Raw genomic sequence first — 71,556 nt, forward strand, 5'->3', positions numbered from 1 at the left:
CTTAGTCAAATGTTTAGGTGAACAAGAATTACAGTTTGGGATCTCAGGCACAGGAGAGATTTGAATAATATCTTGAATATTGCTTCCACTGTACATATATTACTAATTATTGTTCTACAGACAGACTGAAACAGGTCTTTGTGTCATACTGAAACCAAATACTTTCTACAAACCCAGGCAATCAAGTCTAGGGAAAAAACCTCAGCACAGACTACTGCACTGCATAATAGAAACTAGATTTTACTTTACTGTTCTCTGCTGTATTTCATACAACACCTGTCTTACCTGTGACATGAATCTTGAAGGTGAGTTTCTGGCCAGCAGCCTCGCAGCTGTACTCCCCTGCATCTTTCTTCTCCACCTGGCTCACCACCAGCCCATGCTGTTTGCTGCAGTAATAAAATGGTTACCCCAATGGAATCATAGAATGGTTTGGGTATAGAAGGAAGCTTTAAAGATCATCCAGTCCAACCTCTTGCCGTGGTCAGGGACATCATTTACTAAATGAGGCTGCCCAGGGTCCCCATCCAGCCTGGCCTTGGACACTCCAATGATGAGTCACCCACAACCTTCACTGGACAGTCTGTTCCAGTGTATCACCACCCTCATCATAAAGAACTTTTCTCATGTCCAAACTGAGTCTACCCTCTTCACTTTTGAAACCATTGCCCCTTGTTATGTTGCTATAGACCCTGGTAAAAAGCCTTTTTACACTTTCTTATCAGACTCTCCTAATAAATAGAACGCCTGTCTTCCTCCATTTCTGGAAAGAAAAGCACCAGCTTGAAGGCTTTCTATTTTTAAGCATTTCTTTTGTACCTGCTATAGAGAAGAAAACAAAAGACAATATGGGAAAACCTTTTTAGTTGCAGGTTTCTTTAATTTAATAGAAACCACCAATGCTGCCATCTAGCACTGTGACCAAATGCTGTCTCTGAGACTATTTAGGAAGAAGCATTTGCAGGGGTGTGCTTGTGCCCTGAAGATATCTTTAATAACCTTTAATTTCCCCTGTAATTATTGACTTCTCATTTTGCTATCACTGCATCTACATGAGATCCCCAAGGAAATTCCCCAATTATTTCCAGCCTGTCTTAAGCTGAGGCTACCCAAGTCCTAAGTGTTCATAGCTTCAGAAGGCAAACAGAAAAGCACACGAATTAAACAGAATTTAAGCACCGTCTACATCACTGAATGCTGGGGTTGAATGTGTCAAACCACTTAAATTTCCCCTCCTTCTTTGTTGGGGGGTTCAATACAGTCAAAACAATTTCTCTCGCCTGTGACATGAATCATGAAGGTGAGTTTCTGGCCAGCAGCCTCGCAGCTGTACTCCCCTGCATCTTTCTTCTCCACCTGGCTCACCACCAGCCGACGCTGTTTGCCCTCTGACTCCACCTTGAACTTCTTGCTCCAGGTGATCAGTTTCCCCTCCTTGTACCACTTCACCTCCGTCTTCTCCTGGGCCACCTCGCAGCTCAGCGTGGCATTTTGAGTCAGTACAGCCTTCACCTCCTTTTGTACCTTGTCCTTGTTTGTAAACAGGTCTTCTTTCTCTGCAGGGACATCACAACAGTCACACCGTTTTGCTGTAGTCTGCTGCAGAGCTTACTCCAGTTCCCCGTTTTCACTATACTTGCCCTTCACAGGGAGCATCGTGATGCCTCATTAAGACAGGAAAACACTTTCCTCTCTATTTTGCCTTGGGAAATGATAGGCATATCATATCATATCATATCATATCATATCATATCATATCATATCATATCACATCATATCACAAAGCTAAACATTTTGCAGTCTGATAGCAGATTTGGACATGTGATTTAGAACACCTGCATGCACAACTGAACCTCCTCCCTTATCTTTTTTTCTTCTGATGTCTCTCTACATTTCCAGTAAATCAGAAGGGAATGGCCCTCTAGAACAGGTTGCCCAAGGAGACTGTGGATGCTCCATCCCTGCAGGCATTCAAGACCAGGCTGGATGTGGTTCTGGGCAGCCTGGGCTGCTGCTTGGCAACCCTGCACATAGGAAGAAGGGGGTTGGAACTGGATGAGCGCTGTGGGCCTTTGCAACCCAGGCCATTTATGAGTCTGATTATTGGCATTTTCCACCTAATTGTGTCATTCAAATTTTGTAACCAGATCTCTTCAAACACCCCCCCTTTTCTCACTCCTTGCATGCCTCGTGTGCTCTTGCACTGTAACCCTGCAGACACCAGCTGACTACAAGAGCTACACAAGTTACCCTCCTTGCCTATTGTTTGTTGCAGTAATTCATTCCTGGATGTAAAAGCACATGTAGAAAAGTGTTGCTATGACACTAGATGACAAAGAAAGTCCTATAGCCAAAATGTTTTGCACCAGAGAGGCTGTCAGTTGATCCTCCCAATGAAAGAAACACCAAATGAAGCGTTCCGTTATCTCTGGGATTCCAAGCATTTTCTCACCTCTGTCTTTCACTTGGAATGTTGCTTTGTCATCTTTTGTTTCACAGCTGTAGCTCCCTTGGTCTTTCAGGGTCACATTTTTGACCATGAGCTTGCGGTGCGTCCCCTGGGAGATGATGGTTGTCCTCTGGTCCTGCTTCACCTCTGTTTGATCTTTCTTCCATACGACAGCTCCGCTTGCAGCTGACACCTCACACACCAGCTCCAGGTCTTCAGAAGGACTGACTGATATTTCTGGAGTCGTTTTGGGCTTGTTGACAAAATTAATGGCTTCATCTGAAGAAAAAAAGAGAAAGTGGTTTACATCCTGACTCAGGCTTACTGAGCATAGCATTAAGATACAGTTAGAGCTGATTGTAATGTCTCTGCTCATTACATCTGGGGGATCGAGTTTCACCTCTGGAGGTACTCACATACAAATGTGTGCTTGATTCTCCTGTGTAAGGAAAGAGTAAGTTCTATGCAGACAGTTCTTATTTCTTTTAATCAATTCTGTATTCTGCACATGTTCTTCTGAAGCTAAAATGAAGGCAGCTAAGTAACGTGTTTGCAATACATGAACAAACCTATTCAACACCTTGTCTCTAAGCTAACAAGCAGCGTTTGATGAGCACATCAGTATTTCATGCCCTTCATTCCATCCAGACAGAACCTGCCTGAGGAGCAAGCTGATGGCTGTCAGCTACAGGCAGACCTAGCTTAGTATTGCAGTTCTTAGAGCAACAACTGTTGCTTTCAGTCACTGGATATACCAAGGCCAATTACTATGCCAGGCACATTTATGGCATCAGTGAACAAATAATGCGTTAAAAATTGTAATAGACAGGAGCCATCTATTCTTTTAAAACTAGGTGACCAAAGAAGAACAGTCCCTCTAGAGTCAAGCTGATAAGAACTAATAGCATCAATCAATATCACATAGATAGATTACAGCGAAAGGCTTTCAGTAGAGCTTCAGTTCATAAATGAAAACTGGGTTATGGAAAATATGCTCAAGATAGAAACCAGAAAACAGATCTTAACACCAGGTTCTGTGAATGCAGCCAGCTGAATTTCACAGATATTGAATTTCAATGACAATTTCTTGTGTTATTTTACCCTCCAGCTCCATCCTGAACAGGAACATGTCAGTGACAAACATTACTCCTCCAGGCTTGACCTGACAGTGTTTTTCTTGTACTATGAGCTAATGGCTGTGCTTACAGCACCTCAGGGAGACACCTCAGCGATCACAACGTCCTTCGGGTACAGCAGGAGAAACTCAACTCTCCAAATGTGGAGTTTAATTTGTCAAAAGAGGAGACAGGATTCCCATGCTAAGAACTTAGGAACATTTCAGTCATAGGTTTAAAGATGATGTAAGTGCTGAGGCAATTCATGAACTAGAAGAATGAAGCCCATATGTCAGGGCTCAAGTCATGACTCCAGCCCTAGCTGGAGCTAAGGCTGTCCTGAATTCATCACAACACGGTTACATTATTTGCTCGTACTGTGGATTTGCACAGGGACAACAGTAAGGTCAGAATTACTTCAATAGAGATATGCAATCTTTGTCCTAAATACTGGAAACCCACAGGGTTGGACAAATCAAATGAATTAAGTCTGAAGTGCTTTATATGGATTGTGATCCTATGTTTGCCTCACAAACTTACCTGAGACTTTCCAATCAAAAATCAGAGTGTCATCTCCAATTTTGCAGATGTATGTTCCCTCGTCTTCTTTTGTTACAGCTGAAGCCACAAGCTTATGCAGTTTCCCTTTATCTTCCATTGTGAATTTCTTACTGGTCGTTATTTCTTTGCCATTTTTGTACCACTTCACCATGACATTGGCTTCAGAGGTCTCAGAAACAAATTCAGCTTGTTTTCCAGCAATGGCCCTGATTACTCCTCCAGTTGTCTCTTTGATTACAAAATTTGCCAGTGCTGAAACAAAATATGGACACACAAAATATGTATGATGGTAAAGAACTGCAGGGACATTGGTGACCATGAGGCATTCATTTATCATAAGATCAAACGTGCACGTTTAGTCCTAGTTCTAATTGCTAGATTCTAATTCAGAAGCTGGCAAATTGGCAGCTTTTATAAACCACGTACCAGATTACCTTATCTCCACAAGTTGAAGGACATACACTGGACAGGGGACAGAGCCAAAGGAAGAAGCCCAAGGCTTCAAGAAAATGTCTAAAATAGGAAAACTGAGGAAAGAATTGGAACAAGCAAACTAGAAGGAAATCAATGGAGGGGGTATCTATTACTGCACTGTAACCCCCTGGCAAACAAATCGAGCCTAAAAGATGGAGATATCACTTAGGACTGAAAAGAAAAACAGAACTCCTTTATGGAAATTAATTGGAGCGCAAAAGTTAGATGATAAAACTGGCCCCTATTAACACACAGTGGAATAATTGACTTCAAAGATTCAAAATCTCACCACTGTCTTAGCCAAAAGTATAAGCCTAAGTCCACGGTCCTATTTTACTGAGGGTAATTGAGCTTGTTTTCCAACTTCTTGTTAACATATCATTTCAAAACAGCGCACACAACTGAGTTGGGTCTGTTGAAACAGCGCAGTCAGAACTGCTAAAATCAAAGTCTGGATTATGCATGCATTTGTTCTGCAGTTCCAAGAACACACATGTATAATACAAATTCAACAACGCTCTACAGAATGCCTGTATTTAGGAGCTCGAGAGCCAGCTGATGGACACTGGGATGACTGAGATCCTGTCAATACATTTAACTCCATCCTATCATACTGTCAAATTTCATTCATTTTTTCAGGAACTGTCTCTTATCATTGTAGTCCCCTCACCACTGCTGGATGTGAGCCCAGCCACACAAAAGCAGTTGCTGGTTTTCACTGCAGATACTGCAGTAAGGAGGAACAGCCTCCGGACTGGACCAGCTGAGCGTGGCCCTACCAGGATTTGCTCCAAAGGTCTTATTACCAGTAGTGCTTCCTGATGAAATACATGGGGGTCCTCCTTTGATTCCAACCCCAACCCACCCCACCATGTCCCCTGATAACATCCATCAGGGCCACATCTCCACAGTTCTGAACACCTCCAGGGATCCCACCACCTACCTGGGCAGCCTGTGCCAGTTAATTCTGTGGGAAGACCAGCCAGTATGAAATATTATGCTAACATGACAAAGAGAGAGAAGAAAAGCAAAATTAAGACTAGCTGACAAGCCTTGGCAGGAAGTTCTGCTCTCCATCAATTTAGTCCCATTATTCAATTCTGTTGGGAGCTGTCTCCATGCCTCTCTGGAGTTTGTTCTTTGAGAAGAGGCAATTAAGTAAGCTCTCCAATGCCAAAGTGTATACACTTCACAGGTCTCTTCTACATTTGGGATCACTGCTACAAAAAGAGCTGTTGACATCATCTCTCGTGGCCACCCTGACAGAAGAGCAGGAAGGCTGGGATGCTCTTTTTCCTATCTTTCCCTTGACTTCCTCTATATCTTAGGGACGAATCACAGGACAGAGCACAGAAATCAAATGGCTCTACAAAGCAGATTGGCCAGTTCAAGTCAAAACAGCCACTGAAAACACCCCAGATGCTGTCTGACAACAGCTGGACTGTCGGGGAGTCAGGTGAATGCAGTCTGCTGGCCCTGGGCCGGAAGAGCACAGCCCAGACTGTCACATACCTTTCACTGAAAGCTGATAGAGCATTTTATCCCCCTCACAGATGCACTGACAACTTCCAGCAGCATCCATTGAGACGCTGTGAATTTTCAGGGTGTGTTTCTTCCCCTCAATGTGGAGTTCATATTTTCCACTGGCCTTGAGCTCCTTCCCATCCTTCATCCACTCCACAGTAGCGCCTGTGTCTGAAAGCTCAGCCTGCAGTTTGGCTTCCTCACGCAGCCGAGCGCAGATCTTTTCTACATTTTTGCTCTTCTTGGTAAATCTCACTGCAGCACCGTTCAGGAGCAAAGGCCTCGTTATTTCAATTGATATCAGGCTAACGTGGTCAATGTTTGCTGCAACATCTCTGAAAAAGTATCACCTTCTGTTCCTGCACTCATCATTGTGTCACTGCTGAGCAATTCAAGATATTTCATTTGCTCTTCTTGCCGGATTTACTAAGTAAAAATCAACCAAACATCTCCTTCTACTGATTAATAGTGCTCTAAACATGCTTCTGCAGAGGTTTTCACCCAATGACAAACAGCTCCTCCCATAATGAATGTTTATTTGTTCTACTTTGTCATGCTAAGCTGATTGATAGAGATATTATTGGAATGATTGCTCCCCTACTTCTAAACTATTCCAGTGCAATCAGAAAGGCTGTCTGAGCCTGGAGCTGAAAGTACTGCCCTATGGTGATGCAGTGGTAAACCTGCTGACTGAATGCACTGGCCAATAGCTGTGAACTGCAGACATTCATCAGCTGGCATGAAGCAATCTGGTTCAGATACCAAGCAGCTGGGTAGACTGGCTTACCCTACACTCAGTGCTATCATGTTTAGGTCATTACCGGGACTCACGTCAGTCCATGTGATGCAGTTTCAGGTATTTGGTACAGTCAGTGAATGCCTGCAGCCCCACTTCTAATCATCAGATCACAGCAACTATGCCTTGACTGTAAGAGGAAAGGAGAAGGATCAAAGCAAATACCTCTCACTCTCATCTTGGTGCTGACATCAACATTTTTGGCAACAAATTTCACTTCTTCTGCTCCCTCATCGTTCTTGGTGACGTTCTTTATCATTAGGCTGTGAGTAGTTTGGGTTCTCTTGATGATGCAGGTCTCACTTTCCTGTAAGACTTTACCACTGAGGTACCAAATGCCGCAACACGTTGTTGTAAGGTCAATAGTAAACATGGCATCCCCTCCAGGTACAGCTTCACCGGTTGTTAGGGGGGATTTCACAGCCAGGACTGGTTCTGAGGAAGAACAACATGGATGTCTTAATGCTCTTTAGATGCAAGTCTGGTATCTCATTTAGAGAAGGAAGATTAAATCATAGGGACATTTCTACTTCTCCCTTTGCATGAGTGCTGGAAGAAGCACTTCTATGCTTCAGATCTGTTACAGAAAGTTCTGCCTCTTGCACATGTGAGATATCAAAAGATAAGGATATTCATGTCTCTGTCACAGAAATATATCTTGTATCACTTCAGTGGTAGCTGGATGTTGATAGGAGATAGGAGAACTAGGAATAAAGGAAAGCCTTTGGTGTGTTAATGCACTACTATATTTACAGTCAAAGGAAACATATTAAGGGAACATACACAGCTCCTCAGCTCACACTGACCCATTTCCATTGGGGTTTTTGTGCTTACAAAGGTGCACGCTCCCTGGGAATTCCAGATACAGGCTATGTCCATGCGCATTGACTGCAGACACTCGGAACTGATCATCAGCCTCTTCAGACAGATTGCTCACCGTGAACTCTGGGACGGGGACATGAGACTCGTGGCACCTCACCCAGGTGAAGCCAGTTAGTTTATTGGGTTCCACATGTAGCCATCGATTGGAATGGGGCGGTGCATCTTCAGAGGGGACCATGCCAGCATTACTGAGCTTTCTGTTTTATTTTTCACCACGGGGTCAGCTGGGGGCTGGGTGGGAGGTTTTCTGGGAGCTGAACAGAAATAAATACAGAAATATTAGCATAAGGTCATGTAGGCTGGAAAAGACCTTCAAGATCAGCAGACTCAACTTTCAGCATGACCTACTGAGTCCCACCATTAACTACTGTGCTACCTGAGGACATACATGACAAGCTTATCCCTGGAGGTATTTGCATAGTGAATATATTCACCCTCTGGTTGCTTTGGAACATTTTAGAGGTTAAAATCCCATCAGACTTTTTCACTGTGTGCAGCCACTGATACAGGCAGGAGGCTGGGAATTACCTGATGGGCTCTAGTTACAGACTACTGACACAGTAAAGGATTGATTTCATTTCATTTTGGCCATCAGAAAGTTTGGTGGCTGGTTTAAGTCACCCATCTAGACTCCAATTATAAGCATATAGAGAACAGCGCATTCAGCAGAACTCATCTCATCCTAATAAACCTGAATGAAATCACAGAATCATAGGATCACGGGAGGGCTTGTGTTGGAATAAACCTTCAAGATCATTAAGTGCTAAATGCCAAAGGTCCCACTAACATAGCATGAAGCCGAAAGCGAGATGCTGGAATCAGATCTCCTGACCTTACCATCAGAAATTGAGATGTCATATTTTGCTCAGAGGTGCCTGCTTGTAGGAGGGACAGCTTCCAAGCTTTTTCTGCTCCAGGAACCAGCTCGAGCTTCAGAATTTAAACAGCAGTCAGAAATTAAACTGAGCTTTGTCACCTCCATCAAATAGAAGGAGTGGTTGGGTGGTACAGCTTTCCAAATCACTTAGAAACTGTCACAACAATCAGATGCCTACTTTTTCTTTTTGAACTTGTTAATACATAGAGCTTAATAGCATCAGAATGCCCCAAGCACTTCAGATAACACGACAGCTGTAAACCCTTCTTTAAGGATTCCTTTGTTTAACCACTGAGTAACTGTAATTCAGTGGTGCTGGTGGGAGAAGGGAAGTCCTAATCTTCCCAGACGGTGAATAGAGTTGATGTTCACATGCAGACTGGTGCTGCAGCACAGCCAGAAACCACTCATTTGGGACACACAGCACCAAGAAAATAATGGGAATAGCTTCATAAAATCAGGCAGCTTCACCCAAATTTCATGTCAGGTCCATTATTCTTCCTATTTTCAGGAAGAAATATTTTCCCTTTTTCTTGTAGTATCATTTTCTTTTCCTTTCATGCAAGCAGCTTTGTAGCTTACAAATTGTTTTCTAATCACCTCCTGGTGTGGACAAATCACACAGGTTTGACTCCATGTTTTACATAGTTAGCATTTTATATTTGTTCCTGTATGGAACTGTACAGTCATAGAATGGCCTGGTTTGAAAAGGATCTCAAAGATCATCCAGTTCCAACCCCCTGCTATGTGCATGGATCTATCTTTTTCATACGTATATTCCCATAGATGTACATATATATACCACACCTACACCCCCACAATCTGCTACAACTCCATAGAATTATCAAGGTTGAAAAAGACCTATAAGATCATCCAGTCCAACCATCACCAATACTTCCCAGTTAAATCATATCCCTCAACACAACATCCAAACTTTTCTTGAACTTCCCAGGGTTGGTGACTCTCCATGAGAGAAAAGGGCACACAGATAAGGGATTCTGCATTTGCTATTAGCAGAGGTGGGATGAGACCGAGCACTGCCCCAGCTCCTGGGATAACGCAGAAGGGCTGAGACCTTCCAGCTGCTTCCACCCAGGGTCACACAGCAAAGCCGACCCTGCAGGAGTCTGCATCATTCTTTGCATGACATTGCTAAGAGGAAGATCCCCCCCCTACCCTTGGCTCTACACTCCAGCTGCTGTCTGCCATCTGTAAAGCCACCACAGCTCTCCTACTGGAGTTCCCATCTGCACAGTGACAGCTTGGTTTCTTCTTACTGTCAAAGCAGCCACAGGCTCAGTGCTTCTAAAATCTCCCCTTTTCAGCTGATTTCCTCTTTCTAGTGGCTGGGCAATTCCTCCCTCTCACAGTCATCCCTCTGCCCCACTCTGTGCCCACAGACCCACAGAGGGCACACAGAGCCAGCCCTGTCCCAGCTGCTGCTGCTTCACATCTGACAGTCTCAGGAGCTGAGATCCAGGCCGAGACAGCACTGCCCAGACATGGTTTGTAGGACGTTTGTGATAGGAAATAGGGAGGTTTGTGATTAAACCTGCCCCCTAAGGAGGAAGGCAATGCTGCCTGCAGCCCCAGCAGGCATTACAAAACATCCCCATTTACAGGAGGGTTTTAAATAGCACAATTCAGGAACTACAACTGCACAAATTCCCGCATGCCCTGGAATAAGTTTGGGAATGGACAAGGTTCTACCACCTGTGCAATGCCATAGAAATAACAACCATCCACCTGTAAACCTCCATCCTCTCCCCTGCTGCACAAAGGGAAGCTCAACAGCAGTGCACAAATGTCCCAGCAATGTCTGAGCACTGCTCTGTGCATCCCAACCTGCTCATCCCATCCACTCCTGGCTGGGCAGCAGGATTGGGGTGGCACACTGCAATGGGCACAGAGGAACATGGAAGCCCCACACATGTGAGGAAGGGGCTGGCTGTGCTCCACACTCACGTTATCAGATGTGATTTACCCTTCTGTGGGGAGCCTCTGCTCTTTCCCAGCTCATCCTCCAGCGTCTGGGACTCCAGGATCTCATTCAGGCTATTGTTGGCTGCAGGGCAGCAGTACTCCTCCATATTCCTTCCCATATTTGCCCCCAACAGCCCCCAGTAGCCCCATATCACCCTAAGGCCCCTACAACCCTCTATCTCTCCATACACCACCCCTTAAAGCCCCAGACCTGCCCATATCCTCCAATAGCTCCCCACAACCCCTACACACCCTCAGAGCCCCCTAGAGCCCCTAGTCCTCCTATGGCCCACCACAGCCCCATATACCCCCTAGAGTCCCCCTCAACTCCCTTTACAGCCCCTGCACAGCTCTATAGAACAGTCTTACAGAACTACCTCTAGTAGAAGCAATCTCCACACTGAGATCCTTTCCCAGTGGCACTCAGCCCTTCAGTGGGGTCTAAGAGAGCTGCAGCCAGACTCAAACACAACTGCTCACACAGCTCAGCTGCCTTAACCTGCGCTCCTGACGCTGACACATTGCAGCCCCACATCCCCCTCTGCCCCCCCCACAACGGCCACTCCCGCGCACTGCGGCTCAGCCAATCGGAGCCGGCAGAGCTGCCGCTGCCCAATGGGAGGCCGGGGGAGGCCGGCGCTGGGACGGGGAGAGGAGAGAAGAGACAGAGGTAGCACTGAGGTGGGATGGGCTGATGGGGAGTGCGGGGAGGACAGGGGGGGTGTGGGGCTGTGGGGGGGCAGAGGGGGATTGTCCCCTCCTGCTCAGCTCTTGTGAGGCCCCATTTGCAGCACTGTGTCCAGGCCGGGGAAGGATGTGGAGCTGTTGGGGTGGGTCCAGAGGAGGGCCACTGTGATGATCAGAGGGCTGGAGCAGCTCTCCTGTGAGGAAAGGCTGCATGTGGCTCTGGGCAGCCTGGTCTGGTGGTTGGCGACCCTGCACATCGCAGGGGGTTGGAACTGGATGATCTTTGAGATTCTTTTCAAACCAGGCCATTCTATGACTGTACATTTCCATACTGGAACAAATATAATATGCTAACTGTGATAAAATGTTTGCTCATTAAGACCGGGATGTGGTAGCATTGTGGTGGAGTGCTTGTTCATTAGGACCGGGATGTGATGGTGGAATATGGAGGCCACAAGGGTTGCAGAACACTCTAATTTTATGGGTAGATTGTGTACTCTGCATAGTTACAGGCAAAGCGCGCCCCGATGGATACAAAGTTTCACGGAAGGACCAACCAAGGAACGACACACCAAGTGGCACGATCACGACCGACCAATTAAAGGACAATACGCTCGGGATGGACAATACAAAAGAAGTTGCAAGGGACGGGACGGTGCGGCAGTTGGAGGAACGATAATCCCCCTGTCGCCCAGCGCTGAATTGCCTTTTTGTTTTACCCACTACAATTAATAAAAGTTTCTAATTGGAACATTATTGGCTCATTACTTATAAATTGATGACAATTTGGCGCCGTGACTCGGACGGGAATACTGGCGTAGGTATGAGGAGCCTGAGGGGGCGCCCCGCCTAAATAGGCGGCCTCGGCTCCTATCCTCCCGTCCTACTCCCGCCGACGATCCGAAATTTAAAACACAAAGGCAAGGAAAAACCGGTTAACCCTTTAAATTTCGTGTACGAAAGTCCGGACGAAGACGCAGGACAGGTGAGTATAGTCCGGTCTGGGTTGGGAATCCGGCGTGTGGCAAGTGTTGTGTGCTTGTGAAGGGGGGCTGGCAGCCGGCACTAACCCGAGCGAGTGTGGACCCCACAGTAGTGCGGTTCCCATTGCCCGCGAGGGCATGGGCCACGACCTGGGGGAAGCGAGTGAATGCAACACTGAGTGAGGGCACGCCGAAGGGTGGGTACAGTGTATAAGCGGGACCCTTTCACCACCACAACCCCTAGGGCTACGGGCTCTAGGGAAGGTTATTCTTAGGTATTCCCCTAGAGCTACGGGCTCTAGGGAGGGTTATTCTTAGGTATTCCCCTAGAGCTACGGGCTCTAGGGAAGGTTATTCTTAGGTATTCCCCTAGAGCTACGGGCTCTAGGGAGGGTTATTCTTAGGTATTCCCCTAGAGCTACGGGCTCTAGGGAAGGATATTATAAGATCGCATCCTAGAGCTACGGGCACTAGGGGGAGCTACAGACGTTGAATAAAACAAGAGAGCAAGAAGTAAAGAACGAGATGGGGCAGTGTAAAACTAAACCATCCGCCCCTTCTAAACGACCATCCATTCCTAAGGACTCACCTCTAGGGTTCATGCTAAGTGCCTGGACGCACTATCCAGGAACAAGAAATAAAGATAAGGCAAAGATGATTTATTATTGTGTAGAAATTTGGAGCGGACAACAAATTGGCCCGGCAGTATGGTGGCCTAAGTATGGTTCTAATGAAGATTGGGTACAACAGCAATTAAATTTTTGGGTAAACTCCAAAACCCCTTTCAATCAAGAAGAAAGTGACTATGCAGCAGTATGGGTCACTCGCCCAGAGGGTTTAGGAGTCCCCATTTTTAATTTGACACGAACAGAAAAAGATGTCGAAAAACGTAAACCTCGAAGGGAAGAGGAGGCCTTAGTGGGACCCCCACCATATGCTTTACCACCAGCAATTCCCCTACCTTCTCCTCCTCAGTTGGATCATGGGCAGATGGATTCGAGAGAGGGGGAAGTACAAAAGATAGAAGGGGGAGGGCCTGTGACATGGGCAAAGGCACGACAAAATAACCTCTACCCTTTAAGAGAAATGCCCATGGGAGGTCCACAACCTCAGATGGGGTTTATATCAGTGCCCTTAAGTTCAGGGGATGTTAGAGATTTTAAGAAGGAAATGGGTAATATACTAGAAGATCCCCTGGGGGTGGCAGACAGAGTAGATCAGTTCTTAGGGCCAAATGTTTATACCTGGGAGGAACTACAATCTATTCTAAGTATACTGTTCACAGCAGAAGAGAGAGGTATGATTAGGCGTGCAGGGATGTGCATTTGGGATGCTCAACATGCCCACGGGCCCGCTGCGGATATTAAATGGCCCTTACAGAATCTGCAATGGGACCATCAAAATCAACATCATAGGACTCACATGCAGGACATGCGAACTATCATTATCCAGGGCATTAGGGAGGCAGTCCCAAGAGGTCAGAATATAAATAAAGCTTTTAATGAAAGACAAAAGAAGGAAGAGACACCCACTGAATGGTTGGAAAGGTTGCGTAAAAATTTACAACTATATTCAGGGTTGGATCCCGATACACCGATAGGACAGGCTTTGCTCAAAACCCAGTTTGTAGCTAAGGCTTGGGAGGATATCCGGAAGAAGCTGGAAAAGATGGAAAACTGGCAGGATCGGGGGCTCTATGAACTTTTGAGGGAAGCTCAGAAGGTATATGTAAGAAGGGAGGAAGAAAGACATAATAGGCAGGTTAGGATGATGGTAGCAGCGGTCAGAGAAAGTAGGGAATTGGAAAGGAAAATGGGGGGATGGACGCAAAATCGAATTCCAGGACAGCAAAAATTTAGGAAGCCTGAAAACAGGGAGGAGGAGAGAATATGCTATTATTGCAGGAAAAAGGGACACCTGAAGAGGGACTGCAGGGTTAGAATGAGAGACGAAAAGTCCTTCCAAGAAGACTAGGGGTGTCAGGGGCTCTATATATTGGGGACCCAGAAACAACAGGAGCCCTTGATAAAATTGAAAATTGGTCCCCAAGCTGAGGAGGTAGAGTTTCTAGTAGATTCAGGAGCAGAAAGGTCTACTATACAACAGATCCCCCTCGGATGCAAACCTTCCCGGGAAACTACCAAAGTAATAGGAGCAAAGGGAGAACCTTTTACAGTAGGAATAGTTAAAAATGTAATGATAGAAGCAGAGTCCAAAGTGGGTTTGGGTGATTTCTTGATACTGCCTGAAGCAGAGTTCAATTTGTTAGGACGGGATCTGATTATTGCATTAGGCATAGGACTAGAAGTAGAGAATAAAGAATTGAGAATCAAACTCTGCCCTCTTAGGGTAGAGGATGAACAAGAGATCAATTCTGATGTCTGGTATACCCCCGAGAGTGTGGGACAACTAAAAATACTCCCTTTCACGGTAAAAATCAAGAATCCTGAAATCCCAGTAAAAATAAAACAATATCCTATTTCCCTGGAAGGAAGGAGGGGTCTCAAACCAGAAATAGATAGATTAGTGAGCAAAGGATTACTGGAACCCTGTATGTCCCCATTTAATACCCCTATATTACCGGTAAAGAAACCTGATGGAACATATCGGTTGGTTCATGATCTGAGGGAAATTAACAAGCGCACTGTATCTAGGTTCCCAGTTGTAGCTAATCCCTATACGTTGCTAAGTAAATTAGGGCCCGACAACTTGTGGTATAGTGTCATAGACTCAAAAGATGCTTTTTGGGCTTGCCCTTTAGATGAGACATGCCGCGATTTTTTTGCATTTGAGTGGGAAGACCCAGATACTAACAGAAAACAGCAATTAAGATGGACTGTACTCCCCCAAGGCTTCACAGAATCCCCTAATTTGTTTGGGCAAGCCCTAGAACAGATCCTGCAAGAGTATCAGCTAGATCCTGATACCAAATTAATACAGTATGTAGATGATCTATTAATTGCTGGAGAGGATGAGGGAAAGGTTCGGAAAGAAAGTATTAAATTGCTGAACTTTTTGGGACTGAAAGGACTTAAAGTATCAAAAAGGAAATTGCAATTTGTGGAAGAGGAGGTTAGATATCTAGGGCATTACCTGAGTAAAGGAGAAAAGAAGATAGATCCTGAAAGGATACAAGGAATATTGTCCCTGACGTCGCCAAGCAATAAGAGACAAATAAGACAATTGCTGGGATTAGTGGGATATTGTAGACAATGGATTGAAAATTATAGCAGTAAAGTAAAGTTCCTATATCAAAAGCTCAGTACCGATGGATTAATAAAGTGGGATAGACAAGATGAAGAGAATCTACAAAAGCTGAAGGAGGATCTCATCAATGCCCCTGTCTTGAGCCTGCCTGACTTAAAAAGACCCTTTTATTTGTTCGTTAACATAGACAGTGGTACAGCCTATGGGGTTTTAACACAGGATTGGGCAGGGAAGAAGAAACCCGTTGGATATTTGTCAAAATTATTAGACCCTGTGAGCCGAGGATGGCCCACTTGCTTACAAGCAATTGTTGGGTGTGCGTTATTGGTAGAAGAAGCCAGGAAAATTACTTTTAACAGCAATATAAAGGTACTATCTCCCCACAATATTAGAAATGTGCTCCAACAAAAAGCTGAAAAATGGATATCTGATTCTCGTCTTCTAAAGTATGAGGGTATCTTACTGGAAGCCCCTAACTTAACCCTGGAGACCACAAGTCTCCAGAATCCTGCAGAATTCTTATATGGAAAACCCGAAAATGTGGGACTCATTCATAACTGTTTACATACGATAGAAGAACAAACAAAATTCAGACCAGATTTAGAAGAAGAAGAATTAAGAGAAGGGGAAAAATTATTTGTGGATGGATCCTCTAGAGTAGTGGAGGGAAAGAGAAGATCAGGTTATGCAATAGTAGATGGAAAGACCCTCCGGGTATTGGAATCAGGACCCTTGAGTAACACTTGGTCAGCTCAAGCTTGCGAGCTGTATGCTGTTTTACAGGCACTAAAAAGATTACAGGGAAAAGAGGGCACTATCTATACCGATTCCAAATATAGTTATGGGGTAATACATACCTTTGGGAAGATTTGGGAAGAAAGGGGATTGATAAATTCCCAAGGAAAGGACTTAATACATCAAGAATTAATAAAGCAACTCTTAGTGGCCCTACGAAAACCAAAGAAGATAGCGGTGGTACACCTTAGAGGACACCAACAGGGAACCGATTACAAGACTAGAGGAAATAATGCAGCAGACCTAGAAGCTAAGCAAGCTGCCCTCAGGGAATTGGTCCTGAGGCAGGAGAGGCAGGAAGAATTGACACATGATGAGGCCCCTTCGTTTACACCGAAGGAAGAACAAAAACTGAATCAAATGGGAATAACTAAAAACACAGAAGGGAGGTGGTATCTAGCTGACGGGAGAGAGGTACTGCCTAAGTCAATAGCATCTCAGGTGCTGACCCAGTTGCACGAACGGACCCACTGGGGAAGCCAAGCTTTAATAGATCATTTTGCCACTAAGTACATGTGTATAGGCCTACATAATTTAGCTAGACATATTACTCAAGGATGTATTACGTGCTTAAAGATAAACAGAGCCGTACAAAGAAAACTGCCTATGGGGGGAAGACCCTTGGCCACTAGGCCATTTTCTAGAGTCCAAATTGACTTTACCGAATTTCCTAAAGTAGGAAGATATAAATATGTATTAGTCATAATAGACCACCTCACACATTATGTAGAGGCATTCCCCACAACTAAAGCAACAGCTCAGGTAGTAACAAAAATATTACTCGAACAAATCATCCCTAGGTATGGGGTAACAGAAGTAATAGATTCAGATCAAGGACCACACTTTACATCAAGAATCACTAGAAATATAGCTGAAGCCTTGGGAATAAAATGGGAAGAACATACTCCCTGGCACCCACAGAGTTCAGGGCGAGTAGAGAGAATGAATGGGGAACTAAAAAAGCAATTGGCCAAATTAACACTAGAAACTAAGCTCTCATGGATAAAATGCATTCCCCTTGCCCTCTTAAACCTTAGGGCCCAGCCCCGGGCTGACATAGGAATATCTCCCTTCGAAATGTTATACGGGATGCCATATGATGCGGGAACCCCTAAAGATCACCCGGGGGTGTTAGATAAGAACATTCAAGCTTATATCACGGAATTAATGAAGTATAAACAGGAATTGTGGAAAAAGGGACAATTGACTCAAAGACCCCCTCTGGACATTACCCTCCATCGAATAAAGCCTGGAGATTGGGTTCTGATAAAGACCTGGAGAGAAACCACACTGCAGCCTCGCTGGGAAGGTCCCTATCTGGTATTATTGACTACCAATACTGCCATCAGAACTGCTGAAAAAGGATGGACACATGCTAGTCGTGTTAAGGGTCCAGTACAAAATCACAAATGGAGAGTCACTAGTCCAGCGGGTGATTTGAAAGTAAAACTGTCACGAAACCCTCCGTCAAGGAAAATGAGAACATGAATTAACAATGATTGTATAAACGTATCAGTATAGAATTTAATGTAGAAGGGAATATTTTGACTATTGTGAATGCAACTGTTGGGATATGTTTTAGAGGGGTAGTGGACCCACTGCGAAAACAGGGATACACAAATTGGTTATTAGCCTTCAGAGTGGCCGTGGAAATTTTAATAGAAGGGGGTAAACCTGGGGGTGAATTTGGATCCTTACCAGCATCACTTAAGTGTATAACCAGTGGGAAAAAGAATAGGGTGCAGTACCCCAAAGACCCACTTAAAAGGGAAGCAAAACCAGCCCCTCCTGAAGAATACTCTTGCTGCCGAGAAGATTATACACCCCATGGCTCGAGGCAACCGAGTCGATGGGCGAGGCAGAGGAGATAAAACATGTGGAGGGGTCTGCTCCATTATGAATGAATCCAAAGATTTAGGATCCAGAAGATACCCCAAGACTGGAAATAACTCCCCCGAACAATTAAAGACTCACTACTGCAGTGGGAAAACTGCCTATCTAAAACTAGCTCAATTGATAATAATATTAAGTCTCATTAATGAGGGTTGGGGTACAGAGGTACAGACACATGAGCCATTTAAGTGGTCCCATCAGAAGTAGTGTTACAAAATAGAAGGGGGTTGGATCTTCTCCTATTGCAGCAAGGGGGACTATGTGTGGCTCTTAAAGAACAATGTTGCACCAACGTTGATCAAACGGGGGTAGCAATAGATACAATGGCTGAACTAAGAAAACAGTTAGAACAAAGAAAAAGAGCCCAGGAGTCGACAAGAACTAAAACGGTTTAATGAGCAAAACAAAATAGTACAATAAAAGAAAAGGGGGGACTGTGATAAAATGTTTGCTCATTAAGACCGGGATGTGGTAGCATTGTGGTGGAGTGCTTGTTCATTAGGACCGGGATGTGATGGTGGAATATGGAGGCCACAAGGGTTGCAGAACACTCTAATTTTATGGGTAGATTGTGTACTCTGCATAGTTACAGGCAAAGCGCGCCCCGATGGATACAAAGTTTCACGGAAGGACCAACCAAGGAACGACACACCAAGTGGCACGATCACGACCGACCAATTAAAGGACAATACGCTCGGGATGGACAATACAAAAGAAGTTGCAAGGGACGGGACGGTGCGGCAGTTGGAGGAACGATAATCCCCCTGTCGCCCAGCGCTAAATTGCCTTTTTGTTTTACCCGCTACAATTAATAAAAGTTTCTAATTGGAACATTATTGGCTCATTACTTATAAATTGATGACACTAACTATGTAAAACATGGAGTCAAACCTGTGTGATTTGTCCACGCCAGGAGGTGATTAGAAAACAATTTGTAAGCTACAAAGCTGCTTGCATGAAACGAAAACTACAAGAAAAAGGGAAAACCTTTCTTCCTGAAAATAGGAAGAATAATGGACCTGACATGAAATTTGGGTGAAGCTGCCTGATTTTATGAAGCTATTCCCATTATTTTCTTGGTGCTGTGTGTCCCAAATGAGTGGTTTCTGGCTGTGCTGCAGCACCAGTCTGCATGTGAACATCAACTCTATTCACCGTCTGGGAAGATTAGGACTTCCCTTCTCCCACCAGCACCACTGAATTACAGTTACTCAGTGGTTAAACAAAGGAATCCTTAAAGAAGGGTTTACAGCTGTCGTGTTATCTGAAGTTCTTGGGGCATTCTGATGCTATTAAGCTCTATGTATTAACAAGTTCAAAAAGAAAAAGTAGGCATCTGATTGTTGTGCCAGTTTCTAAGTTATTTGGAAAGCTGTACCACCCAACCACTCCTTCTATTTGATGGAGGTGACAAAGCTCAGTTTAATTTCTGACTGCTGTTTAAATTCTGAAGCTCGAGCTGGTTCCTGGAGCATAAAAAGCTCGGAAGCTGTCCCTCCTACAAGCAGGCACCTCTGAGCAAAATATGACATCTCAGTTTCTGATGGTAAGGTCAGGAGATCTGATTCCAGCGTCTAGCTTTCGGCTTCATGCTATGTTAGTGGGACCTTTGGCATCTAGCACTTAATGATCTTGAAGGTTTCTTCCAACCCAAGCCCTCCCGTGATCCTATGATTCTGTGATTTCATTCAGGTTTATTAAGATGAGATGAGTTCTCCTAAATGTGCTGTTCTCCATATGCTTATAATTGGAGTCTAGATGGGTGACTTAAACCAGCCACCAAACTTTCTGATGGCCAAAATGAAATGAACTCAATCCTTTACTGTGTCAGTAGTCTGTAACTAGAGCCCATCAGGTAATTCCCAGCCTCCTGCCTGTATCAGTGGCTGCACACAGTGAAAAAGTCTGATGGGATTTTAACCTCTAAAATGTTCCAAAGCAACCAGAGGGTGAATATATTCACTATGCAAATACCTCCAGGGATAAGCTTGTCATGTATGTCCTCAGGTAGCACAGTAGTTAATGGTGGGACTCAGTAGGTCATGCTGAAAGTTGAGTCTGCTGATCTTGAAGGTCTTTTCCAGCCTAAATGACCTTATGCTAATATTTCTGTATTTATTTCTGCTCAGCTCCCAGAAAACCTCCCACCCAGCCCCCAGCTGACCCCGTGGTGAAAAATAAAACAGAAAGCTCAGTGATGCTGGCATGGTCCCCTCCGAAGATGTACCGCCCCATTCCAATCGATGGCTACATGTGGAACCCAATAAACTAACTGGCTTCACGTGGGTGAGGTGCCACGAGTCTCATGTCCCCGTCCCAGAGTTCATGGTGAGCAATCTGTCTGAAGAGGCTGATGATCAGTTCCGAGTGTCTGCAGTCAATGCGCATGGACAGAGCCCGTCTCTGGAATTCCCAGGGAGCGTGCACCTTGGTAAGCACAAAAACCCCAATGGAAATGGGTCAGTGTGTGCTGAGCAGCTGTGTTGGTTCCCTAAAGATGTTTCCTTTGACTTTAAGGGCAGTAGTGCATTAACACACCAAAGGCTTTCCTTTATTCCTAGTTCTCCTATCTCCTATCAACCTCCAGATACCACTAAAGTGATACAAGTTATGTTTCTGTGACAGAGACATGAATATCCTTATCTTTTGATATCTCACATGTGCAAGAGGCAGAACTTTCTGTAACAGATCTGAAGCATAGAAGTGCTTCTTCCAGCACTCATGCAAAGGGAGAAGTAGAAATGTCCCTATGATTTAATCTTCCTTCTCTAAATGAGATACCAGACTTGCATCTAAAGAGCATTAAGACATCCATGTTGTTCTTCCTCAGAACCAGTCCTGGCTGTGAAATCCCCCCTAACAACCGGTGAAGCTGTACCTGGAGGGGATGCCATGTTTACTATTGATCTTACAACAATGTGTTGCGGCACTTGGTACCTCAATGGTAAAGTCTTACAGGAAAGCGAGACCTGCATCATCAAGAGAACCCAAACTACTCACAGCCTAATCATGAAGAACGTCCCCAAGAAGGATGATGGAGCAGAAGTGAAATTTGTTGCCAAAAATGTTGATGTCAGCACCAAGATGAGAGTGAGAGGTATTTGCTTTGATCCTTCTCCTTTCCTCTTACAGTCAAGGCATAGTTGCTGTGATCTGATGATTAGAAGTGGGGCTGCAGGCATTCACTGACTGTACCAAATACCTGAAATTGCATCCCATGGACTGTCGTGAGACCTGGTAATGACCTAAACATGATAGCACTGAGTGTAGGGTAAGCCAATCTACCCAGCTGCTTGGTATCTGAACCAGATTGCTTCATGCCAGCTGATGAATGACTGCAGTTCACAGCTCTTGGCCAGTGCATTCAGTCACCAGGTTTACCACTGCATCACCATAGAGCAGTACTTTCAGCTCCAGGTTCAGACAGCCTTTCTGATTGCACTGGAATAGTTTAGAAGTAGGGGAGCAATCATTCCAATAATAACTCTTTCAATCAGATTTGTGTGACCAAATAGAACAATTAAACATTCATGATGGGAGGAGCTGTTTGTCATTGGGTGGAAACCTCTGCAGAAGCATGTTTAGAGCATTATTAATCAGTAGAAGGAGATGTTTGGTTGATTTTTACTTAGTAAATCCGGCAAGAAGACCAAATGAAATATCTTGAATTGCTCAGCACTGACACAATGATGAGTGCAGGAACAGAAGGTGATACTTTTTCAGAGATCTTGCAGCAGACATTGACCACGTTAGCCTGATATCAATTGAAATAACGAGGCCTTTGCTCCTGACAGGTGCTGCAGTGAGATTTACCAATAAGAGCAAAGATGTAGAAAAGATCTCCACTCGGCTGCGTGAGGAAGCCAAACTGCAGGCTGAGCTTTCAGACACAGGTGCTACTGTGGAGTGGGTGAAGGATGGGAAGGAGCTCAAGGCCAGTGAAAAATAGGAACTGCACATTGTGGGGAAGAAACACACCCTGAAAATTCACAGCGTCTCAATGGATGATGCTGGATGTTATCAATGCATCTGTGAGGGGGATAAAATGCTCTGTCCTCTTCCGGCCCAGGGCCAGCAGACTGCATTCACCTGACTCCCCGACAGTCCAGCTGTTGTCAGACAGCATCTGGGGTGTTTTCAGTGGCTGTTTTGACTTGAACTGGCCAATCTGCTTTGTAGAGCCATTTGATTTCTGTGTTGTGTCCTGTGATTCGTCCCTAAGATATAGAGGAAATGAAGGGAAAGATAGGAAAAAGAGCATCCCAGCCTTCCTGCTCTTCTCTCAGGGTGGCCACGAGAGATGACGTAAACAGCTCTTTTTGTAGCAGTGATCCCAAATGTAGAAGAGACCTGTGAAGAATCATTGAAATTCAATATCTGAGAAATTCAGCTGGCTGCATTCACAGAACCTGGCGTTAAGATCTGTTTTCTGGTTTATTTTCCATAACCCAGTCCTCATTTATGAACTGAAGCTCTACTGAAAGCCTTTCGCTGTGTATGCTCATGCTGCAGTGCAGCTCTTGTGACCTTTAACAGCACATTCACGTTCCTCTGATCACAGGATCCTTAAGGTTGATTAAGACCCTCTAGTCCAACTGCTCACCCAGCACCACCATGATGCTCACCATCAGCTAGCTAAAAACTCAGCAGAGATGATAGATCAAGCACAACACTGGATTTGGGATGGCTAGAGATTCCTAAGATATTGAAGGATTGCTTGCAGGTGGTGTTGGCTCAGGTATTCACCCTGCATCCCACCTCCCGTTCTGTTTGGTTAAGAATCATGCATTCTGCAATTTCACTTTGTAATTCAAAGACCCTGGCTTTACCCGTTGACAAACTGATCTAAAACAAGCCAAGAAGACTCCGTTGGAACTGGTGGATGCAGAACAAAGGCATCCCCAAAGGACAAGTTGCACTGTTTGATGAACATTATTGGATGAGAGTTAAGCTAAGATTTAAAAGGTTCTGGGGCTGTCTCTGAGCATCAAAGACAGAGGAAGCCTGCATGATTCCCTGAGAATGGATACCTCCTACTTTGGTGTTGGGTTAAGGGAACACTAGCAGTAACTCCTATCACAAAATGTCACATGGCTCAGACAAAATGCCATCAAGAGGGCTTAATTAGGAGCACCAAATGGTCACAAGATGGTCTTAGGGCAGGGAAGTAATCTATGTATGTGATATTGGTTGATGCTGTTAGTTCTTAACAGCTTGACTCTAGAGGGACTGTTCTTCTTTGGTCACCTAGTTTTAAAAGAATAGATGGCTCCTGTCTATTACAATTTTTAACGCATTATTTGTTCACTGATGCCATAAATGTGCCTGGCATAGCAATTGGCCTTGGTATATTCAGTGACTGAAAGCAACAGTTGTTGCTCTAAGAACTGCAATACTAAGCTAGGTCTGCCTGTAGCTGACAGCCATCAGCTTGCTCCTCAGGCAGGTTCTGTCTGGATGGAGTGAAGGGCATGAAATACTGATGTGCTCATCAAACGCTGCTTGTTAGCTTAGAGACAAGGTGTTGAATAGGTTTGTTCATGTATTGCAAACACGTTACTTAGCTGCCTTCATTTTAGCTTCAGAAGAACATGTGCAGAATACAGAATTGATTAGAAGAAATAAGAACTGTCTGCATAGAACTTACTCTTTCCTTCCACAGGAGAATCAAGCACACATTTGTATGTGAGTACCTCCAGAGGTGAAACTCGATCACCCAAATGTAATGAGCAGAGACATTACAATCAGTTCTAACTGTATCTTCATGCTGTGCTGAATAAGCCTGTGTCAGGATGTAAACCACTTTCTCTTTTTTTCTTCAGATGGAGCCATTAATTTTGTCAAGAAGCCCAAAACGACTCCAGAAATATCAGTCAGTCCTTCTGAAGACCTGGAGCTGGTGTGTGAGGTGTCAGCTGCAAGCGGAGCTGTCGTATGGAAGAAAGATCAAACAGAGGTGAAGCAGGACCAGAGGACAACCATCATCTCCCAGGGGACGCACCGCAAGCTCATGGTCAAAAATGTGACCCTGAAAGACCAAGGGAGCTACAGCTGTGAAACAAAAGATGACAAAGCAACATTCCAAGTGAAAGTCAGAGGTGAGAAAATGCTTGGAATCCCAGAGATAACGGAACGCTTCATTTGGTGTTTCTTTCATTGGGAGGATCAACTGACAGCCTCTCTGGTGCAAAACATTTTGGCTATAGGACTTTCTTTGTCATCTAGTGTCATAGCAACACTTTTCTACATGTGCTTTTCCATCCAGGAATGAATTACTGCAACAAACCATAGGCAAGGAGGGTAACTTGTGCAGCTCTTGTAGTCAGCTGGTGTCTGCAGGGTTACAGTGCAAGTGCACACCAGGCATGCAAGGAGTGAGAAAAGGGGAGGTGTTTGAAGAGATCTGGTTACAAAATTTGAGTGACACAATGAGGTGGAAAATGCAAATAATCAGACTCATAAATGGCCTGGGTTGCAAAGGCCCACGGTGCGCATCCAGTTCCAGCCCCCTCCTATGTGCGGGGTTGCCAAGCAGCAGCCCAGGCTGCCCAGAACCACATCCAGCCTGGTCTTGAATGCCTGCAGGGATGGAGCATCCACAGTCTCCTTGGGCAACCTGTTCTAGAGGGCCATTCCCTTCTGATTTACTGGAAATGTAGAGAGACATCAGAAGAAAAAAAGATAAGATAGGAGGTTCAGCAGTGCATGCAGGTGTTCTAAATCTCATGTCCAAATCTGCTATCAGACTGCAAAATGTTTAGCTTTGTGATATGATGTGATATGATATGATATGATATGACATGAAATGATATGTCTATCATTTCCCAAGGCAAAATAGAGGGGAAAGTATTTTCCTGTCTTAGTGAGGCATCACGATGCTCCCTGTGAAGTGCAAGTATAATGAAAACGGGCAACTGGAGTAAGCTCTGCAGCAGACTACAGCAAAACTGTGTGACTCTTGTGATGTCCCTGCAGAGAAAGAAGACGTGTTTACAGAGAAGGACAAGATACAAAAGGAGATGAAGGCTGCACCAACAGAAAATGCCACGCTGAGCTGCGAGGTGGCCCAGGAGAAGATGGAGGTGAAGTGGTACAAGGAGGGGAAACTGATCACCTGGAGCAAGAAGTTCAAGGTGGAGTCAGAGGGCAAACAGCGTCGGCTGGTGGTGAGCCAGGTGGAGAAGAAAGATGCAGGGGAGTACAGCTGCGAGGCTGCTGGCCAGAAACTCACCTTCAAGATTCATGTCACAGGTGAGACAGGTGTTGTCTGAAATACAGCAGAGAACAGTAAAGTAAAATCTAGTTTCTATTATACAGTGATCCAGTTGCAGTAGTCTGTGCTGAGGTTTTTTCCCTAGACTTGATTGCCTGGGTTTGTAGAAAGTATTTGGTTTCAGTATTGCACAAAGACCTGTTTCAGTCTGTCTGTAGAATAATAATTACTGATATATGTACAATGGAAGCAATATTCAAGATATTATTCAAATCTCTCCTGTGCCTGAGATCCCAAACTGTAATTCTTGTTCACCGAAACATTTGACTAAGATAAGTATGTGCAGTGAGGCTGGAGTGCATGTTGTACGTGCAGGCTTTCATGGCAGGAGAAGCAGGAACTTCTCCTAGTAGTACACTGCCTTTTTCCTATGCCTTTATGTTGGAGGCTGCATCTGGATAGGTGAGTCTGCTACTCACAGTAAGAGACCTGGTAGAGCTGACTATTCCCAGAGCTCAAAGTAAAATAGATATCTGCAAATCACACACAAAGAACAAAGGACTGCATTGGTGAGCATATTTCCTTTGTGTCTTTGACAGTCACAGTTGTGGCAATGGTAGATGCCATGAGGAGTCTGTTCAGGAAGCCAGGAGTACTGTTCTGGGTCATGAAAAGGCAGCCAGTGATTTGACTATCACACGTTTATGTGTTTTGATGTTTCACAGTGGGTCTGAAGTAAAAGGAACTCAGGTTTTGGTTGCCTGCAGGACAGATGTTCTTTTGGGTTCAATATGTTTGCATAGTGACTTGCAACCATGGGACTGGTGTTCAAGGACCCTCTTGGTTCCTTCAGTTCCTAGGTTCTTTCTTGCCTAGATTTGACACTTTGTTTCAACAGAAGAGCTGATATTCTCTAGTGAAGGCTATTAGTTTGGGCACAAGTGGTAACCTAAACCTGTTCCAAGCTGTACATACAAACCTTCAAGATGGTCTCATTTCAGTCCCTCAGTCAATACTTTTTCTTTTCTTCCCTCAGAGCCAAAACCTGTGTTTATAAACCAGGAGAAGGTGCAGAAAGAGCTGAGTGCTGCCCTGGCAGCAAGTGCCTCCCTCAGCTGTGAAGTAGCACAGGATCCAATCTAAGTAAAATGATCCAAGGATGGAAGACTGCTTGCCTCCTCCAGAAAGTTCAGAATGGAATCTGTGGGCAAAACACGGCGTCTGGTTGTGGAGCAGCTGGAGAAGAAAGATGCTGGAGAATACATCTGCGAGGCTGCTGGCCAGAAGATGACCTTCAAGTTGGAAACAACTGGTGAGCATTCGCTTTGGGAACACTAAGCAGCTTTGGTGGGATGTGGATGTGGGGGAATGGCTGGTTTCATTGACATGAGAGAACAGGCAGTGATGCTGTGAAACCAGATGGATGATGCTCAGCCTGGCCATGTGCCTCAGAGCTGTTTGCTCAAGGAAGCCAAGTGTAGTTGTGGGTTTGCTCTCAAGAGCACAGTTTGGTAGGGATGAGTTGGCGGTTGGACTAGATGACCTTAGTGGTCTTTTCCAGCCTTAGTGACTCTGTGGTTCTCTGCTTCAGGAAAGACCTACTCGCTGACTTACACACGTGTCCAAGTCAATGATGCAGCAGAAATAAAATCTGTAGCAGAAAAGGCAGAATCTCGTGCCCATCTTACAGTGAAAGGTAATTATGCTTCTGATGACGATTTTGCTTAAATTATCTTATGTTATAAACCAGCTAACATCCTTTGCTTTAATGTCAAGGAAGTTAAACACCACCATGACCTTTCACAGAAATAAAAGCTCCAACCTACCTGCCTTTCTGCCCACAAAATATCCAGCTTGTCTTTTGGGATTTACTTTGCTAAGTAAAACAGGCGATTTTCTTAGGAAGTTGATTTTCTACCTTTAGACTTCAGATTTGTGTTTGAACGTTGAGGGATAAAAACATAGCTTGAATTTTTCTTCATCTTCTCTGTCTGTTTGAAATGAGCACAGGTTGTGTTTTTTTTTTAATATATACAATGTTAGGGTATATATATGATGTTAAGTGTGGTAAAGAAAAGGGAGACATTTGAGTTAGCACAGTACTCAAGAGTTCAGTCCCCAGCTTTGCCACTGTTACAATTATAAGGGCAAGAACATCCTGGAAAATGAATTTCTCCTAAGTAGAGTCATTACATTTGAGCTACAGAGACCTTTACTAGGAGAAAACTTGTTGTTCAGAGCTACGTTGCTGTATTTAACCAAAGTAATTATCAATGTCTGTGTTTCACTGATCCTCTATTCCATTTCGTAATGCGAGGAGTTTGATATCGAGATGGGAAGGTCATGATTTGATTTGGATGTTGGACTGGGAATCAGAAGATCTGGGCTCTCTTCAGGTTGTCAGTCTTATTGTCTGACTTCTTAACAACTTTCCTTTCTTTCTACTACTTTTTTAATGATGTTTTAAGGCATTTTGAGCTGATAGGTGTAGTGTTCATGTGCAGTAATGCTGACATGAGTAAGTAGGGTGATAATGTATGGGTTTTTTATATTCCTTCTAAATCTCTGCTTTCTCGTGTTCCATCCTTCTTAAAGAGCAATCCATTAATGTAGTAAAGGAGCTGTGTGATGAGGATGTGACTGAGCCTGAAGAAGCCAAATTTGAATGCGAGATATCCATTCCTTCTATGAAACCTCCCAAGTGGTATCTGCGTGAAGAAATCTTACAGGCTGGCAGAAACTTGATTATGCAGCAAGAAGGCACCATCCACCGGCTGACCATACCGAAAACCACCACTGATATGACAGGCACCATTCAGTTCTCAATTGGCAAATCCAAATCCACAGCCAATCTGCTCATCAGAGGTAACGTATCCTGGCTTGATTTACATCATGAAGATGAAGAATTAATTAACGTACAGTCTTCCTTCACTGGAGTCTTTGAAATATTGTGTGTTTTCTGGAGGGTCTGCTCCATTTCCTTTTAAAAGTCGTTGGACACTAAATAAGACAGCTGCATCTCAGTAAAAGATCTGTTTGAATAGTTGTGATGTGCTTACTATTCAGACCTACAGAGCTGAGGTTTTGTCCTTGGCTATACCAAAGAAGTCAAATCAGGTGGAATTAATTGTATTTCTGAACTAGACAAGTTTAAGTTTGGTAGCACCTAAATTTGATGCAGTTTGTCATTGATTTCATCTGAAGGAAACTTCCAGGCTTCTTATCTGCTGTTGTCCCCAGCGTAAGAGTCTCCATTCACATCCTAAAGTACTTGTTATATTTTCAACTCACTCCTATTTGAAAAAAAGCCTCAACTGGGAGCAATTTAATAAGCACAGAACAAGAGCTGGACCTTGCATTTAGTAGATAATATACAGTATTACTTTATAGAAATGTAGTCAATGGCATTCCCTATAGGCAATCGTTTGTTTTATCTTTAGAGTGGTTCAAAGCACAATTGTGAACATGGAATTAATTGGAATGGAATACACGCAAGAGACTTTCCTCTTCTTCCAATTGTCCTCATCCTTTCTTCTCTTCCACCCCTGTTTTGCAGATTACCATTTACAAATCACCAGGAAGTTGGAGGACAAGACAGCTTTGGAACGTCATTCTGTCATCCTGTCCTGTGACTTCAGGCCTTCTCCGAAGGTTGTGAAATGGTTCAAGGGCCACCCACCCATCGAGCCCTCTGAGAAGTACAAGATCAAGAGGGATAAGCATTCAGCAGAGCTCAAGATTCTGAAGCTGAAGCCCGATGATGCTGGTGTGTACAAGTGCAAGGCAGAAATTGCAGAGACTTAGGCCACTCTGACAGCTGAATGTATGAGCATGGAGGGTGGCCTCTTCCATGTCCTATTTCACCTCAGATTTCTCTTCTTAAGGTTCTTATTTTTGTAACAGTTCACCTTGTTTCCCCACAGCTCGCAATGTAGAAGTGACGAAGCACCTGCATGATGTGGAAACTGAAGAAGAGAGCTCTGCTGTCTTCTCCTGCGAGCTGTCCCATGATGACGAGGACGTGGAATGGTTCCTGAATGGCAACCTCCTTTACACCAACAATTACAATGACATCAAGAACGTTGGCAGTTGCTGCACACTGACAATGAGTCAGGTTAAGCCTGAAGATGCTGGCACAGTGACAGTGAAGTCAGACAAGGTGTCAGAAAGCGCGCGCCTGAAGGTGATAGGTGGGTCTGGTCACAACCCTCCTGGATGTAAGAGATGCTAAGGAGCTCCAGTTCATTCTATTGTGAAGCAATCCTGCTTCTAAAGCTCACCTCTCTGGGGTGACAAGTTATCAGGGGCTTTCTTCCAGTGGAAGGTTCCATTGCAGCAGATATCAACGAAGGAGGATGGTTTTGGTGTCCTGCCAAAGCATTCCATTGCTTTTTATCATCATTTTACTTAACACAAGAAGAGTTACAGGAGCAATTTTTTTACTGCTTCAGTGCCATGCAGTGTCAATGCTGTTGTCTCCAAGGATTTATGACTGCAGGGAGAGATCAGCTTATCCTCTTAATCCTGTGGCCTGCTGTATGAGCTCTGCTCCATGTGAGGGCAATGCCAGCTCTCCAGCTTTAGAAGAGCTGCATCCCAATAACTTCATATGATATCAGTCCCACCCACAGCAATGCAGGCTGTCCCTCCTGTTCCCTGTATTCTCCTACTGATTAGTTCAGAATTCCTTAAAGCGCATTCTGTCAAGAGACATGAAACCGCTTTAGGTTCTATATTGGTGTTGTCAGTACTGGTAAAGATTTATTGATCTCTCCTTAAAAAGCTGAAAGCAACTGGAAATGTCTCAACTTCTGTATCACGTTGTTCTGTTTTGCCTGTTTAATTACAGAGAAGCCTGCTGTCTTCATGAAGTCCTTGGATGATGTTTTTGGTGAGGAGCGGAGTGTGATTAAATTGGAATGTGAAGTCTCTAAAGAGAAGGTCAAACCAGTGAGGAAAAAGGACGGTGATGTGCTCACTTCTGGCAACAAGTATGAGCTGGTACAGTCTGGGAAGACCCTATGTCTCCTTCTCCATGACCTCGAGAAGCCAGATGCAGGTTTCTATACCTGTGATATTGGCACTGATGTTGCCAAGTCAAATGTCGGCGTTCAGGGTAAGTACTGTGGAAAGTGAAGGAGTGCTAAAAGCACATTCAGTGTGGTCACTATGTCTTACACCTATTCCCCCACGAGCCTTAATAGTTTCTACAATAGAACTGTATTTCTGCAATTTAGCGCAGTGATGTCTGGAAAATTCCCATTGCTTTTGAAGTAAATGTATCTCCTTTTGCCATGAAAATCACAAAAAACGTCAAGAATGTCCTGGAAATGTTTCCTTTCTAAACATCCCTAAAATGGAGAAATGGTTTGAACACCAGTAGGGGGAGGATGGTAACAAATTAGCTAATAGAAACATTTAATGTCTTGTCGTAGGCAAAACCCTTTTTCTCACGCAGCATCCTAGAGTTGTCCTCTCTGTTAGGTTTTTCCCTCTGTAGCTCATTGAATCTTCATTGTGCTCCATGGACTGAGCTGCTCTCCTTGTAGTTCTTCCAGAGCAAAGCCAAGAGATTCACGTCTCTTTTTTTTTATAGCTTTCTGGTAATTCTGAGTGGAGAATGTCTTAGAGAATACATCAGTGAGGAACGCAGCCATGATCTGCAAATCCTGAGTTCAAACACCAGTACTGCTACTCACATTGGTCACGAATGCCTTTTCTCCATCTAAACCTCATACTAACCTATCTCTTATCTTCCAGAGCTGAATATTGGCATTAGCAAACGGCTGAAAAACAATGAAATCCAGGAGGTAGAAGATTGCACTTTTGAATGCATTCTGTCCCATGAAAGCATTGATGAGTTCAAGTGGACACTGAATGGAAGCAGAGTGGAAAGTGGTGGGCGATTTAAAGCTTCTAACGTGGGTTGGTAAGAGACTCTCTTTATCAAAAGTGTGACTCCTACTGACTCTGGGGAAGTCGTTTTTATTGCCCGTGGTCTAACCTCCAAAGCCTCTCAGTCTGTGAAAGGTAATGAGATGGGAGAGATTCTGGGGTCTGATTCCTTCAACTGTCTTCTGATAAGATTGTCATGAGAGCTAACTCATAATATGGTTAAAGTGAATAGCAACCTTCTACTTGAACCTTGAAGCACTGAGAATTTCTCTTAAAAATATGTAAAAGGAGGAACCATTTTACACAAATGTGAGAACTACCCAAAGCACTGGGGTAGTGTTGGAAATGGGCATCTCACTACAGCTTGTTCCATTAACAGTAAATCAGGAATGATCTGTTGAGGGAACTGTGGGAGCAAATATCCTCTAAGTATAAGCTGAAGGGATGGCCTTCACATCATCTAGCTGTACAACAAATTCCTATCTAGAACATGTGCATCTGAGAGCATCATCTGAGGCTCCCAGTGTGATCAGTGGAGAGAAGGAAGAGGCAGTTTTCAGACATGGTTCATCATCCTCAATGGGGTAGATTTAAGAGAGAATTAATGGTGCCTGCAATTCTATTGTCTGTACTTTACAGATTACTGCTGGCTGTAGGATGGCGTCTGTTGCAAGTGCCTCTCTAACTTATGTCCAGCATGTAGATGCGTGTATTTTGAGAGAGGCATCCTACCCTAAGTGTATGTTACTCAAAAAGCATGTTTTCTTTCAGAAAAACCTACTGAGGTAACAAAACAGCTGGAGGATAAGACAGCAGCAGCAGGGCAGGACATCAGCCTGAGCCGTGAGCTGTCGAAACCAGATGTGAACATCAGGTGGTACAAGGATGGCAAAGCAATCAGAAAAAGCCAGAAGTACGACTTGCAGTAGGAGGGAACTGGGGCCATTCTGATCATCTATGACTCTACCGCCAAGGACAGCGGGGAGTACACCTGTGAGACAGAGGACTCTGAAACAAAAGCCAGGGTCACTGTGCAAGGTGAGTTGAAAAGCACACTGGGGATGGCATGTAGAGAAGTCGAGGTAAATATCTGCAGCCTGTGGGTGATGTTTTTCTCTTCTGTTTCCTTGAGCGGGATCAATTCTTAGTTTTCAGAAAATATGGTGGATTAAAATATTTTAGTTAAAATAATCTCTAAACTGAATGATAAATGGCATGAGAAAGCAAAGCTGAGAACTAAGCTCCAGAAGAGAAAACAAAGTCAAGTATGGCATATTTAGAGACAGGTGAAGAACCCTTGAGCTCACTGAGGAGTACTAGCATACTCTGGAATGTCTCTTGGGCTCCCTACAGCACACATACTTGCTCTGGGGCATGTCTGGATGTCTGTAGAGCTAATTGCAGGGCCCTGAGAAACCTCTGGGGCACATTAGGGGGCACTGGTTTCCATGTGAGTGTTTCCAGGTTCCCAGAAGTCAACAGGGAAGCCTTTGGAGACCCCTTGGGAAGACTCAGTGGGGCCCTAGAGTGATGTAGCAGCTTGTGTTGGTTGCATCTGCTTGGCAGGGAAGCGAGTTCCCTGGTGGGAGCTGACTGACTGGGAGGTGATTCCCTTGGTTTAATTAATTTAATTACCTGGATTATAATTAAATAACACTGTTCAGCGTTCAATCAAGATTATATTTTTCCAAAGTACTGCAGTCGTGCATCTGTAGCAGCTTTCCTAAAATATATCGAGTTTATTCAAAATTCCAGTGATGCTCCTAAAGCACTTGAAGTGCATTTGAGGTGGCGAGTGACAAAACAGCTCTGAGAGAATCATCATCAAATCAGAACATTGGAACGGTAACTAATAGCAGAGATTCTGATAAGAATATTTAAATTTTCAAATTACCTTTTTCTAAAGTTGTATTTCACCAAGTTTCATCAATATGCACACTGAAGAGCTGACTTGCTATGTTTCTTTTTATAAAAAATCATGTGTTACAATTGAGAAAAGAAGGTATAGCATGTAACATCCTCCAAGTAAAGTGCAAAAAACATTTCTTCACAGTTCCAATTAATGTCTTATGTTTTGTTCAGACTCACTAAATGATGTATTTCAGGGTACATCACATGGGAATATAAGAAGACTATTCAGAACAGGAGCTGCAGAGCAAGATGAACAGCATGTGAAGGTAAGGCCGGGAACCAAGGACACAGCTTTTGTGTCACTCAGCCACCTGTGGCAGAGGTCAGGATTTCAGCAGGGATTTCTGCAGACGTTCCTTGAACACCCCCAGGGTGGGTGACTCCACCACCTCCCTGGGCAGTCCATTCCAGTGCCTGGCCACCCTTTCTGAGAAGTAATATTTCCTAATGTCCAGCCTGAACCTCTCCTGCCGCAGCTTGAAAACATTCCCTCTAGTTCTATCAGTAATGACACGAGAGAAGAGGCCAAGCACCAGCTCACTGCAACCTCCCTTCAGGAAGTTATAGAGAGCAATGAGGTTTCCCCTGAGCCACCTCTTCTCCAGGCTGGACATTCCCATCTCCTGCAGCCTCTCCTCATATGGCCCCATTGTGCTTCAGACCCCTCACCAGCTTTGTTGCCCTTCTTTGAACACGTTCCAATGCCTCAGTGTCTTTTTCTCAGTGAGGGGCCACAAACTGGACGCAGAATTCGAGTTGTGGCCTCACCAGTGCTGAGTACAGAGGGACAGTCACCTCTCTGCTCCTGCTGGCGTCACTGTTTCTGATGCAAAATGTATGTAAGTGTCACATGTGTGACATCCTTCTTGATGGAGTTCTGTGACTGGAGTTCAATGGATTTGAGAGCTGACTTGAAGCCTGTGGGCATCACCCAGGAGTTGGGGTGAGAGGATGAGGCGTAGGAACAGGAACCTCTTTGGTCGTTATTAACTCCCAACATTTTGGTCAGGAATCTCTGTGTGTTTCTTTATCATGTAAAGAACAGAGTCATTGTGCAGCTTGTGAATGAATTGATTCACGCCTGCTGATTGGTGCTGTTCTCTACAGGGAGCTGCAATGGAAATGGACACTTGTGGTCCACTGTCCAGCCCCCTCCCGTGTTGGATTTTCTGGGCTTTGAGACACGTCTTCCAGATGCACTTTGTGTTATTTCTGATGTGTTGACCTGTTGAGCTCCAGCCCCAAAGGAGGATTCAAGTACCATTGGGAATGTAGTATTTCTTGCTAAACAGAATTCATGTGCACCCTTGTCTTTCGTCTGCACAAAGGATCTTGTAATCATCTCTGTCTGTGTTTCTTTTAGACCCAGAGAAGGAGCAGAGAGGAACACAGACTTGGGTGAATCTTCATTCAGGAGCAGGGACACGTCATGCTCATCTGAGGTGTCTGGCTGACAGCAAGAGCAGAGAGGTAAGTTTCATAGGGTCGCGTGCCCATTTTATTTTATTTTTCATTCATGATGCATAGAGGCGTTCCCCAGACAAAGTGAGCATTTCTCAACTGGACTTTCTAGAAATGAGCTAGGCAGTGAAAATGGGTTTGAAGCATTCCTAAGAGCCCCGCAAGAGAATGCTGAGAGTTAATCTGGCACCCTCCTTTGGAAACGTCCGTTGTCTGTCAGCTCTTCAGCTGTGCCCTAACACCTCCCATTGCGCTGCCACACCAGGATAGAATTCCAAGCCCACACTGAGTCCTGGAATGTTGTGGTGCCGTGTTGGAATCAGATGTGACCACGTGGTCTTGGCTCCCCGCCTTGTGGGGGGTCATGGTGGACCAGGCTGTTGGCCGTTGGTGATGTCATAAGCGGCTGGAATGAGGGGAGGAGCGGTGCGTTCTGTGTTCCTTTGTGGGTGAGCTAGTGGTCGGAGTGGTTGGTTGTCTTGTTGGTCTTGTGCCTTTTGTGCCGTTAGTTAGTTAGTTTTGTTAGTTAGTTAGTTTTGTTAGTTAGTTAGTGTTGTTAGTTAGTTACTGTTGTTAGTTAGTTACTGTTGTTAGTTAGTGCCGTTAGTTAGTTAGTTCCGTTAGTTAGTTAGTGCCTTTAGTTAGTTAGTGCCGTTAGTTAGTTAGTGCCTTTAGTTAGTGGCTTTAGTTAGTATCTTTAGTGCTTTTTCTTCTCACCGTCGTGTGCAGCAGCTTGTAGGTAAGCTGAGCTGACGTGCGATGGATGGGTGGGCAGTGAGGTGTTGAGAACTGCTGGCTGTTTGAGCTCACAGCACCGTATTGCTTACTCTTGACCATCAGACGTAATTTTCCCCGGTACACACGTTCCAAAGGGGGTATCAGTAAAGTTGGCACCTGTCCCGTGCTTCTTCCATTGTCTTTGCTCAGTAGTGGAAGCATTGTAAAGTTGCTGGGCGGACAGGCATCACGTAGCCTGAGACTCAGCATGTCTTGCAGCAAGTGGGTGGGACAGTTGTGCTGTGTGTGTTATTCCATGACTGTCTTAGCCCTGCTCACTGACCTGCTCTTTCTCTCTCCTCTCCTCACCCTCCGCCCACTGCCTCAGTGCAGCTTTTGCTCTCATTTCATCCGAGCAAAGCGACAAGGAACTGCTGCAGATAGCTTGAGGTGATCTCACTGCCAGGTACGTGCCATGTTTTGTCCCCCGCATGGTTTTGCCGCAGGGTATGCGCGGGTAGCTCTGAAGAAGTCTGTCCATACTGTGCTGTGTGAATAGAGAAAACAGAAGTGTGTTTCTGCTCTGTTCCAGCTGTTCACACTTGCTGTGATGGGTGCTGCGTGCAGTGGGATCAGCCGTGAGCCTGAGTTGGCGGCGACGGAGGTACAGTATGAAGCTCTGGCCAGTCTTTTTTCCCTGTGTTGAGCCATTAGAAGGAGCTGCAGGTGTACTCTCCTGCAGGAAAGAATGGGCCAAAAAGGGCCTGGCCACCTGTCTGTGCCAGTGCCATTGCTGATTAGTCTGGGTAGAGAGAGATGCATCTTTGCATGGCCTGGCAATGCACGCCAGAAAGGGAAATAACTGTGATGAGACGTGCAGCTCCTTCTGAAGTGCTCCTGATAAGGACGGAGCGCATTTGCTGCAGCTTTCTTTGCAGATGTGCTCCTCACCTTGAAATCCTCCTGGTTTGTCCTCATCTCCTGACCACGGCCTGTGCTCTGTTTTGCAGGCTGATAACATGCGGGAGCCGCAGCTGGTGCGTGCTATGTCATCTTTAAACGTACCAGCGATTGCGGCAGCCCATGTTATTAGGAGCCATGTCGCCCAGGGGCCGGATGAGCTCTCTCTGGAGGTAAGCAGTTCCAGGCGTTCCTTGTTGTTGTGCACAGAATTAGTATAGAGTGTGAACGCCTTGGGAATACTCTCATATTTTGTGTCGTAGAAGAAGGCTTTTGTTTTAGCTGTGCTGAAGCTGGGATTGATGTTTCAATCTTTTGCAGGTTGGAGACATCGTGTGCATTGTTGATATGCCACCAAAGGAGATGAGCCCCTTTTGGAGAGGCAAGCGTGGCTTTGAGGTAGGAACACATTTTTGACTAGAGAGCACAGCTTCAGTAGAGTCGGGAATCTCCGGTTGGAGCTGCTCTGCCTGCACAGGATGGCTGCTGGATGCAAACAGTTGCCCTGTGTCGGTGTCAGAGGACCTTCCCTTTGGCTCTGGGCTTGGGCTAATGCCCACCTGTCTTTTTGTTCTTATTACAGGTTGGTTTTTTAACCTGGTGAGTGCGTGGAACTCATCAGGGGAAAACTGCCCGAGTCCATCCTACATTCATTGCCAAAGCCAGGTGCGTATTTTACATTTGACAATGCGGGTTAGTAAAATGGGGTCTGAACGTGGCTTTCAGGGGGTTCATTAATGCCCGAGTTGAGCAAGCTTAGAAAGAGAACTGCATTAAGCTCCTTGGGCACCTCCAGGGATGGGGAAAATCCGTTCTTGTGTGTCCTTGTTGGGAACATGCTTTCTGTTGTTACGTGTTCTGTTGAATGTGTTGCACTCGGCCTCGTCCAACCGAGCCAGGGCTGAAATGAACTTGTTTTTTTGTTTTGTTGCGCAGAGCCAAAGAAACGGGGCAAGTTCATCTCCTGCCTTCGTTCCCTGTTGAAGGCCTGCCCCAGGAGAGCGAAGCAGCCTGAGCCTCCAACATTCTCGGGATCCATGACCCTGCTTGACATCGTTGAGAGGTATTTAGCCAACAGGACTTGAGGGCTGAGCTGTAGGAATGGAAGCATCCTCTGCTGTTTGAAACAGAGCGCTTTTCTAAGCTGTGTTTCAGCAGAAACCAGGCATTGCCCGGAACAGGCAACTATTGGCAAGGGTTCGGTGCAGCTCTTCCCTCACCCTGCACCATGACTGACAGCATGCTCTGTTTTCTCTGCAGAATGAGTTCTCCCAGTAAGAGGGCAGAGTCAGCAGCTTGCAGTTGGCGTTCCTGCTTCTGCCTGGGCAAACCATCCCCTGTGGCCAAACGCCAACTGCAGAGCAGTGCCAGGGAGCCCTCTGAAGCTGAAGTCGTGGTCCTGGCAGGTAAGCATGCAAATCCAGCTTTCAAATCACTGCTTGTCAGCAACACAGGTAGAATTCATGCTTTCAGTGGGCTTGTACATCCTTCTGGCATTCAAGCCTGTGCCTGACATCTTCAGTTGACCCCTGTCTTTCCCAAATGAGTCTCTTGTCAACACAAGAGCTGGACCTGCACGAGGATCACTTTCAAGACAGTGACACTGTTGCTAGAAGCCTATTTGCTTCTGCCCACCATCACTGCATAGCCAAATGTCAAGAACCTGTTTCATGATTCATCTTGTGAAACTTTGACACTAACTGCTGTGCGTCTACTCCTTCCTAGGTGACCCGAGCCCTTGTATATCTCCAAGACGCCAGGCATGTTACGATGCAGCATCCTGTGATTCCATCAATGAAGAACTGTTACTAAGCACAGGATGCTGCAGTTCAGATGAAAGCCTTCCGTATAACATCAGTTATAAAGGGAAGAATGCCATCATCGTTGAAGCTCTCGTTCATCCCATACCTGTTGAAGCTGCTGACCTGAGCCTGCCAGACTCCTCAGGCACCAGCCTGAACCGAGTGCCTTTCGAGGACAGCCCAGCCCAAGCACAGCACGAGTGCCCCGACAGCAGCACAACCATGCAGGCTCAGGTCAGCATTACAGAGGAGAAGCCAAACATCTTGGAGGGGGAGGTAGAATCAGGCCAAGAGTCCAAGGCTCCGGGCAACAGCACGACTTCTGAGACACTCTCGTCAGACAACAGAGAATGAGTCCCATCTTTCCTCCAGACCTCACACCCCCTCCTTTTTCCTATTGAATAAAGGCACGCTCGTGCTCAATCAACGCCTTGACTGAATTCTGAGTTTTCATTCGCAGAGATTGGGATGAGTACAAGAAACAGCAAGACAGCTCAGCTTGCAACGCTCTGGCTGTGGGGTGCGTGCAGGGACACTGTAACCATACAGGGAAAGGCTTCCACTGCTTCCTCAAGCTGTAGTCCAGCCCTGCTACTGCTCTGTGGCACAAAGCCCTGAGGGATGTTCCATATTGTTAACCTAAGTGAAGCCAGCTTCATGCACTGTGTTTTGTTGTTGCTGGGTGAGAGGGGGATGCACGTTGGTGAGAAGATGAGCATTGCTGGATCTGCCACGAGTGTCCCTTCTGCCTCTAAGAATATGTCCTAAGTAGGATGTGAACACTGCTGGCACTTCCTCATTGCACGTGCTTGGAGGATCTTCAGTTCTTGCACATTCAGGATGTCTGTCAGTGACTACGAGGAAATTCTCAAGTACTAGGAATTCCATGAAACAGTTGGAACGGGTAAGTGTCATCTTTGTACAGAAACAGCACGCCTAACAGTCTGTCTCACCACTCTAGAATTAATCTGAGAATAGATTAACAGCTCTTGTCAGTTCTCTAAGTCAGGTTTCATTTGTATAAATTTGAAATTCGTTTTTTAAACCAGTTGGAAATTGTAATGTTATATTAGAGAAGAATTCACACTCAACTTTAAGCATCTGTGTTTTGATTTGTAGGTGGTTTTGCCAAGGTAAAACTCGGGCGGCATCTTCTTACTGGTGAAAAAGTTGCACTAAAAATCATGGAGAAAGTTACTGTAGGGGTAAGCCAAAAGGCATTTAAATATGATAATATCTTCTGTTGGAGTTGTGGAGTTCTCAAGAACACGGGGGCAGGTGGGATGGTACATACGAATGCAGCCTACTGGTCCCATTGCCTTTTGAAAGATGCTGTAGAGCTGGAAAAAGTTTAACAGAGCACCACAAATCTTGTTGCTGGTTGTTCAGAGGGCAGAATTCTCTGGCTTTAAAATGGAGGAAGTTATTACATCATTACATTACATTACATTATTGTTACATTATTACAGCAACTTTACCAAAATGCCAATGAAAATGCTGAATGTTTTACTTTTCATTTTTCACAGCTCTGTTTCAGAATTTCTATGGGAGTGATGTCAGTCATTGCTGAGTTGATGTTGAATTGTGTACTGTCCCATATGTGCTTGTTCTGTTCCACAGCAGTCAGATGTGGTACCTGGTATGTCACAGTAGTTAGCGATTTCATCGCTTGCTTTTATGGTCTCTTAAGGATGACTTGCCTCATGCTAAAACAGAAATTGATGCCATGAAGAACTGAAGTCATCAACATGTTTGCCCATTGGATCACGTAAGAGAGACATCAAAGAAATATTTATAGTCATAGAGGTACGAAATAGTTTCTGCTTTCTGTGCTGTCTTTCTTACTTATCTTTCTCTGATACTCTCTAAATGCATTTTCAGATAACCTTATCTTACAGGGAAGCTGTTTGATTGCATTGTTTCTAAGGACCGCCTTTTGGAAGAGGAAGCTCCAGTCTTTTTTTGACAGACTGTTTCAGCAATTGCTTCTGTTCACAGTCAGGGTTATGCCCAGAGACCTCAAACCAGTGAGCCTGAACTGCAGTCAGTCTTCCATAAATAATAATGAATGTGTTTTTATTTTTCTGTTGGCAGAGAGAGTTACAGTACTCCACTCCATTCCAGTGGATTGCAGGAGAGAACTGAAGGGGGGAGAAGTAACACAAAGTAGAACTCATGGGTTGAGATAGAATTATGTACTGAGATAGAGAAAAGGATAATAGTTATGATGAATGCAAAAGCAATTGCTCACCACCTACCAATCAGTGTCCAGTTAGCCTCCTAGTAGTGGAAGAGATTTACATGAAGTTATACCCCCTTCAAAACTCCTTCCACAATATGTCATATAGTATGGAATATCCTTTGGCCAGTTTAAGTCAGCTGTCCTAGTTCTGTTCCTTCTCACTTCCTTGGGCTCTCAGCTGAGATTGACTGTGGCTCTGTACAACGCTGCCTGGCAGCAACTGTAAGCATCACTGCGCTATCTCCATTGTTTCTCTAGAATGAAAACGTAGTATTATATCAGACACTGAAGAAGATAATTCAGTCCCAGCTGAAACTCAGATAATAACTTGTGCTTAGGATTCTTTCCCTACAGGAAATGTTAGATATTTATTGCTATGTGGTACTGTGTTCTGTAGCTGAGCTGGATTTTGTTATCCTTGAAGAAGTATCTTCCTCTGAAAGGGGAGTAAAACATGATGCTCCTAATGAGCGGAGCAGAGACACAGATCTGATCTGAGTGTTGGTTTCACATTTTTGTGATGCTCTTTGCTGCAGTTTGTATCTCGAGAGAAGCCCTTGTGGTGTCAGTCTGTTGTGTAACCTGCTCTAGTTTTGTGCCTCAAGGAAGAGTGATCCTTTAAACAAATGGTGGCTGTACAGAGGGTATGGGGTGAGATGCATTCCTCTGGCCCCATCCAATGGATTTTCTGTCACAAAGATCATTCTCCCCAGCTTCTCTTCTCTGAGTGGGAGCTTCAGCCCCCTGAACAGGCTGGAGGTCATCCATAGAACTTGCTTCAGAGTTTGTTTCAGGTTGTTATCCTTCCTGGCCAAAAACCAGATACAGTATTGTAGATGTGGTGCAATGAGTGTTGAAGCAGGAATGACTTGTCCTGGTCTGGTTGTGCTGCTTTTTAATGCAGCTGATGATCTTGTTGTACTTCTTTTCTGTCAGAGCACACTGCTGGCTTGCATTCAGCCTGTGGTCTCTCACCACTTGTCCTCCTAGTCCCCAGGTCCTTTCCAACAGATACAAGCTAGTATTTCCCACCTGGGATATTGGAAGATGGGAACTTGCCAGCAGTCAGTGAAGATCTCTGAGACAGCGAGAGAGAGCGAGCTTTGAGTAGACTGGGAACCACTGTCCACAGCAGGAAATAAGAGAAGAGAAAAGATGTTTCCTTGGGCATTTGGGTGGAAATCATTCCTGACTGCTTTCTCATCCACCGGGAAAATCTGCTGATTGACAATTTGAAGCTGATAGACTTTGGACTCTGTGCAAAGCCAGAGGTAAGAGGATGTGTTAAATCAAATACAATGTGCCCCCAAGTAATGCATGTTTGACCACCGTATGCAACAGGGGCTTGTCCAAACAAACTCCTTAAAATCAAGCTGTTTCTGTGGCTGACATGTCATTGCATCTTGTTTGGATTGGCCTGAACTGTATGAGAGTGGTTAACAGATTGCTCAGAAGCACAGGTAGATAATTTTCTCTAGCTAGACTCCCTGTTTTCATAGTCTAAGCTGTAGATAATCTTGTAGGTATATCACCTGTCTTATGCAAGGGTCTGTAATAGGAGCATGGGGTTGGTGTGCCTAAGGAACCCTCTAAGGAACTGCATGTAGGATGAGATTGTGGATAGAATAAAATGACTTTTGCAGGTGACGTACAAATCCTGTGATTGCATATGCTTGAACTGAATTGTTTCTTGATCTTCAAACTGATTTCCAGAAGCCTTTATTAACATGTAAGATGGGTGCTGGTAAGAAAGAATGGGAAGACTGCCTTACTGATTCCAAGAGAATTACTTATCCTCAAATGATTTTTCCTGGCCAAAGTTAGAGCCTCTCACAGGTAATCGAGACCAACAGGCTGTTGTTGCACAATCAACAGGCACAATCTAGATGATCAGCTGAGGAAAATAAAGCATCATGCCAAGGGTACTAGATAAGTGAGCAGCTTGAGATCTGCACATTTATGTGATACTCATGGTCTTAGACAATATTTGTTTAGTGAGGTCACATTGAATGAAAACAAAATCTAAGATTAATGAAAATATACAAAGGAGAAGAAGCCTCTGAGGCTTCTGAAGTGTTATGACCAGAAGACATAAACTCTGTTTTTGAAAGAGCAATTTGCTCTGTTAATTATCCATCATTTTTGTGCAGTCTGTTTTGTCAGACTTGTCTTTAGCTTCCAAGTTGTATGTGAAGACTTGTTTGCACTGTAATGCACAATGTACGAAAAATTGAGAGATGAAAATGTGAAGAGTTTTTCCAGCTTTGATTTCATGTCTGGAATTTTGGAACCCACTGCTTGCAGTTGTTAATCTGTCCAAACTGGTCTGGTTTGCAATGCCCTCATACTTCTTGAAAAGCTCTGCTGTTAAAGGCAGAACAATTCCTACAAGTGCCATGGCCCCACTGTTGTTCTAATTCTTGTTTCTTTGTTTTCCACACGCTGCTTTTCAAGCCTCCTTTTTCTTTACAGTCCAAGTGAGAATTGCACTGTGAGGTGTCTGAACCTTGTTGTGCCTCTACATAAAGAGAACAGCAGCAAAGCCTGACAGGTGACTGTGCTGACAGCTCTCGTAGCCAGTAACATGTAACTGTGCTAAATCCCTTGTGATGGCTTTGATTTAATTTTTGCCAGTGAAATCCTTGTAAAAGGAACTGCAGCACTGTGATGAGCTAAGGTGAAGATGCTGGTTTTAGTAGTGCTCAAAGCTGAGTGGAAGGGCAATTGAATGAGGGTTATATGCTTTCTGTGGACAATAAGGTTGTGGTGCTGTTGGGGTGGGTCCAGAGGAGGGGCCACTGTGATGATCAGAGGGTTGGAGCAGCTCTCCTATGAGGAAAGGCTGGATTGTGGCTCTGGGCAGCCTGGTCTGGTGGTTGGCGACCCTGCACATAGCAGGGGGTTGGAACTGGATGATCTTTGAGATCCTTTTCAACCCAGGCCATTCTATGGCTGTACAGTTCCATACTGGAACAAATATAAAATGCTAACTATGTAAAACATGGAGTCAAACCTGTGTGATTTGTCCACACCAGGAGGTGATTAGAAAACAATTTTTTAAGCTACAAAGCTGCTTGCATGAAAGGAAAAGAAAATAAAACTACAAGAAAAAGGGAAAACCTTTCTTCCTGAAAATAGGAAGAATAATGGACCTGACATGAAATTTGGGTGAAGCTGCCTGATTTTATGAAGCTATTCCCATTATTTTCTTGGTGCTGTGTTTCCCAAATGAGTGGTTTCTGGCTGTGCTGCAGCACCAGTCTGCATGTGAACATCAACTCTATTCACCATCTGGGAAGATTAGGACTTCCCTTCTCCCACCAGCACCACTGAATTACAGTTACTCAGTGGTTAAACAAAGGAATCCTTAAAGAAGGGTTTACAGCTGTCGTGTTATCTGAAGTGCTTGGGGCATTCTGATGCTATTAAGCTCTATGTATTAACAAGTTCAAAAAGAAAAGGTAGGCATCTGATTGTTGTGCCAGTTTCTAAGTGATTTGGAAAGCTGTACCACCCAACCACTCCTTCTGTTGATGGAGGTGACAAAGCTCAGTTTAATTTCTGACTGCTGTTTAAATCCTGAAGCTGGAGCTGGTTCCTGGAGCAGAAAAAGCTCGGAAGCTGTCCCTCCTACAAGCAGGCACCTCTGAGCAAAATATGACATCTCGATTTCTGATGGTAAGGTCAGGAGATCTGATTCCAGCGTCTAGCTTTCAGCTTCATGCTATGTTAGTGGGACCTTTGGCATCTAGCACTGACCAACAGCAACTGACAGGCTGGTAACAGTGCACCCCAAAACAGTTATGTGTCTATTTATGTTATGAGGGAAAATTGCATTGCATTGAGATTTCCTATTTTTACACTTTGCAGATCTAACTCGATGTTGGAAGAATCCTGTACGCCATGTTCACACCATTTTCCATGAGCTGGATGAGTCTGTTGTTGGCATTTTAATACCATTGACCAGGCAGGCAATATGTATGGAGTATTTGGCTCTCTCTACAGTCATGAATGTTTGAGTATCTTCAACATGTGGCTCATTGCTTCCATCTCAGGCTGCCCAGAGAAGCTGTGGATGCCTGTCCTTGGTGTTGAAGGCGAGGTTGGATGGGTGATGGGCAGCCTGAGCTGGTTAGTGGGCAGCCAGCCCATGGCAGGGTGTTTAGAACTGGATGATCTTGAAGGTTTCTTCCAACCCAAGCCCTCCCATGATCCTATGATTCTGTGATTTCACTCAGGTTTATTAAGATGAGTTCTCCTAAATGCGCTGTTCTCCATATGATTATAATTGGAGTCTAGATGGATGACTTAAACCAGACACCAAACTTTCTGATGGCCAAAATGAAATGAAATCAATCCTTTACTGTGTCAGTAGTCTGTAACTAGAGCCCATCAGGTAATTCCCAGCCTCCTGCCTGTATCAGTGGCTGCACACAGTGAAAAAGTCTGATGGGATTTTAACCTCTAAAATGTTCCAAAGCAACCAGAGGGTGAATATATTCACTATGCAAATACCTGCAGGAATAAGCTTGTCATGTATGTCCTCAGGTACCACAGTAGTTAATGGTGGGACTCAGTAGGTCATGCTGAAAGTTGAGTCTGCTGATCTTGAAGGTCTTTTCCAGCCTACATGACCTTATGCTAATATTTCTGTATTTATTTCTGTTCAGCTCCCAGAAAACCTCCCACCCAGCCCCCAGCTGACCCCGTGGTGAAAAATAAAACAGAAACCTCAGTGACGCTGGCATGGTCCCCTCCGAAGATGCAACCCCCATTCCAATCGATGGCTACATTGTGGAAGGCAATAAACTAACTGGCTTCACCTGGGTGAGGTGCCACGAGTCTCATGTCCCCGTCCCAGAGTTCACGGTGAGCAATCTGTCTGAAGAGGCTGATGATCAGTTCCGAGTGTCTGCAGTCAATACGCATGGACAGAGCCCGTCTCTGGAATTCCCAGGGAGCGTGCACCTTGGTAAGCACAAAAACCCCAATGGAAATGGGTCAGTGTGAGCTGAGCAGTTGTGTTGGTTCCCTAAAGATGTTTCATTTGACTTTAAGGATAGTAGTGCATTAACACACCAAAGGCTTTCCTTTATTACTAGTTCTCCTGTCAACCTCCAGCTACCACTAAAGTGATACAAGTTCTGTTTCTGTGAGAGAGACATGAATATACTTATCTTTTGATATCTCACATGTGCAAGAGGCAGAACTTTCTGTAACAGATCTTAAGCATAGAAGTGCTTCTTCCAGCACTCATGCAAAGGGAGAAGTAGAAATGTACATATGATTTAATCTTCCATCTCTAAATGAGATACCAGACTTGCATCTAAAGAGCATTAAGACATCCATGTTGTTCTTCCTCAGAACCAGTCCTGGCTGTGAAATCCCCCCTAACAACTGGTGAAGCTGTACCTGGAGGGGATGCCATGTTTACTACTGATCTTACAACAATGTGTTGCAGCACTTGGTACCTCAGTGGTAAAGTCTTACAGGAAAGCGAGACCTGCATCATCAAGAGAACCCAAACTACTCACAGCCTAATCATAAAGAACATCACCAAGAATGATGGTGGAGCAGAAGTGAAATTTGTTGCCGAAAATGTTGATGTCAGCACCAAGATGAGAGTGAGAGGTATTTGCTTTGATCCTTCTCCTTTCCTCTTACAGTCAAGGCATAGTTGCTGTGATCTGATGATTAGAACTGGGGCTGCAGGCATTCACTGCCTGTACCAAATACCTGAAATTGCATCCCATGGACTGATGTGAGTCCTGGTAATGACCTAAACATGATAGCACTGAGTGTAGGGTAAGCCAGTCTACCCAGCTGCTTGGTATCTGAACCAGATTGCTTCATGCCAGCTGATGAATGTCTGCAGTTCACAGCTATTGGCCAGTGCATTCAGTCACCAGGTTTACCACTGCATCACCATAGAGCAGTACTTTCAGCTCCAGGTTCAGACAGCCTTTCTGATTGCACTGGAATAATTTAGAAGTAGGGGAGCAATCATTCCAATAATATCTCTATCAATCAGCTTTGCATGACAAAATAGAACAAATAAACATTCATGATGGGAGGACCTGTTTGTCATTGGGTGGAAACCTCTGCAGAAGCTTGTTTAGAGCATTCTTAATCAGTAGAAGGAGATGTTTGGTTGATTTTTACTTAGTAAATCCGGCAAGAACACCAAATGAAATATCTTGAATTGCTCAGCAGTGACACAATGATGAGTGCAGGAACAGAAGGTGATACTTTTTCAGAGATGTTGCAGCAAACATTGACCACGTTAGCCTGATATCAATTGAACTAACGAGGCCTTTGCTCCTGACAGGTGCTGCAGTGAGATTTACCAATAAGAGCAAAGATGTAGAAAAGATCTCCACTCGGCTGCGTGAGGAAGCCAAACTGCAGGCTGAGCTTTCAGACACAGGCGCTACTGTGGAGTGGATGAAGGATGGGAAGGAGCTCAAGGCCAGTGGAAAATATGAACTGCACATTGTGGGGAAGAAACACACCCTGAAAATTCACAACGTCTCAATGGATGATGCTGTAAGTTGTCAGTGCATCTGTGAGGGGGATAAAATGCATGAGTTTGCATGATGAGGCTCTTCATCATCTTCTGCTGGCTTGTCACCCTTGTTGATCCATGGAGAAACAAGAAAGGCCTAGAGTAGTGTATGCACTTTGGCATTGGAGAGCTTACTTAATTGCTTCTTCTCAAAGAACAAACTCCAGAGAGTCATGGAGACATCTCCAAACAGAATTGAATAATGGGACTAAATTGATGGAGAGCAGAACTTCCTGCCACGGCTTGTCAGCTAGTCTTAATTTTGCTTTTCTTCTCTCTGTCATGTTAGCATAATATTTCATACTGGCAGGTCTGCCCAAAGAATTAAATGAATTAGCTGATGGACGTTTCCATGTGCTTTGCACTGTAATGTGACTATCAAATGAGTAATCAATGCTGTTATTTTAAAATCTGTGTTGGCAAGCTGTAAGACAAACAGCTGCTGTTGGTAGCTTGGTTACTGCAGAATCAGCTTTTGTGTATCTCATAGATAGGGAAGAGACCCTTAAGGGTCAGCTAGTTGGACTCCCTTGCAATGAACAGGGGCACCGCAGCTCCATCAGGTGCTCTGAGCCCTGTCCATCCTGACTTTGAACATCCTCAGGCTCACAAATCTTATACCTATGCCACACACTCGCAGTATTTCACCATTCAGCATCACCACTTTTATCTTCTCTTGCTGTAAAGCAGAGCTAGCTGGTAAATCATCTGCTGTGCGGGTCAGCTGTGTCTCTCCCATGGGCATCACGTGGCTGCTGGGAGGCTCTGAAGAGCTGCAGCCAGAGGTGTGTCACCCGCTGGGCCTCGTGCCCAAAGGAACCCACAGGAAAGTGTTGTTGCAGTTTGTCATGCACTGCACTGCCATGAGACTTGACGTGCCAGACATCCTCTGACACGTGAGCTCCTGCATCCAGGCAGGACATCTGAGACGTCTCCTTCAGCCTGACGTGGCTGCAGTTTCACACTGGTTTTACTAAGGAAGGAGAAGGCACGTGGATGAAACTCTTTTCCTGCTCTTCCTGGCATTAGCTCATAGTACAAGTAAAGCACTGTCAGGTCAAGCCTGGAGGAGTAATGCTTGTCACTGACCTGTTCCTGTTCAGGGTGGAGCTGGAGGGTAAAATAACACAAGAAATTGTCATTGAAATTCAATATCTGTGAAATTCAGCTGGCTGCATTCACAGAACCTGGCGTTAAGATCTGGTTTCTGGTTTATTTCTTGAACCTCTTTTCCATAACCCAGTCCTCATTTATGAACTGAAGCTCTACTGAAAGCCTTTTGCTGTGTATGCTCATGCTGCAGTGCAGCGCTTGTGACCTTTAACAGCACATTCACATTCCTCTGATCACAGGCTCCTTAAGGTTGATTAAGACCCTCTAGTCCAACTGCTCACCCATCACCACCATTATGCTCACTATCAGCAGGCTAAAAACTCAGCAGAGATGATAGATCAAGCACAACACTGGATTTGGGATGGCTAGAGATTCCTAAGATATTGAAGGGTTGCTTGCAGGTGGTGTTGGCTCAGGTATTCACCCTGCATCCCACCTCCCGTTCTGTTTGGTTGAGAATCATGCATTCTGCAATTTCACTTTGTAATTCAAAGACCCTTTCTTTATCTGTTGAAAAACTGATCTAAAACAAGCCAAGAAGACTCCATTGGAACTGGTGGATGCAGAACAAAGGCATCCCCAAAGGACAAGTTGCACTGTTTGATGAACATTATTGGATGAGAGTTAAGCTAAGATTAAAAAGTTCTGGGGCTGTCTCTGAGCATCAAATACAGAGGAAGCCTGCATGATTCCCTGAGAATGGATACCTCCTACTTTGGTGCAGGGTGAAGGGAACACTAGCAGTAACTCCTATCACAAAATGTCACGTGGCTCAGACAAAAATGCCATCAAGAGGGCTTAATTAGGAGCAACAAATGGTCACAAGATGGTCTTAGGGCAGGGAAGTAATCTATCTATGTGATACTGATTGATGCTATTAGTTCTTAACAGCTTGACTCTAGAGGGGCTGTTCTTCTTTGGTCACCTAGTTTTAAAAGAATAGATGGCTCCTGTCTATTACAATTTTTAATGCATTATTTGTTCACTGATGCCATAAATGTGCCTGGCATAGCAATTGGCCTTGGTATATCCAGTGACTGAAAGCAACAGTTGTTGCTGTCAGAAATGCAATACTAAGCTTGGTCTGCCTGTAGCTGACAGCCATCAGCTTGCTCCTCAGGCAGGTTCTGTCTGGATGGAATGAAGGGCATGAAATACTGATGTGCTCATCAAACGCTGCTTGTTAGCTTAGAGACAAGGTGTTGAATAGGTTTGTTCATGCATTGAAAACACGTTACTTAGCTGCCTTCATTTTAGCTACAGAAGAACACGTGCAGAATACAGAATTGATTAAAAGAAATAAGAACTGTCTGCATAGAACTTACTGTTTCCTTACACAGGAGAATCAAGCACACGTTTGTATGTGAGTATCTCCAGAGGTGAAACTCAATCACCCAAATGTAATGAGCAGAGACATTACAATCAGTTCTAACTGTATCTTCATGCTGTGCTGAATAAGCCTGAGTCAGGATGTAAACCACTTTCTCTTTTTTTCTTCAGATGAAGCCATTAATGTTGTCAACAAGCCCAAAATGACTCCAGAAATATCAGTCAGTCCTTCTGAAGACCTGGAGCTGGTGTGTGAGGTGTCAGCTGCAAGCGGAGCTGTTGTATGGAAGAAAGATCAAACAGAGGTGAAGCAGGACCAGAAGACAACCATCATCTCCCAGGGGACGCACCGCAACCTCATGGTCAAAAATGTGACCCTGAAAGACCAATGGAGCTACAGCTGTGAAACAAAAGATGACAAAGCAACAAAGCAACATTCCAAGTGAAAGTCAGAGGTCAGAAAATGCTTGGAATCCCAGAGATAAAGGAACGCTTCATTTGGTGTGTCTTGCATTTGGAGGATCAACTGACAGCCTCTCTGGTGCAAAACATTTTGGCTATAGGACTTTCTCTGTCATCTAGTATCATAGCAACACTTTTCTACATGTGATTTACATCCAGGAATGAATTACTGCAACAAAGGGGAGTACAGCTGCGAGGCTGCTGGCTAGAAACTCACCTTCAAGATTCATGTAACTGGTAGGAAACACATTTTGGTTGATATTCTTTGATTATTCCCTAGTCTGGCTGTGGAAATGTCTGTGTGAACGTGTCCTCTTTATTCTGCCATGAAACTGTTTTGAGAAGGATGAAAAGAAATGCTTACAAACGTGCAGCTAAAATGATTATTTGTTTTTAACAATATTTCATCCAGCTCTTCCCCTACAATTACTTTTATCATCAGCTGTCCATGGATGTCCAACTGTGATTTGTACAATGTGCAACACTGCTCTACCAGTTGATATTTCAACAGTATTATTTACACAGACGTCCTTTTCTGCTCCAAATCCACACCAGCCATGGGAGAGGGAGTAGGTGAGCATCTTCCTCCATTAGCTTGATCTAAATCTGACAGCTTCATCCAATCCAGGGCTTCTCCAAGACCTTTGAAAATTCTGTTACTGTTGAGGAGACAGCAGGCTTCTGGGCTTAGGTTAGAATATGGTGCCCTGTTGATGGGTCCTGAGAGTGTCCAAGCCTTACATGGAGAAAACCATCACTGCTCTTAAGATGTTTTGCAAGCAGGTGAAACTTGATTGAAGTGTGGCAGTGATGCTTTCTGAGATCTCTGGCCCCTAGTTTTTCTAGGCTTTTTGTTTGCCTCTTAAGATACAGTGAGCTGCTCTTAATTGTGGCTGTGTCCTTTGCCACGAGCATACCTCTGAGCACACAGTTATTTTGAGCTCCTCTTCTTCCAGTGGCTCGGATGAGCAGTTCTGAGAGATATGCAGAATGGGGATGGCTGTGCTGCTGCTTCCTTTTCTGTCTTAGCTGTGGTTTTCCCTTGCAGGGCACAGTTCTCTGCCTGGGCCCAAGTCTGTGTGGGTCTCTTCATCCACAAAGCTGCTCACCGTGCAGGCGGCACAGGCTGAGAGGAGAGGCCAGAGCAGCTCTCCTGTTGCAACACGGAGCAGCAAGATACAAGTGGAGGAAGGGCCTGCAGCTGTACTGAGGAACTTCAACGCAATCATTGATTTTCCATCTGAAAGATAAAGAAAGAGGAATTCCCTTTCCAGCCCCTACCATCATTGTTCGGATGATTTTTATTGGTTTATTTTTTGTCCATTATATCTTTGAGGATTCAACTAACACACAGTTGCCCTATGGCCTCAGTGGAGCCACACAAGGTGCCTTTCCTTTCTGGTTGGGCAGGCAGTCACAAGATGCAGAAAGCCACGCTGGCGTCTATCCTGTTCTGTGCTGGCTGTACATGGAAATCTTGGGGTTTTCCAGATTTCAGGGCCATGTGCCTGAAACCAATTGTGCTTCTCCTGTAAGCAGAGCTGTTGGTCAGACTTGCTGGCACTAGAAATTAAAGGTGGCAGTGAGCTGAGGCCGAGGAGGTGTTAACGTAAGAGTCAGGGATGCTTTTGAGCTTCCCTTATAACTGTACGGTTCCTCAGAAAGCAGTTACGCCTGCCAGCTCGTTTCCTGTCCGGCTGTGGAGCCTTTGCTCACATGCTCCGAATCTTGCTTGAAATCATTGAGAGGAATGTAGCCAGCAGGACTTGAGGGCTGAACTGTAGGAATGGAAGCATCCTCTGCTGTTTGAAACAGAGGGTGTTTCTAGGCTGTGTTTCAGCAGAAAGCAGGCAGTGGCGGGAACAGGCAACTATTGGCAAGGGCTCGGTGCAGCTCTTCCCTCACCCTGCACCACGACTGACAGCATGCTCTGTTTTCTCTCCAGACTGAGTTCTCCCAGTAAGAGGGCAGAGTCACCAGCTGGCAGTTGGCGTTCCTGCTTCTGCCTGGGCAAACCATCCCCTGTGGCCAAACACCAACTGCAGAGCAGTGCCAGGGAGCCCTCTGAAGCAGAAGTCTTGGTCCTGGCAGGTAAGGGTGCAAATCCAGCTTTCAAAACACTGCTTGTCAGCAACACAGGTAGAATTCATGCTTTCAGTGGGCTTGTACCTCCTTCTGGCATTCAAGCCCGTGCCTGACATCTTTGGTTGACTCCTGTCTTTCCCAAATGAGTCTCACAAGCTGCTTGAAACCTGCTTGACAGGCAGCACCAAGCCTTTGCCTCCTTGGATATTGAAAGTTTGACGCTAAATGCTGTGTATCTACTCTTTCCAGGTGAATCCATCCCTCGCCAACACAGGAACCCACCAGCAATTTGCAATGATGCACGTTGTGCTTCCATCAATGGAGTGCAGTTAGGATGCATGAGTCACTGCAGTTCCAAGGACAGCCTTCCACGTGACAGCAATGATGGAGAGAAGGATGTTTGACCTATTCAGTTTTGGGCCCCTCCCTGCAAGAAAACCTTGCGGTTCTGGAACGTCTTCAGCTACGAAGGTAGTGAGGGGTCTGGAGCACAATCCTTACGAGGAGCTGCTGAGGGAACTAGGATTGTTCAGCTTGGAAAAGAGCAGGCTCAGGGGAGACCTTATAACTCTCTATAACGTCCTGAAGGGAGGTTGTAGTGAGCTGGGGTTTGGCCTCTTCTCTCGTGTGATCAGTTATAGATCTAGAGGGAATGGTTTTAAGCTGTGCCAGGAAAGATTCAGGCTGGACATTAGGAAATATTACTTCCCCTAAAGGGTATTCAGGCATTGGATAGCACTGCCCAGGGAGGTGGTGGAGTCACCGACCATGGGAGTGCTCAAGAAACGTTTGGATGTTGTGTTGAGAGGTATGATTTATCCGGGAAGTATTGGTAATGGTTGGACCAGATGATTTTGTAGGTCTTCTCCAACCTTGATAATTCTGTGATTCTGAGCTGAGAAACTTTTCTTGCTCAAGTCCAGCTTCCAAGCTTAACCACCTACAATGAAGTTGATGTCGTTTTTCTGGTAGCCCTCAAGACAGTGTCCGCATTTACCCAAAATCAGGAGGTAACCAGCTGCAGTGAAGTGAGCAATTTCAGTGCCTATTTCTGATGGTGGCAATGAGTTCAGAGGTCACACTTAATTGACGGTGCCTGTTTCCATTCTGACAAAGGATGTAGTTGCAGCTGACTTCCCGAGGCTGCCATACATGGTGGTGACGCAGCCTTGGGCTTCTGCGTTTGCATGACTCCCACCTTTCCTTTCTGTGTCTTGCAGGTCAGCTGGTGCTGGAAGCGGCCGGTATCTGAGTAGGAATGAAGGTGAGTGCAGGAGCAGCTGCTGAGCGGAGGAAGGAAGTCCATGCTAATGAGCTCTGAAGCATCTGCAGGTCCAGTACGAAAGGAGGCAGCAGTGATGCAGGGGGCTCCCCAGCAGGAAGCTGTCTGATCCAAATGCTTGCTGAGAGTTTGGAAGCCCAAGCCCTTATGGTCTCTGTAAGGGTGGCTAGTTAAAAGATGTTAACCAAGATGGTGGTAAATAGTCAAAGATTATTAGCAAAGGAAAGCTCACCAATGTTGGTGCCTTGACCAGAAAGCTGAGGCAGTCTCAACTGGGGAGCAGTCTCCAAGAGATTCTGCCTTAGTGGTGGTCAGCCTTTAAATGAGGTGAGGTCTCAGAAGAGGTGCAGTCGAGGTCCACCCCTTCTGGGAGCACAGCTAGATTACTCTCACCTGTGCTCCCGCAGCTGGCCCAACACTTGCCTCAGCTGATTAATCAGAGGTTCAAGCTGTGATTTCCCATACAGTCTCTAAGCTGAAGGCAGCATCTCCTTGATCTGATGGTGGTTTGCCTGAGTGAGGGAGTGATCCAAGCTGGATGCAAAAGATTCATCTTAATTTCTCTCCTATTTTACTTCAGATGACACCTATTGGGTGTTGGTTTCTTAAAATTTGGATCTAGGAGGTGGCCTCTCCCTTTGCTTCTGGTGAAAGCACAGATGTGCAGCAGGAGTAGAAGACAAAGAGGTTTTCTTGGTGACAGCAACACCAATTATTTGATTCAAATGTAGAACTGTGATGAAGATGGTGAAGAACAGATCCGCCTCAAAGACATGCTTGATCACATAAGGAATGAGCATGTGATCCAAGACAGTCAGCGTGGCTTTAGCAGGGGAAGGCCATGCCTAACCAATCTGGTGGTCTTCTATGATGGAGTGACGGCATTTGTGGACAAAAGGAAGGAAACTGATGTCATTGACCTGGACTTGAGTAAGATCTTTGACATGGCCCTCCACCACATCCTTATCTCTAAACTGGAGGGATGTGGATTTGACAGGTGGACCACCTGGTGGATAAGGGATTGGTTGAAAGGCCACAGACAGAGGGTGGTGATTCATGGTTCTGTGTCCAGGTGGAGGCCAATAACAAGTGGTGTCATCCAGGAGTCTGTCTTGGGACCAGTGCTTTTTAACATGGTTATCAGTGACACCAATGATGCAATGGAGTGCACCCTCTGCTGTTTGCTGAGTGGTGCGGCTGATGCAGTGGAAGGAAGGGATGCCATTCAGAGGGAGCTCAACCGAGAGGTTGGCCTAGGTGAATCTAATGAGGTTGAACACAGCAAAGTGCAAGGTTTTGCACTTGGGCTGGAGGAATCCCAGGCATCTGTACAGCCTGGGAGGAGCAGTCCTTAAGAGAAGCCCCGCAGAGAAGGACCTGGGGGTCCTGGTGGATGAAAAACAGAACGTGAGCCATCAGCGTGCTCTTGCAGCTCAGAGAGCAAATGGTCCCCTGGGCTCCATCAGAAGAGGGGATGGCCAGCAGGGACAGGGAGGTGATTGATCTTCATGATCCTTGAGGTCCCTTCCAGCCCGGGCCATTCTATGATTCTGTGATTACACTCGCTGTCAGAAATAACGGCAGCTGTACAGAAGCTTGTTTTTTCTTTCTTTTTCTGGCTTTGAAGGAGAAGGGGTGGAGCAAGGGGAGACCCACTGGTCATTTGTCACCTCATGAACAGGATGGATTCTGCATTGACTGTGAAAAACCTGGGCTAGTAGCATGGGCATGTTTCAGGCTGGACTCTTCTTTTGCTGCTTGGTTTCCTTTTGGCCACAGGGAGACAGCTGTCTAAAGGTGTGTTTTCAAACCCACTCTCCAAAACCATGTTTCATTGTTGCAGGTGGTTCAGTGTGCTCTTGCAGTGCAGATGCTGTAGTTTGCTGTAGAATCTGAATGGTTTCTGTTCCTAGGGGAGGACTGGGAGGAGGTAGTGAGAAGAGAATTCAATGTCTAAGGGGAGGGGAGATCGGGGATTGGTGGGAGAGGGAGCCAATAGGAGGGAGAGAGGAGTTGGGCGCAGGGTGATGGTAACACCCCTTTGTGATATCATAATGCCCCTTTGTGACGTCATAATGCTTCTTTGTGATGTCATAATGCCCTTTGTGATGTCATAATGCTCCTTTCTGACATCACGATGCCCCTTTCTGACGTCACGATGCCCCTTTGTGATGTCATAATGCCTCTTTGTGACGTCATAATGATCCTTTGTGACGTCATGATGCCCCTTTGTGATGTCATAATGCCCTTTGTGACGTCATAATGCTTATTTGTGATGTCATAATGCCCCTTTTTGACATTATAGTGCCCCTTTGTGACATCATAATGCTTATTTGTGACGTCATAATGCCCATTTGTGACATCATATCACCCCTTTGTCATGTCATAATGCTCCTTTGTGACATCATAATGCTCCTTTGTGACGTAATAATGCCCCTTTGTGACATCATAATGCCCCTTTGTGACATCATAACGCCCCTTTGTGGCGTCACAATGCCCCTTTGTGACATCACAATGCCCCTTTGTGACATCATAATGCTTCTTTGTGACATCACAATGCTTCTTTGTGATGTCATAATGCTCCTTTGTGATATCACAATGCCCCTTTGTGATGACATAATGTCTCCCCTTTGTGACGTCACAATGCCCCTTTGTGACATCATAATGCTTCTTTGTGATGTCATAATGCCCTTTGTGATGTCATAATGCTCCTTTGTGATATCACAATGCCCCTTTATGACGTCACAATACCCCTTTGTGATGTCATAATGCCTCTTTGTGACATCATAACGATCCTTTGTGACGTCCTAATACCCCTTTGTGACGTCATAATGCTTATTTGTGATGTCATTATGCCCCTTTTTGACATCATAATGCCCCTTTGTTACATCATAATGCCCCTTTGTGACATCATAATGCTTATTTGTGACATCATAATGCCCCTTTGTGACATCATATCACCCCTTTGTGATGTCATACTACCCCATATGAAGTCCAGGCAGAGTCAAAACTTATGGACCTGCACGAGGATCACTTTCAAGACAGTGGCTCTGTTGCTTCAAGCTTATTTGCTTCGTCCTGCCGCCACTCTATTACCAAGTATCAACAACCTCTTGCATGATTCAACTTGCAAACGTTTGACACTAACCCTTGTGTTTCTGTGCCTTCCTAGATAATTCGAGCCCTTGTCAACCCCAAAGATCCAAACCAAGTAGTGATGTGCAGTGTGTTTCCATCAATGGAGAGTTCTTATTAAGCACAAATCGCTGCAATTCGGATGACAGCCTTCCACATGGTAACAGTGATGGACACAAGGGGCTCATCCACGTTCATGCTCTCATATCTCCTGGCTCTGCTGAAGCTCCTGACCTGAGCCTGCCAGACACCACAGTCACCTGCCTGGATTGTGACCCAGCGCCTTTGCAGTGCTGCCCATCCCAAGCACAGCCCGAGTGCCCCAACAGCAGCACCACCATGCAGGAGCAGGGCAGCATCAGTGAGGTGAAGCTGAGCATCTTAGATGGGGACTTAGAGTCAGGCTGCCAGTCCCAGGCACCAGGCAGCAGCACAAGCTCTGAGCCACTCTCATCTTGACAAGAGGAGTCCTATCTTCACCCTTGACCTCTCAAGCCCTCCTGTCTTTTATTGAATAAAGTCACTCACATGCTCAATCATCGCCTCGGCTGCATTCCGAGTCTTCATTCACAGGGATTGGGATGAATGCAACAAACAGCAAGGCAGCTCAGCTTGCAATGCTATGGCTGTGGGGTTCATGCAGGCAGAGCTCTGGGTTCCCATTTTGCCTGGCTTTGGGATGTCTGCAGCAAGATCTCTACCATTTTGTATGGCAGCAAATAATCTCTAGCATCCAGGTTGCTGCTCATGATAATCCCAGTCTTCCTGGCTGTCGCTTTGTGATACCTTTTAAAGCCTTTTGATACTCTTTGATGCCTTGGCTGCTCCCTAACACCTCTGTCCTCCTGCCATGTTGACTCATGTCTCCCACTTTGAAGCTGGCTTTGCAGATCATCTCCAGCCCTGTCATCATCACGCTGCAGCAGGAGGTGCTCACCTGGCCCAATGTCTGGCAGTACTGCTTGTTCTGCAGATGAGCAGCTGCCTCCTCATCTCTTCAGCTACAGTAGTTTTTCTCAGGGCAGTTAGATGCAGTCATGCTCCTCTGGATTTGGTGTGTTAAATCCATGCTGCATGGCAGCAGTCAGTGCAATACAAAGGTGTTCTGTGTGCCGCAGCATTTCTCCAGGGGCTGCCAAAGGTAGAAGCACAACACAGCACCATCCTTCTGACAGTAATGTCTGTGAGTTTTAGACATGTGAGCACTGCATCATCCCCAGCGTGTCAGTGCTTTTCCACACCAACCTGACTCTCACACTCTGCACTGAATGTAACTCTGCTCTTGTGGAGACAAATGCTTTCTGTCACATCCTCCATCCCTGCAACCATTTGCCGGTAGGCAGCTCTTGCAGAAGAATCAAGCAGCAGAACCTTTTGCTCACCCTACAGCATGCAAATGCTATGAAAGCAGAAATAACCTGGCGTGCTCTGGGTCTGCAAGGCTGCACAGAAGGGAGAGGTAGATTGTGTTTTTGCAGTGGAAGTTTCCAGTATTTTCAGTACACAGTGTAGGCCCTAACTGAATGTATAACCCACTTGTAAAACAGCTGTATAAGTAGTTTTTCCACCAAGAAAGTTGCTGAACAGAGTTAAGTTCAGACTGGGGGCATTCTGACATGGGGAGAATTGAGACAAGCACAAGATAAATACGCAGGGTGGGTAGAGCCCAGCACAGGACAGAATGAATGTTATTGGGGTTGAACGGTGCATTTGGGGTTGAACGGTGCATTCGAGGGATTGTACCAAACTCTGTGGGCAAAGATTGCAGAGTGCAAAAGGAGGGAGTAGGGCAGGGGGGTGCTGGGGATGCCGCTGTTCTAGCGGATCCTGGATCGCTTATGAAGGTGGTGAGACGGACAGCCCGGCTGAAGTGCCTTTATACTAATGCACGGAGCCTGAGTAACAAGCAGGAGGAACTGGAAACTGTGATGCACTCTGAAAATTATGACATTGTTGCTATCACAGAAACATGGTGGGATGACTCCCACAATTGGGATACTACCATCGATGGCTATAGGCTCTTTAGGAGAGATAGGCGAGGTAGGAAGGGTGGGGGAGTCGCCCTTTATGTCAGAGATTGGATAAACTGTGAGGAGCTCCCCATGAGAAACAATCAAGAACAGGTTGAGAGCCTGTGGGTTAGGATTAGAGATGGGACTAATAAAGGTCAGCTGGTATTAGGGGTATACTACAGGCCACCTGATCAAGGGGAGGCTGCTGATGAGGCTTTCTTGCTCCAGATGCGTGAGGCGTCTGGCTCACGGGCTCTTGTCCTGGTGGGGGACTTCAACCATCCTGACATCTGTTGGGAAAACCACACGGCGAGCTGCAAGAGCTCCAGAAGGCTCTTGGAATCCATTGATGATAGCTTTCTGGTTCAGGTATTGGACAGACCGACCAGAGGTCAAGCGTTGCTGGACCTGCTGCTCACCAACGCTGAGGAGATCATCAAAGGCGTCAAGGTTGGAGGCTGCCTGGGCTCCAGCGATCATGCCCTGGTTGAGTTTGTGATCTCAAGCGATGTGGGCCTGGCAAAGAGCAGGACCAGGATGCTCAACTTTAGAAGAGCAGACTTCAAGCTACTCAATGGAATGCTGGCCAAGATCCCCTGGCGCGCTGCCCTCAAAGATAAGGACGTTGAGGAGAGCTGGCTACTGTTCAAGGATGCCCTCCTGGCAGCACAAGAGGTCTCCATTCCCCTGATTAAGAAAGTGGGCAGGAGAGGTAGAAAACCGGCATGGCTCAGCAAGGACCTGCTAAGAGAACTGAGGGTGAAGAAAGGGGTGTACAAGCTCTGGAAACAAGGCTGTGTCACCCGGGAAGAATACAGGGATGCCGTCCGAACTTGCAGATGTGGGATCAGGAAAGCCAAGGCGCAGGCAGAACTGAACTTGGCGAGGGATGTGAAAAACAATAAGAAAACCTTCTACAGGTACATTGGCCAGAAGAGACAGGCCAAAATGGGCGTACCTACTCTGGTAAATTCAAAAGGAGAAATGGCTTCAACAGATGAAGAGAAAGCTGAGGTGCTGAATGAGTTCTTCACCTCGGTCTTCACTGGTGGCCAGGATTCTAGTCTTTTTCACGTCCCTAAGTCTTGCACCCCCATCCCTCCATGTGGGGACCAAGGAGGTAAATCCCTCCCCACTGTAAGGGTAGAGCAAGTCCGAGAGTGCCTCCTTAGACTGAATGAGTATAAGTCTATGGGGCCAGATGGCGTGCATCCCAGGGTCCTGAAGGAGCTGGCTGAGGTGGTTGCTGAGCCGCTCTCCATCATATTTGAGAAGTCGTGGCTGTCAGGTGAGGTCCCGGATGATTGGAGGAAGGGTCACGTCACTCCCATTTACAAGAAGGGGAGCAGGGACGACCCGGGTAACTACAGGCCGGTGAGTCTCACCTCCGTGCCTGGGAAGATTATGGAACAGATCCTCCTGGACAACATGCTTGATCACATAAAGAACAAGCATGTGATCCGAGACAGCCAGCACGGCTTCACCAGGGGAAGGTCATGCTTAACTAATCTTGTGGCCTTCTATGATGGAGTGACGGCGTTGGTGGATGAAGGGAAGGCGACCGATGTCATTTACCTGGACCTGAGCAAGGCCTTTGACATGGTCCCCCATCACATCCTCATCTCCAAATTGGAGGGAGGTGGATTTGATGGGTGGACAACTAGATGGATAAGCAATTGGTTGAAAGGCCGGAGACAGAGGGTGGTGGTCAATGGCTCTATGTCCAGGTGGAGGCCGGTAACGAGCGGCGTCCCTCAAGGGTCTGTCTTGGGACCGGTGCTCTTTAACATCTTTATTAATGACATCGATGAGGGAATGGAGTGCACCCTCAGCAAGTTTGCTGATGACACCAAGCTGAGTGGTGCAGTTGATACGGAGGAGGGAACAGATGCCATTCAGAGGGACCTTGACAGGCTGGAAAGCTGGGCTCGGGTGAACCTAATGAGGTTCAACACGGCAAAGTGCAAGGTTTTGCACTTGGGCCGGAAGAACCCCAGGCACCTGTACAGGCTGGGAGGAGTTGTCCTTGAGAGCAGCTCGGCTGAAAAAGACCTAGGGGTCCTGATAGATGAGAAACTTAACATGAGCCAGCAGTGCGCTCTGGCAGCCCAGAAAGCAAATGGGATCCTGGGCTCCATCAGGAGAGGGGTGGTCAGCAGGGATAGGGAGGTGATCGTCCCTCTCTACTCTGCTCTTGTGAGGCCCCATCTGGAGTACTGTGTCCAGGTGTGGAGCCCTCAGTACAAAAAAGATATGGAGATTTTGGAAAGGGTCCAGAGGAGGGCCACAAAGATGATCAGGGGGCTGGAGCACCTCCCCTATGAGGACAGGCTGAGGGAGTTGGGTTTGTTCAGCCTGGAGAAGAGAAGGTTGCGGGGTGACCTCATTGCAGCCTTTCAGTACCTGAAGGGAACTTACTCCCAGGAGGGGAGTAAACTCTTCGAAAGGGCTGATAATAGCAGGACTAGGGGAAATGGTTTTAAGTTGAAGGAGGGAAGATTTAGGTTGGATGTTAGGGGTAAGTTCTTTACTAGAAGGGTGGTTAGGTCCTGGAACAGGCTGCCCAGTGAGGTTGTGGATGCCCCGTCCTTGGAGGTGTTCAAGACCAGGTTGGACGGGGCCCTGGGCAACCTGATCTAGTAAATGCGTATGTTTGGTGGCCCTGCTAGGCAGGGGGGTTGGAACTACATGATCCTTGAGGTCCCTTCCAACCCGGGTAATTCTGTGATTCTGTGATTCTGTGATTCTGTGATTCTGTGAATGTACTGACTTTTGGAAACATTGCCCTTCTCTGTCCGCAGAAAAGTACAAGGCAGACCTAAAAACAAGAGGTTGGTAACTGACCTATATATTAGGTCAATTCAATTTCAATATATGGAAAGGAATCCTAGCAACAATCTGGAGGACTATGGCACAAGGCCATATTATATCAGGCTCTAGCAAATTTACAGGCAGTCACTGCACGAAGAGGTAGATTTGAGTTGCACATTATATGATTCCCACAAAGATTAAGGAAATCTGAAGCTTTCAATATATTTTTTTTTATTCTTTTTTCATTTCATTTTTTAAACACCTGACCCAGACCCCAACCCTCACAGGAGCTGTAAAGACAACAGCATTAACCCGCAATGTAACTCTAATCCTAACCCTTACCCTGATTCTAAAATCGTCTCTAACTCCAAATGTAACAACAAAAATGATGCTAGAAGTTTGTAGCAAAAGGAACCTTAACCCTGATCATAATCCAAAAAACAATCATTAAGGTAACAATAATCTTTACCTTAGAAGTAATATTAAACAGAGCCCAGATGATGCCTGCATCCAATCAGAAGCATGCTTTGCATTATTTAAGAGTTGTATTTTTTCCAATGAACTCTCTCTATTATCACGTTTATAAAGTAACAGAGTCTGTTCTTTTTCTCCTGACACTGTGCCTTACTCCTGACATCCCCTGGAAATGACCCAGATAGGGCACCATCAAAGTAATGCTAATAGTAATGTCAATCCTAAGGGTATCTCTAGCCTCAGTGTTAATGGGACGCTAACAACAATCCCAACAGCCTTAAACATTCTGGTGGTGTGAAAGAGGTGCTGCCTTGCACATGCTGGGCAGTCCCATTGCCTGTTAAATGCAGGAGGCAGCGTAGAAACATGATGCCCGTGGTCAGAATGCCCTGTGGCAGATCCTGGCACCGGAGAACTGACCGGAGAACCATGAGAGAACTGACAACAAATCACTCGACATCAGAACCGACCCAGTGGTTATTTACAAGCCTTGGGTGACCCAGACAGGATCTCAGAGTGGTGAATGTAGGTACAGAAGTTGTTACTACTCTGTTTTCTTCTAAAAGCTGCTCAGCTGCTTTGCGTTTCAGACCATCCCTGGCTTCACTGTGTGCATCTGTCCAATTGATACCAGGTGTTTTTTCATCTCGGAAGTGGGGGGGAGCGGGGGGGAGGGGAAATGGACATCAATTCAATTACTCATTTATTTATTGACAGAGATTCACGTTTGCTACGTTCGGAGAAGTTTTTATTTGTTTGCTGTGGTTTGGTTTTATCTTTTTTTCTTTTTTTTTTTCCCCCCTTACCTCCTCTTCCATCTTTGTGTTCTTCCCCTATAATCAAAAGAGAACGGATCCCCAGGGTCTGTCCCGCAGACGTTCTTTCCGTGGTCTCTGCTGCCACCTGCTGGCCAATACACGGAACTGCCACTGTTAGGCGTTCGGTGCCGCAGGAAGCACAACGCAGATCTGAGTTCTGACCGGTCTACGCAGCAAATCCGCCAATCTTTATTGTGATAAGCCCTCCACATGGCATTGCGCATGCACTCGAACACGCAACAGGTACAGATTTCTCCTAACTCCTTGAGGAGCAGGCAAGCAGAACAACTGAGCGCACCACTGCTTGTGATTGGGCCACCCCCATCATAGAGATGCACATTAGTGCAGAACTTCCTATGCTGTACTTTCATCCCATTACCCCTAATCCTGTCCCCACGCATTTCTGAAAAGACACCTGCCTCACCACTATGACCCCCACACCTCAGGTATTTATTAACCTGGATCCTGTCCCCTCTCAGCCTTCTTTTCTCAAGGCTAAACAGACCGAGTTCCCTAAGTCTCTCCTCATAGGGGAGATGCTCCAGGCCCTTCACCATCTTAGTGGCTTTCCGCTGGACTCTTTCCAAGAGATCCCTGTCTTTTTTGTACTGGGGAGCCATGAACTGGACACAATATTCCAGATGAGGCCTCACCAGGGCAGAGTAGAGGGGGAGGATCACCTCCTTCGACCTGCTGGACACGCTCTTTTTAATGCACCCCATGATGCCATTGGCTTTTTTGGCTACAAGGGCACACTGCTGGCTCATGGTCAATCTGTCGTCCACCAGGACGCCCAAGTCCCTCTCAGCAGAGCTCCTCTCCAGAAGCTCTTCCCCCAGCCTGTACTGGTGCATGCAATTATTTCTACCCAGGTGCAAGACTCTACACTTGCTTTTGTTAAACCTCATCCGGTTTCTTACTGCCCGGCTCTCCAGCCTGTCCAGGTCTCGCTGAATGGCATCACAGCCTTCAGGTGTGTCAGCCAATCCTCCCAACTTCGTGTCTTCAGCAAACTTGCTGAGGGTGGTCATTGATGAAGATGTTGAACAAGACCGGACTGAGCACAGACCCCTGGGGGATGCCGCTCGTTACAGGCCTTCAGCCAGACACTGCACCGCCAATGACAACCCTCTGCACTCTGCCAGTCAGCCAATTCTCGACCCACTTCACTGTCCAATCACCTATCCCATACTTCCTCAACTTTGGTATAAGTATGTCATGGGAGACTGTATCAGTTATAGAGGTTATAGAGTTCAATTCCTGTAGTCAATTTGGCGGCCCAGGTGGGACCAGCTCTGTTCGCTGCAGGACCAGCTGAGAGGGAGACACTTTTGGCGCACCCTGAGATTTCTCTGAAGGACTCCCTTCCTCACCTGATCACTGCAGGGACAGACAAGGACCACCCATAGGTGGACCAGGTATGTGTATGGTAAGTGGAGCCCATATGTCTTGAGGAGACATCCTACACAGTTTACAGCCATACGTGCTGCTCCCAGGGAGGTGAGCTCATGGCTTTGGTTGCCAGCTGGGGTAGGAAGACTCCTTGGGTGAGTTCCTATGAAAGGGAACTGTATGTCATATGAATGGAAACAAGAACAAATACTCTCTCCCATGTGGTTGGCAATAGGAGGGACCTAGGTTGGTCTCTCCTACGGGTATGGGACATAGTGGATAGCCTGTCAAATGGTAGCCTGGGTTCTCCAAGGTGTAATCATGGGGCTAATAGGTTGTATGTTCAATATTATCATCTGCTTTAAGTGTTTGGTACCGTGTGTCAAGCCGACTCTGGGAAAAAAATTAACGTTTGCAACTGGTTGACCAGAGTATGAGTGTTATTAAGATTCCAGCTAGAAAACGTTGTCAGCATTGTGTAGTATGAATAAACCATGGTTTTTGATCTAAATGTCAGAGTGAGTGTGGTGTGAGTGAGACACAGAACAGCTGCAGGGTGAGTGCCAAGTCCCGACCCGTGTTTCCTTCCTCCTGTGAGCGAAATGGCCAGACACGGACAAAGTGAAAGACTGTGTTGTCTGTCCACTCATAAGTACTTTCTGCTTGTATGTAAGAAGATGGGAGTTTGTACTCTGTAGATTAATAAGATGGTCCTGAGGAGAGGTGTACATTCCACCACCAATGAGTGTGAACCCATTTATGTAATACTATGTACTGCTTGTGAGGAAGTGTGTGAGGGAGGTGGTTCAGTCAGTGCTGGTTCTGTGGCACAGTGTTTATAACTGAAGAATACAGACTGTATTAAGGGAGTTTATGTGAACTGAAGAACTGTACTGTTTGACAAACTGTTTTGATGGTATAAGAAAGTGTAATTGTTAATTATATAAGAAAGTGTACTTGAGGGAATGTGGAAGTGTATCTGAGCATAGAAATAGAGGAAGCATTTACAGAGGAAAAAGGGTTAAAGCAAGTTTACCTGCACTGACATGAGAACAACACCCTGCACCTCTGCCCTGTGAGCTGAGCAGAGCAGAGCAGAGACACAGTCCCCATGTATCAGGTAGTGTTATTCTGCTTACCAAATGAATGAGTTCACTACAGAAGAGGCAAATCTTCCCCTTTGCTCCATTTGTGGCATACTCTGGAGTTCAAGGCATTGCAAAGCTATGGCACAGCCAACACAAGTTTGTGAGGCGAAGGTCCTGTTTAATTTAAGCTCATTCTGTGACACAGTTATCCGTTTAGTTGACCAAGGGAAGCCAGTTGATGTAATCCTTGAGGATTTCAGTGGAAATTTTGATACTGTTTCTCACAACAACCTTCTGGACAGAATGTTCTGCATATGGCTAGACAGAAACACAATGTGGTGGGTGAGCAGTTGGCCAGTAGGTCAGTCCCAAAGGATTATAGTCAGTTTTTTCCATCAGGCTGGTAGATGGTCACTGTCGGGGTCCCCAGGGTTCCATTTTGGGGCCACTTTCCTTTCATGTTTATGCAGATGACTTGAATGCAGGACTAGAAGACGTTCTGAGCAAGTTTGCTAATGAGACCAGATGAGGAGGTGCTGTTGCCTCCACTGAGGGTGGAGAGGACTTGCAGAGAGATGTGGACAAGTCAGAGAAGTGGGTACCAGTTGGTACTAAGCACCAAGTGCATAAAGTATAACAAGAACAAGTGCCTGATTGTGCACCTGGGTAGGGGCAACCCTGGACATACACACTGACTGGATATGGGACACTGGAGAGGAGTCTGACTGGAAAGGATTGATGTGCTGGTCAGCATCACACTGAATGTGAGTCAGCAGTGTGCCAAGGCAGCCAGGAAAAACAACAGTCCCCTGGAGTGCATGAAGCAACTTATTGCCAGCTGGGTGAGGGAAAGGATCATCCCTCTCTGCTCTGCATTGCTACTGCCTCACTAGCAGCACTAGGTGCACTTCTGGGCACCGCAGAACATAAAGGACTTCAAACTCTGGGAGAATGTGCAAAGGAGGGCACTGGAACTGAGAGATCTGAAGTTCAGAGTTTCATAGGGATTGACTGCTTGTTCAGACTGGGCCCTTCTCACATCCCTTCTCAGATCCTGCAATGAAACATAGGTCTCATATGGGACATGAACCTCACAGCGTCCTTGCACCACATGTAGAGCCTGGGATCTTTTGTCCCCATGTCTATCATTTAACATCATACAAAATTCCAACCCATTGCCCCAGGAAATGCCCGGAGCCAACATGAGATACAGGACCTCTCTACCACTGGTCTTGCAATCAGGGCTTGACCTGTCTGCTTTGTAAGGCAAAGGAGAGGTTTCTTAGCATGCCAGTGCCTTTGCCTGCCTGTAGTCATGGCTTCCAGTTATCTTCTCTAACAAGTCCCTTGGGAAGCTTGCTTGTTAATGTTCCTCAGTGGGCCCATTAATACTCCAAGAAACTTCACTGTTACTTCTGACTTTGTCTTGTTGAGCACTTTGTGCAAACTTCTCTCTGCACTGGAGGCTGATGAACTCAGCATCAAATGCACCCTGGGGCCCATTATAACCTAAAGAATCTCCTGTGCCTTATGCCATCTTGTTATCTTCTTCAAGTTATAAGAACTTGTTCAGCAAAAAGGAGGGATATCTGGAGAGAGCTTAAAGAATCCATTATAAATTTATTGTCTATTTATTTATAGCTGGGTTTAAAGCAGCACTGTGCAACTGATACCAATCCAGGATGTCCCAATGAGTTCTGTACTGTTACTGTGTTGACAAAGGTCCTTCTCAACCTCCCCACCCAATTTCTGCTCACAATGGACCTATGGGACTTGCATCACTTTGCTTCACATCACTCTTCTCCTCTGCATTCATCCGCTCAGTGTTAAAACTGCTTTGCACCAACTCCCACTGGCTTTCCTCAGAGAACCAGCTACACATGGAAAAGGAAAGATTTCTCTTTTTTATCTGGCCAGCAAATGGAAAGAAAGGTGATGCAATTGAATGAACAGTAAAACACAGTGATCAACTGCATGCCATGTTCAAGCGGCATCTATTGAAGTTTGTCATTCATATGGAATACTTTTAAAAGAAATGATTTATACTGAGGTAGGATAGGATAGATTGAATCACAGTGAAGTAGTTGAAAACAGAGGCCATCAGACTCTGGGAGATAGAGCAAATTCCAGTAATCTTCCTGGGATAGATCAGCCAGGTAGTTGAGAGGTATCAACTTAAAACTGAACAGGACTTGTGAGTATTTCACACATTGAGACGGGTTAACACATTCTCACTGATTCTCAGAATTTGGGGAGATGGAACAAATTCCAGTAATCCCCCTAAAAGTCAGAAATCAGACAGATAATTGGGAGGTATCTGACTGAACAAAGAGCAAGGGATGGAGAAATCTGGAGGGCAGTGGGAGTAGTGTGTGCCCAAATGGTCTGCTGAAAACATGCCCTTAACCATGGCCATTTATTTAGGAGAGCTGAAAAAACTTGGAGGATGAGACACATCAAATAGGCAGCAGGGAAGAGTAGTGCTGGGCACCGGGCTATAGTCACAGGGCATTGGCACTGGCACCACTGTCTGTGTCTCTGAACCTGAAGGCATTTGTGTCCAGCGAACACAGTTCTGGAAAACATTGTAGTTTCAGTAAAAGAAAAAAAAAGACATCAAATCACCTCAAAGATTCATATTTACAACTTAAAATGGAACAAGACTCATGAGAATTTCTCATGTTGAGAAGGGTTAACACATTTTCATTGATTTCCATCTTTGTCTTCAATTATTTGTTTCAGATTTATTGACATTTATGTTCAACTATTAAGCTTACAGCCTCAAAATAAATAAATAAATTAAAAGAGATACATTTGCATCTTGCACATGGCCTGATGCCCTTGTGACCTTCACAGTTCCCACAAGTCCCTTCATGACAGAAAGTATGAGATCCAGCAGAGCACCTCTCCTCTTTGGTTCCTCCACTACTTGGTCAAGAAGCTGCCATCTGTGCTCTCCAGGGATCTGCTGGATGCCACATGCCCTGCTGTGCTGTCCCTGCCGCAGATAATGGAGTGACAAAGGCCCCCAAATGGGACAAGGGACAGACAACATCAGAATCCCATCTGTCTGCAGAGGGCACCTTCCACTTGCTCTCCCTGATCAGGAAGACAGGAAAAGACACTGATGGTCTCCTCTGTTGGCCATTTCCATAAGCTCTGACCTGTCTGCTCTTCCATCCCCAGGCAGAGCTCAGTGCACTCTCACAGAGGGTAGTCACCCTTCTTTATCTCCTCGCCCATCCATCCTAAAGACTCGGTATCCCCCTTGTGCTACTCCCTCAGAAAACCTTGAGATCTTCAGGTGCTCTTCACTGTGTGACCAGATCAGATTGAATAGTCCCAAGGAGATCCGTAAGCATCTCGGTGCAGTGCTGTGGTTTAAGGTTTATGGGTTGAGACAAAGAGAAAAAGAAAAGGATAATAATTATGACAAATGTATTTATACATATATAATATATTTAGTGTATTTTCACACATATACAACATATGCAGTTGCAAACATATATGAACTAATCCCTATGCGCATCTGTTTGCAAGTCCAGGACTAGTTGCAGGGGTTTTAACAGCCACAGGGTTCACTGTAGGAGCTGAAGTGGCTGTCGGGCTGTTGCAGGAGTTGAAGTGACCTCAGAGTTCATTCCCAGAGCTGAAACCACCACGGGACCTGTGACTATGTTGGAGCAGCCACTGGGCTCATTGGAGGGGTTGGAGCCACCGCAGGGCTGTACTTCCTCCCTTGGGAGGAATTTGTACCATTTTCTTATTACCATACTTGGAACAGCTACAGGACCCGTAGCAGGAGTGACTGCAGAGCTCATTATGAGGGATGGAGTGACAGTGGGATCTGTCCCAGAGCTTGGAGCAACTGCAGGACGTGTAGCAAAACCTTGGAGCTGCTGCAGGGTCTGTGCCAGGAGTTGAAGAGGTTGCAGCACTGTCAGCATTTCCAGCTCTCTGGATCTGGCACACTGCAGTCGGGATTACCAGAGCCACAGCAGACCTGCCCCCAATATTCTACCAGTTTCTCAGGATCCTGCAGTTGCTCGGAGATGAAGTTCCAAAGCCCTGGGGGTGCCCACCGCTCCAGGCAGCTGCCCAGACTGTCCCACACCCCCTGCCATGCAGAGCCTTCTCACCTTGGGGCAGATCTCTCACTGATATTCCTGAATAATTGTTTAACCTCAATCATAGATTCATAGAATCACCAAGGTTGGAAAAGGCCTGAAAGATCATCCATTCCAACCGTTCACCTATTACCTATAGCTCCCACTAAACCATGTCCCTCAACACAATATCCAGTACACCCCCGGACTCACAGAGGCGAAAATGTAAATTGTATAATTCCTAATCATATGGACAATATTACTTCCAAAACCCAAAGATGACCGCAGAGCTGAATGTGCACAAAACTTCACTTTGTCAGCTGCAAATTTTATCGTGGTACAAACTAAGGTCAAACAGCATAGCAAAATAAATACCCTAATGTAGCATCCAAGCACCAAGTAAGGAGCTGTGCAGTGAAGCTTCATGAGAAGACTCAACAAGCTCCACAAATAGGGAAACAATTAGCATCATGGCCTGCACTTCTCCAACTCCCACAAAGCCCTGAGTTATCTCACTCTGGACAGTTGTGCTGTTATCTCAACCCTTGGAGCCTCACATCAGGCACCGAAATGACAGTGGTTGTTGAACCCAACATGTGGCTCAGCAGCTCACAGTGCTTTGTGCACTGCCCCATTCCCTGTGGGATGGGGAAGAGAATTGGGAAAAAAAAGTACAACTTCTGGGTTGTAACAAAGCAATTTACTAAGAGAGATAAAAGGAGAGGAGTAATAGTTATCACTATATTTCCGTTGATATGGAATTGTATGTAACAACTGATGCACAAGCACTTGCTCAGCACCACCAGACTGATGCCCAGCTGGGCCCTGGGCAGTGAAGAGGCTGAGATGAACTCCCACCCCTTTCAATACAATTTCTGCTTGCTGTCAGCTGATAGAGAACGTCCCTTTGGCCACTATCAGTCAGCTGTCCTCACTCTGTTCCCTCCCAGCTCCATGTGCCCTTTACTGACCATGGCCTTGGCTCTGTAGAACACTGCTTAGCAGCAGCTGTAAACACCAGAGTGTTATCAATGGTTTTCTCCTAGAACCAAAACACTGCACCACAGCAGACAGTCTGAAGAAAACAATTCCATCTGAGCTGTAACTCAGATTCCTGCCTGTCCCCCTGCTCTTGTTCTTCCTGATCAGGAAGCAAGGAACAGAATATGCCACTCTCCTCTTTGAGACCTTTCCATCAGTTCTCAGCTGGCTCCTCTGCCATCCCCAGGCAGAGCTCAGTGCACTCTCACAGAGGGCAGCAGCTGTTCCTCATCTTCCTTGGCCATCCGTCAAAAAGATTCTCTATGCCATTTGCTACAGCTAAGAGGTAGGAACCATCCCACCATGTCTCTGCGAGACAAACAAGACTGTAGGCCTGAAAATGCACAGTGATTTCGAGCTCACTGAGTGAATGTTTGTGGTCTTCTCATTAGTGTAAAGACTCTTCAGAAAGCATCTCTTTCAAGAAGCATGACTAGATTTAGCTTGGCTTGGTCTCGCATCTGCAACATGGTACTGCTGTTCAGAAGGTGCTACACAGGAACAAGACCCATTGTGGGGCTCACAGTTGTCCAGCAAGCACTGACACTACCAGGACATGGATTTCCTGAAGGTTCTCAGCTGCATTTGCCAGCTGACTTAGGGTGTGCTGGAGACCCCAAGGAAATGCCATTTAAATGAGAGCCCAAAACAAAGAAAGGTGCCATCAGTGACAGAATGTGTGTTTGTCACAGCTTTGGAATGGCATAAGCTCTGGAATTTTCACTAGATGTATAGAGAAAGATCTGTCTCTTCTTTTGGTGTATTCATCCATTTGGTCATCTGAATAACTCTGCACTCTCAGGTGCCTATTACTCACAGAATCACAGACTCACACAATCTTAGGGGTTGGAAGGGACCTCTAGAGATCATCAAGTCCAGCCCCCCTGCCAAAGCAGGCTCCCTACACCATGTCACGCAGGTAGGCATCCAAGTGGGTCTTGAATATCTCCAGAGAAGGAGACTCTACCACCTCCCTGGGCAGCCTGTTCCAGTGCTCCGTCACCCTCACTGCAAAGAAGTTCTTGTACACATTCGTGTGGAACTTCCTATGCTGTACTTTCATCCCATTACCCCTAGTCCTATCCCCACGCACTACTGAAAAGAGACCAGCCTTGCCACTATGGCCCCCACACCTCAGGTATTTATAAACCTGGATCAAGTCCCCTCTCAGCCTTCTTTTCTCAAGGCTAAACAGACCCAGTTCCATAAGTCTCTCCTCATAGGGAAGATGCTCCAGGACCTTCACCATCTTTGTGGCCCTCTGCTGGACTCTTTCCAAGAGATCCCTGTCTTTTTTGTACTGGGGAGCCCAGAACTGGACACAGTATTCCAGATGAGGCCTCACCAGGGCAGAGTAGAGGGGGAGGATCACCTCCTTCGACCTGCTGGAAACGCTCTTTTTAATACACCCCATAA

At 45.6% G+C, this 71,556-nt stretch overlaps 2 protein-coding genes and 1 long non-coding RNA gene across 3 annotated transcripts; all 3 read left to right on the forward strand.

The window, feature by feature from the left end:
* The first annotated feature begins 21,443 nt into the window (after window positions 1-21,443).
* Window positions 21,444-30,559, forward strand: LOC146755132 (immunoglobulin superfamily member 22-like). The gene is made up of 4 exons (XM_085526379.1): window positions 21,444-21,463; window positions 29,343-29,629; window positions 30,289-30,510; window positions 30,555-30,559. Exons 1-4 carry the CDS (start codon window positions 21,444-21,446, stop codon window positions 30,557-30,559), a joined length of 534 nt encoding a protein of 177 aa, XP_085382505.1.
* A 2,878-nt stretch (window positions 30,560-33,437) lies between these two features.
* Window positions 33,438-35,889, forward strand: LOC146755133 (uncharacterized). The gene is made up of 3 exons (XR_014938438.1): window positions 33,438-33,511; window positions 34,609-34,715; window positions 35,812-35,889. It is a non-coding gene; the product is annotated as an uncharacterized LOC146755133 (long non-coding RNA).
* A 1,697-nt stretch (window positions 35,890-37,586) lies between these two features.
* Window positions 37,587-38,572, forward strand: LOC146755134 (rho GTPase-activating protein 32-like). Its single transcript, XM_085526417.1, has 2 exons — window positions 37,587-37,789; window positions 38,109-38,572. Exons 1-2 carry the CDS (start codon window positions 37,612-37,614, stop codon window positions 38,537-38,539), a joined length of 609 nt encoding a protein of 202 aa, XP_085382543.1. The 5' UTR covers window positions 37,587-37,611; the 3' UTR covers window positions 38,540-38,572.
* The last annotated feature ends 32,984 nt before the right edge of the window (window positions 38,573-71,556 follow it).

Source organism: Coturnix japonica, chromosome 36 (assembly GCF_054131305.1).
Source record: "Coturnix japonica strain WE chromosome 36, WE-NBRP24, whole genome shotgun sequence".
NCBI lineage: Eukaryota > Metazoa > Chordata > Aves > Galliformes > Phasianidae > Coturnix > Coturnix japonica.

What these genes read in the sequence shown, in the direction of transcription:
- LOC146755132 (XM_085526379.1), top strand. Translation starts at nt 21,444, where the DNA reads ATGGACTGTCGTGAGACCTG. An exon ending in ATGGACTGTCGTGAGACCTG is followed by an intron (nt 21,464 to 29,342) that starts GTAATGACCTAA and finishes TTTTTGTAACAG; the next exon opens with TTCACCTTGTTTCCCCACAG. An exon ending in CGCGCGCCTGAAGGTGATAG is followed by an intron (nt 29,630 to 30,288) that starts GTGGGTCTGGTC and finishes GTTTAATTACAG; the next exon opens with AGAAGCCTGCTGTCTTCATG.
- LOC146755134 (XM_085526417.1), top strand. Translation starts at nt 37,612, where the DNA reads ATGACTGACAGCATGCTCTGTTTTCTCTGCAGAATGAGTTCTCCCAGT. An exon ending in TGAAGTCGTGGTCCTGGCAG is followed by an intron (nt 37,790 to 38,108) that starts GTAAGCATGCAA and finishes ACTCCTTCCTAG; the next exon opens with GTGACCCGAGCCCTTGTATA.